General features: G+C 44.0%; 2 protein-coding genes across 2 annotated transcripts in view; both read left to right on the top strand.

Moving 5' to 3' along the window:
* wwc1 (WW and C2 domain containing 1) overlaps nt 1-41,071 on the top strand; it is a 42,721-nt gene extending 1,650 nt beyond the window's left edge. The window contains exons 2-22 of the mRNA XM_085364727.1: nt 14,624-14,733; nt 15,033-15,236; nt 16,066-16,142; nt 16,935-17,014; nt 22,087-22,216; nt 25,511-25,657; nt 25,932-26,002; nt 26,309-26,554; nt 28,120-28,209; nt 29,176-29,831; nt 33,575-33,692; nt 33,877-34,047; nt 34,489-34,681; nt 34,873-34,965; nt 35,555-35,604; nt 35,725-35,923; nt 36,155-36,325; nt 36,402-36,494; nt 37,557-37,787; nt 37,989-38,107; nt 38,215-41,071. Of these exons, the coding sequence (XP_085220853.1) occupies nt 14,624-14,733; nt 15,033-15,236; nt 16,066-16,142; nt 16,935-17,014; nt 22,087-22,216; nt 25,511-25,657; nt 25,932-26,002; nt 26,309-26,554; nt 28,120-28,209; nt 29,176-29,831; nt 33,575-33,692; nt 33,877-34,047; nt 34,489-34,681; nt 34,873-34,965; nt 35,555-35,604; nt 35,725-35,923; nt 36,155-36,325; nt 36,402-36,494; nt 37,557-37,787; nt 37,989-38,107; nt 38,215-38,281 (3,316 nt within the window). The 3' untranslated portion in view covers nt 38,282-41,071. The remainder of the gene's footprint in view (nt 1-14,623; nt 14,734-15,032; nt 15,237-16,065; nt 16,143-16,934; nt 17,015-22,086; nt 22,217-25,510; nt 25,658-25,931; nt 26,003-26,308; nt 26,555-28,119; nt 28,210-29,175; nt 29,832-33,574; nt 33,693-33,876; nt 34,048-34,488; nt 34,682-34,872; nt 34,966-35,554; nt 35,605-35,724; nt 35,924-36,154; nt 36,326-36,401; nt 36,495-37,556; nt 37,788-37,988; nt 38,108-38,214) is intronic.
* A 3,343-nt stretch (nt 41,072-44,414) lies between these two features.
* rars1 (arginyl-tRNA synthetase 1) lies at nt 44,415-69,379 on the top strand. The gene is made up of 15 exons (XM_085364122.1): nt 44,415-44,543; nt 50,190-50,324; nt 50,426-50,617; nt 51,011-51,119; nt 51,657-51,757; nt 52,764-52,885; nt 52,977-53,097; nt 53,884-54,013; nt 54,200-54,304; nt 54,606-54,784; nt 54,898-55,007; nt 57,180-57,285; nt 64,495-64,667; nt 66,798-67,045; nt 69,064-69,379. Exons 1-15 carry the CDS (start codon nt 44,499-44,501, stop codon nt 69,171-69,173), a joined length of 1,986 nt encoding a protein of 661 aa, XP_085220248.1. The 5' UTR covers nt 44,415-44,498; the 3' UTR covers nt 69,174-69,379.
* The last annotated feature ends 1,616 nt before the right edge of the window (nt 69,380-70,995 follow it).

Below are 70,995 nucleotides of genomic sequence, written 5' to 3'. Positions count from 1 at the left end.
TTTGTGGTAAGCTTTTCTTTGGCTGTCACTTCTTCACCCTGACCTGTCTTATTTGGCTCAGCAGAACTAAAATATATATCTGTCTGTGAAGGTTCTCAGTCATCCAGGTCATCGTAGTCAAATATAAATCCTGCTGCTTTTACACACGCACTCACATAAGCTCAGCGATTCTCTGCGCGATCAACCTCTCACATGTTTAAGCTTGCTGCGGGAGATTTCACTTGTCATGTTTGCATAGTAAGCTAACGATTAATAAGACGATGTCAGAGGAATTGGTGTGCAAATTATCATCACTCACAGATCAGTGCTGTCGCTCTCTATACACAGTTCGCATGATTGCAAAGTGAAAGCAAACAACAAGCGCAAATTCAAACGCGATTTCAATATGTCACATATTGACAGTGGCTCACCGATGCCAATGACATAATTACCCAGCTACATTTCTGAAAGAATGCAAAAGCATTGACATTAGAGCTGCCACAAACGATTATTTTGATAGTCGACTAGTCACCGATTATTTTTGCGATTAGTCGACTAATCAGATCATCATCCATTGGACATAAAAGTACAGCTTATTGCACCAGCAGCATCTGCTCTTATATAACTATCATTAGCTTACAGCTTTAAGTGTTTAAGGTCTGTGCTAACTAAAAATAAAGACAAGATGATAGTTTATTAAATTTTAATGAAATTTGCAGATTGTTTCAGTGAAGTTTAATAAACTCCTTGCTATCTAAAATATAACAGGACACCGGAGTAAATTCTCGAGCATCTCACACTTCTGATAATCAGCTGTCTGCTTGACGTTTATTCAGCTGTGTAAAAACTATAACTTTAATCTCAGCCAAACCGATTTACTCAGGAACAAATAAAATACTAAAAAAAAGCCAAACAATAACATTTTTAAGTTATCTAAGTGACTTCTATATCATGTTTAACCTGAGTAGCGAAAGACGGCGGTGGGTTTGAAAACGATTTGCCGGGAGTCCGCTGGGCTCTAGTGAGCCTAGCCCCCGGCTAGCTATCGAGCTAGTGGGTAACAGACGTCTCCGAAAACGTCGGAGCGCTTTTGAAAATATGCGGTGTCTTGATAAACTGAGCAGATATTTGAGGTTTACACAGCTACATTCTCGCCTGAAAATATGTTAAACGTTTATTTTGTGACCCAGAAAGAATAATAAGAGTAATATTAAAACTAACTAGCTGCCGCCATTGTTGGAAACTGAGCTGGGCTGCGCTATGAATTCTGGGACACAGCTTCTTCTTCTTCGGGGTTTAACGGCAGCTGGCATCCTTGTACATGCAGTGCTGCCATCTTCTGTTTCAGTCCGTTATTACACTCTTAAATCCTGCTACTCATTCCTGCGTCTTTTGGGATCTTACAAAGCTTCAAACGACGCGTCGACTATTAAATCAGTCGTCGACGATTTTGATAGTCGACTAATCGTGGCAGCCCTAATTGACATATATTTTTCCTTCCTACAATAGCCCGACGGGCAGGGCAGAGATAGATTTTGGTACCTCGACTGAAAAAATCGCTAGCCCCGGGACGTTGGGCTAGCGATATTGCGAGCCCTGTATCTGATTGAGGAATCACTCATCTTTGGAAAAGAGAGTTTATTACAGAGAAATGTCTCTTTCCAAAATAAAAGCTATACTATCCGCTTCTTCTGGGCTATATTCTCAGCAGCATATTAAACAGCTGTCTAAATGACTCGGCTAAAGTTAGTAGCATGCTTGCTTGTTTTTTTTCTGCTTCCACTTGTCTTGGCACTAGGATGATGTCAGCGCAAATGTGCAGTCATATTCGTTGTGTTCCCACTAGTGCTTTCAGGTTAATCTCGTTGAAATGACCTTAACGCCACAACACGGCAAATCTCCGTTAACGAGCTACCGCCGATCGCCCCGTGCATGGGGCTAGACGGCCAACACGTTAACAAGCTAACTGCGCTAACACACTAGCTCCCACCCATGTAATTGAGCATTGCATGGCACATCCAACATACTGTTTTACTTTAGTCCATGACTCGCTTACCTTCAGGGTCATACGTCACATGAAAACCAAAATAATTCCAAACGCCAGATCTGAATGAGGGTGGGGGAGGCCCATGTTACAAGGAGAGCTTAACTTCTGTCTCGCTAGCTTGCCCTGCTCCTTCTGACGATGCTGTCTGTGTTGAGCGCTCAGTGAATCTGCATTCGACTACTCCGCCTAGGCTGCACTGTCGACCCTAGGCGGAGTAGTCGAACGCAGATCCACTGAGCGCTCAACACAGACAGCATCGTCAGAAGGAAAGTTGATAAAAGAAATTACAAATTTTGTATTGCTCGATACATATGCGTACCGAACCGAAAGCACTGTATCGAACGGTTCAATATTGATACGAATATCGTTGCACCCCTAATATATATATATATATATATATATATATATATATATATATATATATATATATATATATATATATAAGTATGGGAAAAGTTCATTTTTACCCTGTAATCATGCTTTTATTGCTGCAGTGAGGCAGCTGGAAGCTAGTGAAGTATTTTGAGCTCTTGGCAGCCTGAACATGTTCATTTATTAATGTTTAATCAGACCACCTAGACTGCTCTTAAATAACTTTTTAGCAACGTTATTATTTTTGGCTTCTGGATGGTTTGTCATTTTGTGTTTGTAGTAGATGATTTTTGATATCTTGCTAATGATTAAACGGGTCAGTAATGAACAGCCAGTCCAGTGAGGTTCCTCCAAATAACTCACTCCAAATACCTGTTTACCTCTGCGTGAGGAATCATTCCTTCTCTCGGGAATAATCTCAGAATGGAACCTCGAGCTGAGTGTGTCACAGAGCAGAAAGCCTCCTTCAGTTTGTTAACCTGTCATAAAACCTTGGGTATCTCATAGCTCAGGATGCCAGAGGTGCTTTCTTGTTTGCTCATTTACATTCCTGCTGTCAGGCGTGGAGGTGTGTTACCTGTTCTTTTCTCCTCTCTCGTAGAAACCATTAGTGTAATAGGCTTAAAGAGGCGAGCGTGACAATGACTCGCATGTTCAGCTCACCACAGCGCAGAGGGGAGGGTGGGTTTATACAGGGTTTTTCAGTCTTACCAGTCACTTAAGACCCCTCAGACTTTGACACTGTGTCTGAGAAGTGGTCGTGCTTCCAGCTGTTAGATTAAAATGAGGATGATTCCATCTTTGAATGTCTGCCCGTTTTTCTTAATCAAGAACATTTGACTCCCAGAATAATTCCAAACCTCTGATAAAGTTTCCTGTAAGTAAACGGACTCAGAAAATGCCTCTGGGGTGAGGGGGCTGACTCTGCATGGTTCCTGATTCGTCAGAAGTCTGTTTCACCGCATTTAACAGAAATCTTCACATTTTTCCCACAATTTCCAAGCATGTGATATTCCAGGAATGTCTGCTATGTTTCAGTAAAAACTCCGGTGAATAAAACAGTTTGAAAACATTTTCTGGCAATCTTTAGACGTCCTGCACGTAGAGCTGGGCGATATGAGATGTTTTCATATCACGATATGTTTTTTTCATTTCAGGCGATAACGATATCTATCACGATATAAGCCAAATAACTATATTTGTAAGATTTAAATGTGCCGTTGCTCACAAGTAAAATGTGAAATAATCAGCAGCTTGTTTTTATTTAAATATTTATTTCCCATAATAAGTTCAACAGGGTAGATGTACTTAAGGAACATGAGACTTTTTCAGATAAATAAAGGCAAATATTACAAACTACACTAAAGGCAGCCGCTAAAGCGTTTAAGTTTCAAAATAGAACAAATGAAACAGACTAAATTGTCAATTCCACTTAGAAACAAAATATTAATTCTAAAAATAAATCTTAGTTTGTGTTACAGAAGAACAGACAAAACTGACTAACTTTTGTCAATATCAAATAAACTGAGAACTAAAAGGAAATTCTCAATCTCTCCTTGTTGTATAGCTTAGCTTTTCAAACAGTTTTAACAGTTACTTTAGTCTGACAAAAGCCGAATGACGAATTAGCGCTTCCAGTCAGAGACTGAGGCGACGTCCACACGTACACGGGTATTTTTGAAAACGGAGATTTTCCGTTTTCGTTTTAAAAAATAATCCCGTCCACACATAAAGGGAGAAATGAAGGAAAACGCTGCTATGAACATGCCAAAGCAGCAGGTGGCGCTAGATTCCTAACCGTGCAGAAATGTTGGCCAATCAGAAGTCTAGAAGCCTCGGTGGGAAAAAGTAAACAAAGCTGGGGCATAGAAGCAGAACAGAGTCGTATGTGTGGACCGACAGTAACTGTGTGTATATGTAAGCATTTAAACACTGCAGAGAGTAGAATTAACAGTATTGTAGAAATTCATTTCACCGAAACAATAACGTGGCGCACAGTGTGACGCATGCACCAGTTTATTGTATTTCCAGACTTGCTTTCGGCACATTTACAGTGCACGCTACTCTGTTTTTTGTCAGACTTGAAATAGCCGAAATACCTTCACACTACGGAACTTCTATGGCTCTTCCGTTCGACAATCTCTCCGGCGTTGGAACCATCATCTGTTTTCTCTTCGGTCACGCTCGGTTGATTTTTCTAGTCGGCACACTCATTTCCTCCATTACGCGCTGGCTCCATTACGCGCTGGCTGCTTCCCAAACAAACACACGCTTGGCACTTGTGCTGTACGTAACAAGTCACGCGACGTGACGCTGCGGCTGTGATTGGTTCGGCTCTGCGCTACTTAATTTGGATTGGCTGACCTTTTTTTTTTTTTTTTTTTTTCTTTTCTTTTTTCTTCTTTCTTTTTTTTAAGAGGACAAGAGCGGCGAGGTCTATCGCGATAGTTTAATTTCTCTATCGAGTAAAAGTTATATCGCGATACATATCGTTATCGTTCTATCGCCCAGCTCTACCTGCACGTAAATAACCAGACAGACAAGCCAAACCAATCGCATACCGGCCTAATAAATAACAGCTAATAAACAAGAAGCACTCTGAGAGCGCAAACCGCCACCAACCCTCTCGCTCTGTGGGTGGCGTTTGCTTTGAAGAGAACAGCGCTGTATTTTTTTTACACATTCACTTTGTTTTCTTTGTTCTTTTTAAATGAACTTTCAGAAGTTTGTAGTGCAGTGAAGGGCAGCGTGACAGATGTTTACTTTGATTACACAAACATGGAGTTTTAAATAACTGGACATGAAGAACCTTGAGCTTGTGATTAGAGCAGGGCGATATGACCAGAAATATTTATCACGATATACATTTGAAAATTTGCGATAACGATATAACTGACGATATAACTGACACTAGACAAAATACTTTACAACTCCACAACTTTATTAGTGCAAAAAACCCCATCAATGTATTTTCACTTAAACAAGCAGCTGTTTTTATGTGCATTAAAGTTAGATAAAAATGTAACAGTGCAAATGCAAATTCCTCGCTGACAGTTTAACTAAAAGGCATTTACAGTGGAAACTGGCCGACATATCCTCAGCATAACCATGTATAATATCCACAAAACTTAAAAAGAGGTTATACACACACAATACAGTAATATTATGTTGAAGCACAGTACGTATCACTCCGCGAGGCTCCGCCTACGATAGCCGTAATGCTCCAACAATCCATCAAGCGGTGCGGCTTCGTAGCTTAGCAAAGTCGTACTGAAACATTTGACAGATTTTCGAGCGCCGTGTACATAAAATCGTTTCGAGGTCAGTAAACACAACCAGAGTTCATACATAAGGCACACGGGATTATAAGGGGCTCTGTCGATTTTCAGAAAAATCAAAGGATTGATTTTAAGTGCGCCGTATTTTCCAAACAACACGGTAATAACGACGGCCCGCTAGCATGCGCTACCAAAAATAGTGCTTTGTTGTGTATCTGACGGGGGAAAGCTAAACCAGTTCCACACCACTGAAGTTGCAGCATTTTTACAAACCAATTCTGGTTCATCGTTTCATTGAACGATCCGCTCTCGCCCTTCTCATTCTCCGTCGCTGCCATGCTTTTTCTGCCATGTGCGTATGAAAACAAAGGCCCTGCGCCTGCGCGTTTTACCCATATTCTATCGCGATATTTCATTTTCTTATCGTTGCCCAACATTATACCGGTATTACTGTGAACGGTATGAGCTGGCCCAGCCCTACTTGTGATATATTATTATTATTATTATACTATAGTTTATTCACTAACTAAACAGCTCACTGTCTTTCTCTTACTTTCTCTAAAACACAATGAGGTCAACTTGAAGGAAAGCCAGATGGGAAATATAAAAGTGAGGTCAGAGGTCAAATGTGACATGGTATTTTATGGAGGTTTGACCTTATTTGAGCTTGAAGAAGAGGTCAGAAGTCCAACATGAGGTGATAATTTAGAACCCCCATGAATCACTTCATGCCTTCATGTTAGCAGAACAAGAAATGGCAGTAAAAAAACATAACTTTAACTTTAATGCTCTATGTAGCATTGTTATCACTTTGACTTGCAGATCAATATAGTGACCTTCTAGGGGAGGTCGGGGGTCAAATGTGACATGACACAGAACACCTGGAAGAATCATAGTTTCTATGTTATCAGGTTTTTTGTCCATTTTTCCACAAACAAATCCTGAAGTTGACCATGAAGATCTCGTGCATGTATTAGTGTTAATGGACTGTTAACAGTCGACACCCCTACAGGGTCTCATCAGAGTTCATTCAAAGCTTTTCCTTGGTGGAGGCAACCACAGTTAGCTGCCTGTCCTGTAGCTGGATCTCTGCAGATGTCAAGCTTCCCATCCAGGTCTTTATTCACGGGCGGTGTAGCTGCCCGACGGCTTGTGGCAGATTCCCAGAGAGATCCGAGTGTGAGAAACATTGATCTGGTGACACTTTCATGTCTTTTTGAGCAGTTATGCGAAAAAAACCCAACACCAATCTGAACAAAACCAGACTGATCACACAGGGCAAAGTCAGCTCACGGTCTATAAAATAACTGCCGGGAGGCGATCGAAGTTACCAGCTGGGAATTTTTAGAAATCTTTTAAATCTTCAGGTTTTTCTGTTTTTTTATTAAAACAAGATGAGCTGCAGTCAGCAGAGGAAGTGAGAATTTGTTGCAGGTGTCAGCGTACCGTCGGTTGTCGGCCTCCACTTATTTGGGCTGCTGGTGAGATAACAAACACACAGTCGCTGGTGTGTTTTAAGGTGGAATGGAGAATTTCTCCTCTGGTTGTTTTACACTCGACAGTCTTAAAAGTGCAGAAAGAAGAAAACAAAAGTCCTGAATTTAAAAAAACCCACAAAAAACAACACAGGCGCATTCCTGAAACACACAACGTGAGGGGCCGAGCGCTCGCAGAGCCGCCAACCAAAAGGCCCGATTCATCTGAAATCCCTTTCACTGCCTGCCAAGGTGCACGGGGTCAAAGTGCAGCGTGAGGCCCTGCAAACTGTAAACCGGGATCTAACCGCCGCTCCGTGCTGGTTTTAATGCGTAACCAGCGACTCTCATGACTTATTATTCAGCAAAGCATGAGAGGGTTTTACTTTGGTCGGACTGGTGCAGAAACAAAAGCTTTCACGAGCCATTTCTCCTCCTCCTCCTTCATCTAAAGAGTTGGTTTTATTCATGTTGTAAAATTACAGCAGTTATGAATTAGAAACCCCTGCTTCCCACTCTTTCTTCTTTAGATGGAGGTCACCCAGTTCCTCCTTCACCTGCCTCCGTCTTGTTCATGATTAACTTTGGATGACTTGAGTTAAAGAAAGAAGCTTAAAGCCTGGAAGATTTAGAGGACATACAAAAGCAGTTTTGAGGAAAAGTAAATAAATGTAAGCAAACCCTCTGAATGAGTACCGAGTGTACATGTGTAGGTAACAGTGGCTCAGGGACTTTCAGCTTGGCGGCGACTTTAAAGGCTTAATTTTGGTTAACGTGTCTGATTGATGCTTCTGGGAAAGACCCAGCGTGAGCCCTCAGGCCCCGCGGCGTTCGTGTGTGGCTTCATGGGGTGAAACTTTGGAACAGGATGTGTTTGTGTGTTGGGTGTAGCTCGTTGTGATGAGTTCAAACACCTGGAAGATGACGTGTTTTGACTTCTTCACACGGAGAGGAAACGAAGGTGGAACGCTTCCCGCTGTCAGACGTGCGTTCGCCTGACAGCAGAAATGTGCACCGCGTGAACTTAAAGGCTGACCCACAAATGGAAGGACGACCTCTCCGCTGTTTGTTTTTACTCCTGCAGCGTCGAACAGGTTTCCCCCTCATTCCCGTATCGCTTCATGCGCTCATCGATGTTTGCTCTGGATTACAGCATCGTTTCTCGTAAAGGAACCTTGGGGACGAGGTGGTTTGAATTGAAGGCTGCAGTCATGTGTAAATCCTCCCATTGTAGTCAGGAATGAAGACGGACAGCGAGTCTGATTTCCACACTCGGAGCATCTCTTACACTCGTCCTGTATTTAAAGCGAGAGCAGCAGCTTAGCTGATGCTCTGTATTTGAATATGGAGTCCACCTGCAGCTGTGCAGGAATATTTGTTATTTTCTGTCACTGTGCTTTCCTCCTGCGCTGTTATGGCCTGATTCTGAAGCTATAAAAACTGCTCTTTGTTAATTAACAAGGCTATTTGTGAATTGTGCAGTCCCATTTTAATGGTGGCCTTGGGCTCTAAAGCTCGCTCAGCATGCAGCGGTTTATGCAGAACTTCAGCCCGAATGAAAAGAAGAAACGAGGGGAAGAAAACAAGTAAAAAACAGAACCAGGATTTCTGTTTTAGATTTTTATTTTAACATAAACAAACACGTCCCAGACTAAACACAAATTCACACGAGAAAACTCATCCTCATCCATGGACACTCATCCTGATTCTGATCTCGGTTTTCAACATTTAACAGTGCGAGGTCTTTAGTCATCATTAAAGCTGAAAATTCAGTCAAAATCCACGTTCTGATGGCCAGATGTTCAAGATACACGCATATATTAGGGGTGCAACGATATTCGTATCGATATTGAACCGTTCGATACAGTGCTTTCGGTTCGGTACGCATATGTATCGAACAATACAAATTTTTAATTTATTTTATCAACTTTCCTTCTGACGATGCTGTCTGTGTTGAGCGCTCAGTGGATCTGCGTTCGACTACTCCGCCTAGGAGTCGAGCGCAGATCCACTGAGTGCTCAACACAGAAAGCATAGTCAGAAGGAAGAGCGCAGGGCAAGCTAGCGAGATAGAAGTTAAGCTCTCCTTGCAACATGGCAAATTGAACCTCCCCCACCCTCATTCAGATCTGGCCTTTGGAACTATTTTGGTTTTCATGTGACGTATGACCCTGAAGGTAAGCGCGTCATGGACTGAAGTAAAACAGTATGTCGGATGTGCCACGCAATGCTCAATTACATGGGTGGGAACTAGTGTGTTAGCGCAGTTAGCTCGTTAACGTGTTGGCCGTCCTGCCCCAGGCACGGGGCGATCAGAGGTAGCTCGTTAACGGAGATTTGCCGTGTTGTGGCGTTAAGGTCATTTCAACGGGGTTAACCTGACAGCACTAGTGGGAACACAACGAATATGACTGCACATTTACGCTGACATCATCCTAGTGCAAAGACAAGTGGAAGCAGACAAAAACAACAAGCACGCATGCTACAAACTTTACCCGAGTCATTTAGACAGCCGTTAGCACAGGATTCTCCTTATGGGGACCTGATATGTTTAATATGCTGCTGAGAATATAGCCCAGAAGAAGCGTATAGTATAGCTTTTATTTTGGAAAGAGACATTTCTCTGTAATAAACTCTCTTTTCCAAAGATGAGTGATTCCTCAATCAGATACATTTATTTTTTTATTCCTTTGTTGTTTCAGAAACATTAAATTTAAAAACTGTACCTTTGAGTTAAAATATATATTTATAATTTTAATAAATGACAAATTAAAAAGGCATGAACATTTTTTTTTTGTATCGAAAAAATATCGAATCGTGAATTTTGTGTATGGTTGCACCCCTAATATATATGCAACATATATCCAACTAATAACAAAACTGTGGCTTGAGAAGAATTAATTAAGTTGAAATAATTAAAAGGAGAATAACTCAGAAGACAAAATTAATCAATTGGATAAAAAAAATACAAAAAATAATCATTTTTGAGTGATTGTTAGTTTTACTCCATTTAGAGCTCAAATAAATGGAATAAATAAGTAAAACGCTAAAAATACGGTAAAATGTCAACTTAAAAATGTGACTGTAATATAATAAATGATTCTGTAAAGGGAAATATAATAAAGATGGCTGTTTTAATGTATGAAACGACACCTGCAGCTGATGTTGGGTGACGGCTCAGTGTACCCGGGGTGTTGAGTGTCTGACGGGGTTAAAAACACAGATGCGGTTACACATGTGTCATTTTGTCCTCGCTGATTCAAACCACGCTGAAAAATGTTTGGATGTCATTTGATTCATTTTGAATTACGTTGCTTTCCTTTATAAAGAAACTGTTTGTAATCAGTTTGAGTACCTTGAAGGACACGACGAGGTCAGAGTTTGGACGATGCAGACCTTGAGTCTTCTGCAGGCGCCCAAAGTTTGGACGCAGCACCTGCTTTTCTGGGGCGGTAAACTGGTCGACACGGGTTTTCACTGAGCTTTAAAAGCAAAAATGCATTATTTTTTTTACAAAACTGCGTCATCTGTTGGGAAGCGAAACCCATCTATAGAGGGCAGCGGGCTCCACAGCCCAAGGTCTGCAGCTTTAGCCGGCGTACAGGTTTGGATGACAGGGATGTGGAGTCCAAATTCAAACGTATCATCCGCTCTTCTTCTTGTACAGTCAACAACCTCTCGCTCTCAGCGGGAGGTTTTACACCTCGAGACTCAAAGAATGAGGAAAGTGCTTATAAACTGTCCAGACTGCCGCGTCAGGTCTCTGCTGCTGGCCCTGAACGTGTGTCATCAGAACAAAGGAATGTTATTGGTCAGATAACGCAGGTATGAGGTGGGTGACACGGGGCAGGCCGTCTCGGTAATGAATCCACCGGTTATCTGTCGGTGGAGCTTTATGGCTGTGATGTGGTGAGGGTGTTTTACAGTTGGACCTTGAGCAGCTATGAACTGGTTTGAAGCCTCATAACTCAACCTGAGGAATTTGCACGCCGCCTGACTCACCGCTCAGCTATGCAGCTCGCCGCCCTGTGTGTTTGCACTCTGCCTCTCGTTTTGTCAGTTTGCATCAGAGCGCCGAGGCTCGGCTCAGTGTTTACCTTGGTATGTGAAACCTGAGCGTGGGGGGGTGCACGTACTCGTATCAGGTTTTCACCCACTTTTGTTAGACTGCAAATTCATTTTTGACCAGAACGTCACCAGAATGACTTTTATGCTTCTTCTTTGAGTCTCGTGTGAGCTCAAAAATGTGCAGCCTTTCATGTGACGCTAAAAGTCCTGTAATTGGTGCAATTAAAATTTTTTTTTTTTTTTTTTTTGTGGTGGGGCTGGCGACTCCAGCATTATCCCCTCTGAATCCTGCCGCTTACGCCCAAACTCACAGGATGTAGTTTTAAAATCTGTAAGTGCAAAGAAAATAACAGTTTACTGCTTCTCTAATGGCAGCGGTGCATTAAATGTGTAATCTTGCGTGATTTCCACGCTCAGAAGCGCCCTGTAAATGGAGATTTAGCTCAGTAATGCTCGACTGGTCTGAAGTAGAAACCAGCATCCACATGGATGACTGGCAGCCCTGCAGGTGAGCTGTGTGACAACAGGTTTCCTCTTCCAGCTCCAGGCCCCTGCGAGCCTGATCGAAACACTCCGCTTCAGACAATTTTTTTCTACTCTTGGATCTGTATGATGTCATAGAGAGAGGATATCCCTAATATGGTCATCTTGGGGATCCCACTCAGGAGAAAGTTGCCTTTTTTAAATTTTCCTGTCATCTAAAGTAAAAACACGTGAACACACATACCCGAGGTGTTCACCTTCACGCTGTGGCATGTGAGGACTTCTTAAAGTGTGCTGGATTTAGATTTTGTTGATTTTGGACACTAACGGTCCAAACACACATGACTGAACACGTCTCATTGTTGAGGTATTATCGGCACGCTTGTTTACGCTCACTGTGGCTTGTTTTTGATCTGCTCCCTTGGCCGTTGCAGGCGGTTTGAGCGCTGATGCAGTGAAGCATGCGAGAAGCACACAAGCACCATTTGATTGACTGACGGTGAAACGAAGGCCGTCGCCACCGCTGCCAGCTGGTCCGCCGCTGTGAGGGGAAACTGTGACGGAGAGCGACTATGTTAGCGACTCCCCTTGACGATCAGAGGATAGGATTTAGCCAGTGGGAGGAAACAGAAAGAGAGGAATCAAATAATGGGATACCTGAGCTGCCGGCCGGTCGGACTGCCGGCTCTCTCTGGGATCAGCAGCCTCTCCGTCTTCCCCGGCTAAATTTAGAGCTGAGCTGAGGGGGTCTTCTCCGGGCCCCTTTCATTATTCATCAGCTGAAAAAGGACCCAGTTCAGTTTCTGCCGTCAGCAGTGAGCCGACTCCGAGTTTATCTGCAGTCACGACATAACGAAGGAACGCTGAAAAGAAACGCTAGCAACAAGCCTCGGAATCAGTGAATCAAACACACATACATCTGTGTGTTTGCCTGGACAAAGCTTAGCACACAGACACATCCAAATGCTTTTATCTCACACACACACACACACACACACACACACACACACACACACACACACACACACACACACACACACAGGCTTTTTGTCGACTGATAATTGGCACGCTGGGATGATGTGTTTGAGTTTCCGTATCTAAACAAAATGAAACCTTAAAGTGAGGAAAACGAGGGCAGCATCATTTATGGATGTGGATTTTCAGCTTCTCATATTTGGATGACGTGAGCCACGAGGGTCAAACTCACTTTAAGTTGTGGCTAACATGTCAACATCTCTGAAAATATAAACCATAAAAAAACAGATTAATATTCAGTTTACTGTTTTGAAAGTATTCACTTTTAGTTATCCATTCACCAAACATGTGGTGAACATTGTGAATTATATATAAAAAGATAAGTACTGTTAGTACAAAGAAGCAGAAACTATGGACACGATCCAGTGTTTGGGTTCTGAGTCCAGCTGGATCGGGTGTGGATCTGTTCAGCTCACGTCAGCAGCAGGAGATCTGAAACAGGACGGAGGAAGTTGGCATTAAAAGGACGAACAGTGTGGAGTTTTTTCACTCAGCAGCTTTTACTTCTTGAGCGTGTCGACGTGACTGAAAATCACAGCTGACTCTCGGCTTCTGTCCCACTCGCTCGAGCTCTTATGTGCCAAACACTTGTTTGGAAGCTTTTGTTGCACTTAAGTTAGAAGTCGTCGTTACAGCCTTGATTACACTCGGTCATTCCGGTTGTACTTCTGTGGACTCTGCCTGTGGACGAGTGTGCGCGACCACCAAAACAGGCACATGGCATCCATATAAACCCCTGTGCCCGCTGTCTGATGGTCAAATTTACATCACTCGGACCCTTGCAGACTCACAGACATGGGAAGTAGAAACTTAAGCCACACAGTGAGCGCTTAGCAACCATTTGGCGAGGCAACGATCAAAAATGGTTGGTGAGCGGTTTCTGGAGGAAACATGATCACATAGAGGTACTCGTACTGAGACAAAGACCTGTGTGCTTTGCTTACTCGCAGGTTACCGCTGATGAAGCAGCTGTGAAACTAAGAGTGATGCAAACTGTAAACGGAGACCGTCAAAGTAAAAGTTGAGGCTTTTTGAAATGTGTCGTTTCAGCAGTAAAGCACGACTTTTACTTTGAAGTCAAGCCTGCTCCACTCTGTGTGCGAGGAGGTGCACACACAGCGAGGCCGAGAGCAGGGGACAAGCTGGCAAAGCTATAAATACAAATACGGCTCAGATGGAGGCGCATCCTTCATTTCCATCCATTTCCATATAGTTAATATAATTTCAAAATTAAATTATAAATCGCTTTCTAAAGATGTCGTGTAGGAGTAATATAAAAAATAAAATGAGTCTTCAGTGGGCATTTAATAAAAAAGTCCCAGCTTTCCTCTGGTTGATGTCCTGAGATCAGTTCACGCACAGCAGGACTGTGAAGTGGAGAATATGACACGGTAACGTGGTTGTTATGAGTCCACGTGGGATTTTTAATATTTAATGTCAGCCAAGGCGCTTTGAGGTCGAGAGGTTGCCCCGGAAACCTCCAGGCGATGCGTCACCACCGCCTGTGGAATGTGGCGGGTCGGTTTCCTCCTATTGTGATGAGTGACAGGGACCACCCCCCTACACACCCAGCCTTTCTCCTATCCCCCTCCTCCTGCTGCTGCTGCTGAAGAAGCTTTCACACAGAGAGCGAGTGGGGATAAAAACAGTGTTTGAGTGGGTTCATTCAGCAGGGTTTGAATGTTTGGGTTTGATTTGGACGCGTTTCCAAATAAACAGCTTTAATGGACTCGATCTTAAACATCGAGCGGGCAACACAAAAACATGTAGAACTCATGCAAACAGGCGAGTCAGAGCCCTCCTTTGCATCCGGATCTGTGGCAGCCCTGATGATGAGGAGTGATGAAGAGCTTTCTGTGCTCTGACTCTGTTTTTCTGTTTCTCAGGCAGACGAAGCCTCTGACGTTCGCCGACTGCATCGGGGACGAGCTGCCGGTTGGCTGGGAGGAGGCGTACGACCCCGTCGTCGGAGCGTACTATGTCGACCACAACACCAGTGAGTTTCTCTCCTCATCATCCTGTTTCTCCCTCCTCTGTGAATGAGCTAAGGCACCAGTCAGCCTCTCGCTCAGGCTTGGAGGCGGCTCAGCTTCATGAAGCAAAGGACCGGCAGGTTTATGGGACACTGCTGAATTACACTGTCGTAACAGTCTTTTCTGTTCTGTTGTACATTAAGAAGCTGTGATCAGTTCCTCTGCTGCATCAAAAGAAAGCTAAGAAAGGTTTTTAAGCTTTGTGCCTCTTCCAACCTTTGAACTCCTGCTCATGTTTCCTCTTCATCGTGTTTTCCTCCAGAGAGCACCCAGCTGGAGGACCCGCGGGCCCAGTGGCAGCGGGAGCAGGAGGCCATGCTGCGGGACTACCTGGCCGTGGCCAGCGACGCGCTCAGCGCCCAGAAGGAGATCTACCAGGTGAAGGAGCAGAGGCTCCGCCTGGCACAGCAGGAGTACCGCCAGCTCAACGACGCGTGGAGGGACAAGTCCACGTCGCAGACGAGCTGTGAGTGACGGCCGAAATCAAAAACCTCCATCTGTCTGATTTTACACGAGAGATCAGCTCTGACCTCTTTGTGTTTGCGATGTGATGGACAGAGGAGGTCAGCAGGAGTCTGTGACTGATGTCTGCAGACGACACTGATGTGAGAGCAGGAGGAAGAACGCCTAATTCTGCTGGCATCACACAGTGTGACAGTGACAGCAGTAATCACGCATTCATACATGTGATCGTGAGAAAAGTGTCAAAAACAGTCGTCAGTACAAGAAAATAATAAAAAGAATATAGAAAGATAAAATAAATAATTAAGAAACTATTAAAAATAAAAAAGGGAATTAATAAATTAATAAATAAATAATAAATAATAAAATGTACTTTAAAATGTAAAAACAATTCCTTAATTTGAAAAAAGAAAATTTTTTTAAATTTTCAAATAAATATAATATTTATAAATATCAATAAAGTTAACATAAAAACAAACAAGTAAAAGTAAAATAAAAATATTTATCAAGATATAAAAAATAAAAAATGAAAATATTTTTAAAAATAAAAAAATTGAAATTAAAAATGCATTCAAATTCAGAATAAAAATACAAATATTTAATAAATATAGTTCAATAAAAGTAAAAAGAGTAAAATAACGTTTTTATTAATCTGTACATTGTCACATTTAAAAAATAAATAAATTCTGTATAATTTTTTGGGGTTTTCAGCTTTTCTGTTAAAAACTAATTCAGCAGAGGTTTCCTCACTGAGACTGTACCAAATGCTTCGGCCTCAGCCTGAAGCTGAAATCACAGCCTCTCTAACGTCTAACGTCCCGTTGTTTCCACAGTGAATTCCAGATCGTCCTCTTCCAGCAAGTACGACCCGGACATCCTCAAAGCCGAGATATCCACGGCCAAAAGTCGGGTAAGACCACCTCCGTCCAAATAGGAGGCATAACGTTAGCTGAGCCTGCAGGCATGTAAACAAACATTAGGAAAATAAGGTGAGAGAGAGCACGGAGTCACATTTACCTACAGCAGAGGACGACCCACCTGCTTTGATTAGTGAACAGTTTACACGTTAACGGCCGGCGGGCACTGCGGGCTGCCGGGCGCTTCGCTGCAGGGTGGGGGTGTTGAGCTTTCTGGCCTCCTAGGCTGGTGTAAACCCTGCTGTTGTTCATCTTGAAAGGGGAAAAACAAAGAGCGTCACACACACACCTCCTGGCTGTGGATCAACTATGCACTTGAAGAGTCACCTGAGTCGAACTCTGGCCACGCCCCCCCACATAGTCAGCATTTTAATTTGTTCAAAGCAGCACGACCACATACCAAACTCATTCTTTCCTCGTGAGATGTTTTGGACTCTTTTAGAGCCGCTTTGCATGACTCACGGTTCAGAATGATCCTTATTTGCCTGATACTGGGCTCCCTTTGATACAAACCATGTCGCCTTCACTCCAACTACTTTTAAGCCAACGTTCTTCTGATTGGTTGCCCCCCATAAAGAGAGAGCCCCTCTCTGTGACATCATACAGATCTGAGAGTAGAAAAAACTGTCTGAAATGTCTTGTTTAAACACCTGTAGGGTAACACACAGAGCTCAGCTGCTCTGAAGCATTAAACTCCATATTTGTGAGCCACTTTTAAAGATGTAAGACGTTTTGGTCCTGGAGGTTTGGTCTCTAACCCTCACCCTGTCTCTGCCTCTTCTCAGGTGAACAAGTTGAAGCGGGACCTCGCCTGTATGAAGCAGGAGCTGCTGTACAAAGAGCAAGGCTTCGAGACGCTCAAAGAGTGAGTTTTGAAGTTTCCCGTGTCTTCTTGCTGCGTTACCTCGATTGCCTTGCTGGAGTCCAGAGGGGTGCAAAGCGAGTCCGTCCTCCTCGCTGAAGGGCAGTGCTGACAGGCGTGCTCGCGAGCAGCCGGCTGGGGGGTTCGGTCCTCACCTTTTTCGGCTCCTTATTTAATTTGCGAGGCGGTCAGAATCTGACATGAATAGAAAGTGTTTGTGTGACCTTCCCTCAGTCTCACAGCCCAGTTTAAAGGGCAGACAGGTAGATTAATTCCACCCGGAGAGACAATCAGCAGCCACGTCCTAAAGATTAATGCTCAGCTGTTTCGATATTAGTTTGTTGGGCAGGTTTTCACTTTTTCATTCTGGGTTTGCATCGACATGTCAGCCAAAGAGGAAGTTTACTGATGCTGTGGCTGAAAATCAAGCGCAGCCATGTTTGTGCTGTTCAGAGCTGGTGTGACGTCCCGAACGAGGAACAAAAGGATTTCAGATTGTGTGACCGAAGCCGTTCTCGAGTTCTTGTTGACGTTTCGGGCACAAACAAACACAGGATTAATATTCCTGTTTGATGAAATCTGGAGGGCTTTTTCTTTTTTGAGGTGCAGTTTTGAATATTATACCAGGTTATCATACAAACAACTCATTCACCACAGGTTACTGTAGATCCCAGATCATCAGGGCTATCGTTCTCATTCTTCCTGTTCCTCATCCAGAGTAAACCACCACCTGTGTTTTATTCCAGAAAATTCAAAAATCTAACACTAACACAAATGTCTGGTCTGGGAGGAAAAGCTTCACGATGGATGGAAAAAAACTGTTATGCAGTAATAACAGTTCAAGAGTCTGAAATTAAAGTTTTATCATTGGAATAGGGATGGGTATTGATAAGATTTTCACGATTCCGATTCCATTTTCGATTCTGTTTAATGATTCGATTCTTTATCGATTCTCTTATCAACTCTTTTTAAAAAAGAAGATTAGCTTAGAACTGTGTTTTATATCTTCTCTTTGAACAAGATAGAAACTTAGGAGTAACATGGCCTTACAAACCCAACAGTGAGATCTTAAGAGATCCACAGCCTGCGGCTCTTCAATGGGGTGTCACAGGGTCCCCAGGAAAAAAAATTGTAAATGTAAAATAATAAAATAAATATTCTTCTGTAGCAATAACAAAGTATAACATAAATTATTCTGTAGCAATTACACAAGAATATCCAGTAATGTCCCTGCCTACAATTAAACACATTCACTTACTGAAAATCATCTGCTGTGGCAAACGGGTGCAAGCCTTTGACCACAAACTGAGTCACTGCTCGGTGACATTCGTCTATCCTGGCCTGAAAGGAGACGCTGCCGGTAGACTGCAGCGAGAACTGCCAGCATCTGAGCCAGACTCTGTCTGTCTCATCGTGGTCGCCTAAATGCACAGTAATGGCAGGTTTGTAATAAGGCAGATCGTGCTAACATAATATGCTCTATTAGTTGATTATTTACCTGCCGCATTAACAGGAGAGGACGTGCAAACGTTACCGCTGCTGCTGGGTTGAGATTCACGAGTCCGGAGCGGAATTAAAAACACGACATTCATTTAAGGTCATCGCGTGTTTTGTGAGCAAATGCTTTTGCATATTCGTAGTGTTTCCTCCCTTAAATGAAACATCTACTTTGCAAGTACTGCAAGTTGCCCTGTTGTCATCCGCTCTCGTAAAGTATAACCAAACTTTTGAGCGTTTGAGCCGCCGTGTTTCCTGCCAGGTAAATGACGCTCTGGAATCGATGAGGGAATCGTTTGCAAAAATGGCAAACAATTCCAAGGAAATGAAACAGTGGGAACCGGTTCTCAACAAGAACCGGGTTTCGATACCCATCCCTACATTCGAAGCACTTGAGCTACGGCAAGAAAACAAAACGGGCAACAATAAAAATGAATAAACTGAAAAAATAAATAAATAAATAAATAAAATGAACACAAGCGTCTTCTAGCTGAGATCAGGAGAATCAGAAAAACACGTCACATGAATTCATGAACGTGTCAGATTCTGACCGATATCGTCGCCGTGCTCTCCTCTGTTGTCTGCATCACAGTGAAGCGATGTTTAGAATTTGCCCGTGTGTGTGTGTGTGTGTGTGTGTGTGTGTGTGTGTGTGTGTGTGTGTGTCTGTGTGTGTGTGTGTGTGTGTGTGTGTCTAACTGTAAACGTGAAAGTGGAGATTGAAGTGGTGTAAACGAGCCGCCACTTATTGCCTCGGCTGATATCACACGTTCCTTCTGATCGTTAAACTCTATCAGGAACAATGCAGATGTGAGCGCTCGCCTCTGACCTGCTTCCACCCCTCCGAATATGAACTTAAAGTGGCCGAGGCTTTTTTCCCTCTGTGTGCGAACAGGAATGTTGGGTCTGTTTGTCTTGCCCCTCACGGCACAGTGAGAGTGTCAGGAGGATTAAAGAGCGAGCGGTCGGACGGCATTCCTCCGCGACTTTCCCCTCCCGCTCCACTCGCTACGCAGACGGCGTCCGGACAGCCAATCCCCCCCCGGCTCAGACTGGAATGCAGCCACATGCTCGGCTCCTGATAAGTTTTCACTGCCACACACGAGAGTGAAAGTTTACGAGCAAAAAAAGAGAGAAAAATGTAAACCCAAAAGTAAACGCAGGCTTCCCGGGACTTGAGTTTAGCTTCGTTCATTGGACCGCGCTCTGAAAAATGGAAACGAGGCCTCGCAGCAGATCCACCTGTAGCTCCTGCACAAGCTCTAACGTATAAATGCATCAAATCCAAGCAAGTATTGTAACCAAAGATGCAGTAAAGCATTCCCCACAAATTCAACAACCAGGCTGTCCCATCAAACATCAACATTACACACAAATCTGGATGTTTAAAGGAGAAAAACACTGGACTGGGATCGTTTTGACGTGAAATCACATTTTTTAGCACGAAGGAAAAAGATTTGATTTCTTCTGAACACTTCAGGCACACTCAGGAAAACAGACACTGTATGCAATGAAGTCCAGGATGTTGTAGACGGCAGCAGGTCTGCAACCGCTCTTTGATCCAGTCTGTCATAATACAGAGACCGGCTGAGACAAAGTGGCAGGGCTGATGTGACAGGTGCCCAACATCCCTGCTCTCGTAGAGGATTATAATATAATCTGTTAACATGGAGGGAAACCTCGCAGATGTGCCTGTGATTGTAAATTAGACAGAGATTAATTTGAACCTTTATCGATGTTTCAGCTTCACACTGAGCTGAAAGGAGAATAGTCCAAATATATGAAGTGATTAATCTGAATACATGTGTTCAGTTTATTGATAAATGGCTGTTCAGTAAATTGAAGTACGTGTTGTTATATTTGGTATTAAAGGTGGAGCCTAAAGATTACAGCTGATTAATATACTACACTACTTACCAAGCACAGTGATTTTCATGAGCTGCCCGCCCTCGTCTGACAGGACTCGGGGTCAAACGTGCTCGTGACCGTGAATCAGCCTTAAAGTTGCGGGTTTCAGTGCGGACGTGAGTCTGAGGTCACATGTGTCAGGCGTGTTTACCCAAACGGGAGCAGGACCTGCTGATGACCAGGTCCAGGTGACCTCCCTCGACCATAAAAACCCAGAGGGCACCTCCCCCTTCAGCAAACACTCCTCTCCTGTATAAATTATATATATATCTGTGTGTGTGTGTGTGCACGTTTAGATCTGAAGCGCTGCTTTCAGTGAACATGAGTCCATGTCAGAGGATTACTCGTCCCCTCGGCCTGTTACAGACAAGTGCCTCCCTCCCTGCTCGCTTCCTCATTCCTGCTCTACCTTGTTTTGTCCCTCGCTCGCTCGCTCCCTCTCGGCCCGATCCTCCCTCCCCTCTTCCCTCTCTGAAGAATGTGGACGGGCCGGTTGTTCAGATGCATGCATGACTTACCGATGACGGGCTTTACACGGCTGCTGCCGCCGCCTCCGAGCGCAGCCAAGCTGCACTCGCAGCCGTGACAGGGATCCTGCGTCTCACCTGAACCAACAGTCGACCCTCGTCGTAGTTAGAGTTGGAATTACTGACACGTTCCACTGACTGCTCGGTTTTTAAAATATCAACCACGACTGAGCGTGTTGTTATTTTTAATTTCTCATTAAAATATAGAATAAATCATCCATCATATTTGAAAGGTCTGTGGGCCGATTAGAGGAGGGATTAAACACTCACTCGCGTCCTGAAAACATCTGTCCCATCAGCTGTTTCACAGCAAAAACAAACAGAAACAAATAAAAACCCAGCGAGGCGAAGCTTGGACCTCATCCGCCTCCCTGAGCGATTCAGAGACCGGCCACCGGAGGCGCGTGCGTGTCTGTCCGGGTCGACGCTCCTGCGCCTAAACCGCACACCATTTCCTGCAGAGGGTTTGATGTAGTCAACAGCCTGATTACACGTTAGCTGATAAACTGGTGACTCATTCATACCAGTGACAGTTATGAGTTCACCAGTAGAGCTGGAAGAGTCTTTTAATCTGAAACAAGGCGTGGGATTCATGAATCCATCTAAATTATACAAGACTGTTGCACATTTATGGCGTAGTAAATGGTATTTTTTGCAGGGCAGTAAGGTTGCGTTTGAGCTTGTGATGCCTGTGAGAAAGGACGGCTGTGGGAGAACATCCTGACCGTATTTTCACACAATTATTCCGATTTAATGTCAGAACGCGGCCCTGTCGGCTTCCTCGGTTCTGACTCACTTGAGGTCACCTGTGGGGCGCGACGTACCCGAAACTGGGGGAAAAATCAAAGCTCGGTTCATCGGAGCTCGATTTACAGTCATGAGTGGAATCCAAACCTCGTCCCTGACATTTACACTCGATGTGTATCGCTCCGCCACAAAGAGTAAAAAGTCAGAGCCGATAGATGTTGAATGACGTGTTTTTACTGGAAACCACGAAGGTGAGAAGACTGCTGAGTGACGTGCTCGCGCTGAGCAGCTTCCTCTGGCCCTGTATCAAAGCGCCGCTAAGTGAACAAACATCTGCTCACTTGGTTTTCAATCTGAATCCTAACTGACCTCCTCCTCTTTCTCTTCCTCCTCCAGGATCGACCAGAAGGTGTCCAACAGCCCGTCCGGTTACAGGCTGCAGGAGGCCCAGGCCATCCTCAGCGAGGTGCGCTCCATCCGCGACGCCATCAGCTCCGGGGAGAAGGAGAAGCAGGAGCTCATGCAGGTAAACCTGGGTTGGAAGCCTGGACTTCTCACATTTACACTCTCAGCAGGCTTCACGTGTAATTTATGGCTTATTTAAGGCTTAACAGTTACTCTGGGACGTCTGGAGAGATGATAAATCTACCTCGACCTGCGTGAAGAAGCAGTTTGGACCAATAAACGGTTAAAAACATCAGACAGCTGTGAGGATGTTTCAGCAGAGCGTGACCTTTCAAAATAAAACCACAGAGCTACCTTGACTCTGTGCTTCACGCCGGCGTTTGGATCGTCTTTCTTCCTCCTTTCGTTCATCGACAGGAGGGCACTCGATGTTAATGTGCAGCTGAACTTTTGGACGCAGGACCTTGCTTGGCTTGGTTAAAGGTTTGAGTTCAGTTTAGACGAGCTGGGAGCATCGTGTATGTTCATCTTACAGCTGTGCACGTGTGTCACATGATGACGAGGACAGAGGCGATGGTCTTAAAGTGTTCGTGGAGCAGACGCCGTGTGAGTTCAGTCAAAGGCATCGATAAAAAAACGATCAGGTGTCATTCTGTATCGCAGTAATGTGATTGGCATTTCTCACTCTGTAAGAGAACGTCTGAACGTCTGCGGTGCAGCTGTTTACGTCATCGTAAAGTGGGAGAGACTGACGCCGTTAAAACCGCGAGGCAACGTCGGGCTGGTACGTCAGCGCTCACGTAAAGCATTAAAAATACAAGTGTCTGAGGGTTAGACCCAGCTCGGCCAACGGAAGGGGATCCAGCTACGATTTAAGGAGGTCCGGTTAGAGGAAAACAGCCTTAAAGAATTCAGTGTCTGCGTGCAGTCGAGCTGTCAAATACAACAAAGAACATACATTTAAATGATGAGGAGAGGCTCCTCTAAGGTTTTATTCATTCCATCAGATGCATTTACAGTGAACTAGCTCAGCTGCTTCCTGTTTTTCTGTTTTCACTCTGTAATTGATGTGATTGGCCGAGCAGCATCACATGGACACAGTTAGAAAGCATTTGTCTGTACGTACACCAACATAAAGACAAAAGATTAAAATAACTTGGGCCTGTAAAGATGGGTCCAGACCTGGACCGCGATCCACCCGTTGGTGACCACGGGACCGGGGTGATAACGGCGGCAGGAACCTGAAGGTAAAAAGAAGACAGCGGGCTGGATTACAGAGATGGAAAGCTCGGTTGACTCGCGGAGAAGTCGGTGGTTAAAGCTGCTGCTGAAATGCTCGAGGAGCAAACGGACGTGTTTAATTATCGTTAACGTGAACAAAGCTTTCATTCTTCCTCGCTGTTAATATTAAACTGGTATCAGTGTTTGCACAAAAAGTTGATCCTAATTTTAATCTAAGGCATTTTTAAAGAGGTTTCGAGTCCTGAAGTGTAGCTTCAGCTCCAGGCTCTCTGTTATCTTGTTTTCATGTACTGTATCTTATGTACACAGTGACTCACGCTGAAGTGACTTTTAAAAAGCCTGCAGGCCGTCATGTGTGTCGAGCCGTTTAAAGGCCGCTCGGTCTGCTTTTCTTCTCCCACAGCTTCAGGTTGCAGCTCTCTGTTTTGCATGAATGACGGCCTCATGGCGACCTACGCCGGTATCTCCCGGCACCCATTCGCTCCTCCACGTCCTTTCATTACAGCATTAACTCGTCCATATTTCCTCCACGGCTGCAGGGGGATTAAAGTTGCATGAAGAGGATGAGGGTTTGTTTACAGGTGTGCACTGAGACGAACTTCGAGTGTTTGATGTGTCGTTTTTTGGGCTCTGATGCAACGACTTGAAAACGTATGCGGTGGAAATTTACGGAGCTGAGGGTGCAGACGTGTGCATTTGAAGTGCATCATTGTAAAAATTCACTGCGACGCACATAAAGATGGAAACCGTCAGGTGTGCTGTGACTGCAGATTGCTTCGGAGGTAGGAGGAGGAAAGTGTCTTCAATAATAAATAATCTGCTGCCTTCCTCCTTCTGTCCGTCTCCCTCCTCCTCCCCCTCTACCATCTGCAGCTGACAGCTCCGTCTGTCAGGCTGTCTGTTCCTGTGTGTTCACATCGTATATCTGCATGTCAACAACCACACATTTATTTCTGAATATGAGTATATACACAAATATTAAAGGAATCCTGTTCTATCGGAGTACTGCATGAAGTCTGATGTCATCAGTTAGTATCAGAGGGGGGTGTTGATCAGGTTCAGCTGCTTTGGCCTGAATGACGTTAACAAGGTGCACCAGAGGGGCAATGATGACACAAACCCCACAGGGACAGTTTCACACTGATGTCTTTTCGCTGCTGTTAGCGTGAGGTGACCTGGACCCTGCAGAGGCCACACCCTGAGCACATGTGTCAGACGTGGGAGGGTCTGCAGAACGTTCCGCTGCCTGTACCGTCGTTCAGCGTGACCGGTTTGGTGGATCAGTGAAGGTCTGGGGAGGCACTCGTTGGATACCTCAGTCCCGCCCAGTCGTCCGGTCGTGTTGGTTTGTTCTCGGCTCTTCACGGCTGACTGCAGGAGGACGGGGCAGGAGATCAGTGACCTCCTCAGTCCCCACATCTGAATCCAGTCCAACGCCTTCGGGAGGTGGTTAAACTGGAGATTTGGTAGCACCAACATTCAGCTGACAGATCTGCAGAGAAGCTGATTTAAAGCGTTTCACGCGTTAATGGAGCTGCAGATAAAACTGTGGGACTGTAAATGCTGTAATGATGGAGGTGTAGTGTTATTTTTCTGCTCCATATAAAAGCGGGGATAAGCTGCAATCCTCAGCACACTTCAAAACCAACCGCAGACTTCATCGTGGTCGTAAAGATGAAAGGGAACGCGGCGGCTTTGGCGGCTGCAGCGCAAACACAGAAGCAGCGTCTCCTTTTTCACTTTCAGGAGTCGCTCCTTCACGCCTGCCCTTTGCCCTGAGCGCCTTTCACTGAGTGGCTCTGTGCAAACAGGCTGCAGTTCATAAATGATTCTCAGCTTCAGTTCCTCGATGATCGAATACGACTCGAGGGCAAAGGTCAGAGCATTTGAAAGGAATGTCGGGCTCACAAACATTTGACTGACACCCTCACGCAGGTGGAATCCGATGGTCTTATTTCTGTGATTTTTATACTGAAATAATGTAATAAATCACAAATATAAATTGTAATTCACTTAATATATGCGCAGGTTTTAAAGGTTTATAATAGTAACAATAATGATGATGGTGGCTGTTAAGCGTTCTGCGATGCTGTCGTGATTCTGCGCCTCTTTCCTCGCTGCGGTTCGTGCTGTGACCTTCGGCGCCCTCTCTGTTTGTCTCGTGTTCCTGCAGAAACTGGCGGTGCTGAAGGACGGCTTCCGGCTGGACTCGGGCTCGCAGCAGGAGCTGTGGGGCAGCAGCACCTCGCTTGCAAACTCCGACCTGTCCGTCCCGCGGCTCTACTCCGACGCCAGCTCGCAGACTGACATCCCCGCCGAGGTAAGCCCCGAGCCGGAGCGCGTCCAGGGCACGAACTCGTTGATTATGACTGTTCGCCATAATTAATTGTCAAATATAATCCAGTGTACTTATAACTCCACAGCTAGTTTCTTTATTATTTTCTTCTTCTTTGGTGTGTCAAGATGGTCGAACGCTGTTGTTGTGGAACATTAGTGGAAGTGGAATCTCACACTGTCCACAGTTTTCAATGAGTGTTGTCAGTAAAACGTTGAGTTTTAACCTCCATCGTGCTGTTTCGTTTGTTTTCATTCAGTTCATGACCAGCAGCAACAAACTGGCCGAGAAGGTTCGTGTGAGCCTGAAGTACGAGGAGGCCAAGAGAAGGTAACCGTCTGTCTCTCACACTGTCAGCTGATTCAAATGTAGAGCTTAGATAATGATGAGGCTGGAGGTGGATACTAGAAGGAAACCCCTCAGAATCTCTGAGATGAAAAAGTCTGATCTTCAGCACAAAAATGTGAGATTTAATCAAACTAGCGAGACGTCGCGGTGCATTTAAAGTCTGTTTGCTCCTGATAATCTGCCTGATTCTGGGCTTAAAGGTGATTTTAAAGTGTTACGTTTGTTTACGGCTGGAACGACGATTTCTGTTGAAAAAGCTGAAACTGTTTCCTTCGTTTCCTCTCCCAGGATCGCCACCATCGAGGTGCAGATCGCCAAACTGGACAGCGAGGCGTGGCCGGGGCTGCTGGACCCGGAGCGGGACCGCCTCATCCTCATCAACGAGAAGGAGGAGCTTCTGAAGGAGCTGCAGTACATCAGCCCGCGGCAGCGGCTGCAGCCCAACGACGCAGAAAAGCTGGAGTCCGAGAAGAAGCGGCTGGAGCGAGACCTGCAGGCCGCCAGAGACAACCAGAGCAAGGCGCTGACCGAAAGGTGATTAATGTACGACTGTAATGAGAACGTGTGCTGCAGGGTGAGCGCTGACACCGCGGCTTTCATTTTTTCCTGACTTTTAGAACCAGGATTCGGTTCCAGTCGTTAGTGTGAAAACGCACTTTACCAAAACTTTGTTTGTGTGTGATGCGTTCAGGGAGCGTCTGGGTTTGCAGGTTATACTCTGCAGGTTGTCAGCGTCCTGCTGTGTGACATTTGTATTTTCTCGCCGTGCTCGGATAACCGTTCCTCCTCCTGTGGTTTGCTGCAGCAGGACTCGCTGTGAGTGCGGTTCCCTCGGTGTACCTCCTGTAATCTGGAGGCGGTATAAAAAGCACAAAGTCGCAAGCTTCAGTGTGTTATGCAACTCCAGCGGGGAGTGATTTACCTTTGCTCGTCATGCACGGTGCAGCGATGAGGAACCTCGTGCACTTGCAGAGGGTGCGGGGCCGGGAGCCGATCCGCGGTGGCGACCTGTACGAAGAGCCCGATGGTACGGCAGCACCTCATCAATCACCTGCTGGTTCAGTTCCTGAACGCATCTGCAGAAACTAAAAAGCAGCTGCAGCGTAAAGGAGGTCAGAGGTGATGACAGGTGTGTGTAAACAGCGTCATTATGTCCTTACCAGCTGGTGATGCAGCTGACCTTTACAGACGTCAGCCCTCCCCAAAGAGCATAAAGTATCTCCTCCTCCTCATCATCATCAGTCCCTTGCATCCCTCCTAGCCTCGTAGCACCACTTTCACATTTCCTGAATACCACAGACACCCCCCCCCCCCCCCCCCCTCCTCCTCATCCTCCAACAGGACTCCTGTTGTTCCTGTTCAGGTCAGACTCTACCTGAGCTCAGACTCTCTTTGTGTCGCGTCTCCTGTTCCTGTAACCTGAGAGGCTACACAAAGAACAAGAACCTCTTTTAGTCCACCTTCTCCCCCCCTTACACACACTCACTCACACACACACACTCACTCACACACACTCACACACACACTCGCACACACACACTCACACACACACACTCACACACACACACACACACACACACCTGCAGGTTCTGGTTAAAGATTTTGGGCGGTTCAGTCTGAGTGTTGCTCAGGTCTGCCTCCATGTGGACAGCAGGGTTTCTGCAGCTCCTTTAACAGCTCCTGAAATGTCCTTAATGCACATTTACTAGTTAAAACTAGTTAAAACTATCTGAATGCCTTTGGTGGAGAAGCACACACTGTAAATAAAAGATGTCCTAGCTTTATTGTGATAAGACGGTGGCGAGAGGACGGAGAAAGACCTCGACCTGCTGTAAGCGGCCTCGGGGAGGACGTCACCCTGCTGCAGGGGTTGTTAACATGCGGAGAGAAGATGGCGGTGTCTCCATGGTGTCCTGATCCTGATGGCGAGGAGTCAGAGGTTTAAATAAAAATGTGTAAAAGGGAGACGTCTGTTTGCACCGAGGCTGTAGATCTCCTTAACTGCTGCAGATTGTGTGGCGTTCAGGAGCTGCTGTCGGCATCGATTTGTTTCTGTACTGCAGAAACTAAACGGCGTCTTTGTGTTCTTGTTGTTTCAGGCTTCGTCTTCACTGCAAGAGGAACAAGCTGGTCAGAGAGCTGGAGGAGAACGTTCGCCTCGCCACCATGCTGCACACGCAGCTCAAGAGGTTCGTGCTTCTCGTTGAGCTCATTAAAGATAATTAACACGTCTTTAAAGTTTACGATTACTCAGAGAATGATGGAAGAATCTGCAGAAGTGAGACTGAAGTTTCAGTTTCCACAGTTTTTTTTTCAAAATAAAGGCTCAAGACAGAATCAGGCATTGAATATGTTAAACCAAATGGGCAGAAATAACAGGAAGTACATAAAAGTGCGTTAAATAAGGGAACGTAAAACGGACTCTGTGCTCTGTGTCACTCATTTTAAGACCTTATTTATAAAAAGACATGAAGTAGAAATAAGGATGCAGAAAAATGATGTGGATCAGTGGAGCAGAAGTGTTTTTGTTAAATGTTTGTGTCGTGGTTTGTTTCTCGTTGGTGGGACAGATTTCTCTCTGCTCGCTCTCAGCGGGCGGTCGACAGATGGAAATATTCGACCTTTAGCGGCCGAACGTTTCCCACGGATGAAAGCGTTTGTGTTGTTATTCTGCTCATATAAAATCAGTGCCGTATGAAGCTCAACACCACAAGTTGAGCGCTGTCGGCTTCTCCGTCTCCTCCCGAGTTTGGTGGATGTAACAGGACAGGAAGTGCGCCGCGTCCGTGTCAACGAGCCGTCACGCTTTAATTAGCTCGTCGTCCAGAGGCCGAGGTGGAGCGACGAGGACGACTTTTATTTATCATGAAGAAGTCAAAAAACGAGTTTTATTGTCCACAGTCGTTTCAATTATTCAAAGAAAAGAAGCAAAGCAAACAAACGTCAACCAAGACTCTTTAAATATGTTTTTGAAATCATAATGAAGCCGAGCAGCGGGTTAACGTTTGAGACGTAGCGCCGCAGATACGAGAAACGGACTTGTGTTTGTAGATGCAGGTGAACAGACTCGCGCTCCAACGTTGACACGATTGCACCGATCGGCCGACTCACGCGTCATTGTGTCTGTGGTTAACTTCCTCCCTCTTCCTCCTCAGCCTGTCGGCCAGCACCCTCTCCTGTTCGTCCGGCAGCAGTCGAGGCTCTCTGACCTCCAGCCGCGGCTCGCTGGCCACCACCTCCAGCCTTGGCTCCACCTCCTCCCTCAGCTTCACCGACATCTACCTGGAGCAGCCGGAGCTGGCCGACCCGGACTTCCAGAACAAGCTGGACAGCCTCCTGCAGGAGGGCGTCCAGGGAGGGTACCGGCCCTCCAGCTCCATCACCACCATACACGAGCACGAGGTGGTGACCGGCAGCGGCACAAAAGACGCCGGGAGACCCCAGAGCAAGTCGGGAGGCACCGGAGGAGACACTGGAGGAGGCACAGGGGCTGGCGTGGGGGCGGAGCCTTCCAGGATCCAGGCCCTCAAACTGTCAGAAACCCCGCGCTCAATGAACTCCTTATCCCCGCGCTCGTCTCTCTCCTCGCTGTCTCCGCCGTGCTCGCCCCTGGTCACGGACGCTACCTTCCTGTCAGGCGAGACGTTCGCGGGCCAGTCGGGGGGCTCCGGGTTGGGCCTCGACCTGGAGCTCCACAGCAGGCTGGCCGAGCTGGAGCTCAGGCTGGACTCTGAGGAGCAGCGTCAGGAGGAGCAGGGAGGTCCGGAGGAGAAGCAGAACCACCACGGCAGGCTGGGCGAGGAGGTCAAAGGTAAACAGGAAGCAGCACGATTACACAGCACGATCTGTCTGATGTTTTTAGTCGTTGTTGATCCCAGTCACTGATTCTGGTTTCACTTTGAGTCCTGCTGCATCAGCAATCACACGAACTCCTCAGGCTTCAAAAACTGGAAGCACGTCTTCATCTCACTGAGGACGAACGCTTTTAATCCTCAGTGTTGCTAAGGTGACAGCGAGCCGTCTTTATAACCGCCCGCCATCAGAAACTAGAATGAAAGCTGCGTGTTTGAGTGGAAACGTGACTCTTCATCAGACCTGTGGAGCCTCTCAGCCGCTCAGCAGTCAGGTCTGACTTGTAAAACATAGTCAGGAACGAGTCGCTGTGACAGAGGCCGCTCTTGACTTCAGAGAAAAAGCTTTATTAGAAAGCCCGACTCCAGGAATCCTCCTCCTCCTCTCAGTGTGCGTGATGAAGAATCTAATACTGTGTGTGACACCTGACGGCTGCTGGCAGCGATGAGGAGGGTGGAGGTGAAGGTCTGGAGGGTTTAGGGTTGCAGCTGTTCAGTCTGAAGCTCGTTCTCTGCATCAGGAGACGTGATCGCTGTGATCGCTTCATTGCTCCAGTTTAATTTTTCAGGTATAATTTTGACTTTTATTCATTTTAAAACTAAATAATTGAAAAACTTTTTTTCCAGGTAAATCAGTTCAGTCTTTAAAAAAAGACTTTTTATGATATTTCATCTTCTCCTCCTACATCCTCTCAGTACAATCTAGGGCTGCTCAATTAATCGAATTTTAATCACGATTACGATCTGGGCTTTCAACGATCATTAAAAACGACTGAGCCGATTATTAGCTCCTCCCTCATGCTTTACTCTCGCGCTGCTCCGTGTGGTAAATCGAGCGCACCGCTCTCCATTTCGAACACGCGTCACAACAATTAAGAGGACCCGAGGGAAGCTCGGAAAGCTAAGCAGAAGTTATTTGGAGAGGAGAGTGACTGCCGTTGGTTGAAAAGAGAGGTAAAAAAAACAAAACTTCAGTGGTGTGGAAACATTGTGGGTTCGCGGAGTTAGACGTGGATCAAGTAGACAGTGTGTAAACTTTGCTAGGATGTAGTAGCTGCACCACAGAGCAACACTGCAAAGTTCACTAAACATAGATGTTTACATTTTTCATTTATTTCTTATATTGCAAACATTTGCACTGTTATCAGTATTTGCACACTATTTTATATTATTTTTTAAAGTCATTATTCAATACATTGTTATTGTTAACCCTTTAAAGCCGTCAGAGCAGCACGCTCCGTTTTGCCTAACTATTTTTAAATCCCTGTAGAACCTGAACCGTGTAAGCTAGCGCAATAATTTGTTTTGCATATGAAACCGGAGGAGTTGTACTTACATCTTATGCCATCAGCTTGTCCTCGGTCATGGTTTCCTTCCACATAAAGCTTTGCAAAAAGTGCATAAAAAGCACTTGCAGCAACAAAAACATAATATTCCAGAAACACGCTTTGCCGATCCATCAGCTGTTCTTAACACTTCCCACTTTGAAAAAGACGTCAACGGGAACTATCGCATTTCCTGCCCGAAACCAGAAGTGACGTCATTTTCGCAGAAAATCTAGTTTTTTACTTGTAGGCCTTAAAAGCCTATACTGGTGTTTTTATAAGTCATGTTTGACTTTTCTGAATAGTTGCTGGGATGCTTAGAACTCGAATTGCACTGCTGGAAATAGTTTATTTTGATGCACATGCTGTTTTCTTTGCAAATTTGCATCATAGGATTGTTTTTTTGTTTTTCCTGCAGTATATAAAAATTGCTGTATCTCCAAAATAAAACTATGAAGACACTCAAAATAAATTTCCTGTTGTTGTAAACTATTTTTTGCAACTTTTTTTGTATTTAAAGTTTTGAGGGATAAACCTCTTAAATTTCTCCAAGTAGAAATATATGTAAAAAAACAAAAACGATTTTCAATTTTTTTGTAGTTTATTGCACTTGTTTGCAATTAATGTTGTTACTATGGACTTAATGCATACATATTATTAAAATATGGGCTATAACAGTTGTATTGATGTATAGCAACTTGAAATGCTCCCACAAATGGCACTACAACATGTAAAAAAAAAAATAATATAAGCTCTGGCGGACTTGGTTCTATAGTAGGTCTTAAAGGGTTAAATAAATATCGTCAAATAATCGAGATCTCAATTTCAGTGAAAATAATCGTGATTATCATTTTTGCCATAATCGAGCAGCCCTAGTACAATCATTTGGTTTTTTCCTGTATTTCTGATGCGGCCGACAGATGCAGGATTTTTAGGCTGACGTTTGTATTTGGCGACTAAAACATTCGATATGTGGGACATTTCAGGGACATAAAACACAAACATCTTTGCCTGACGCTTGTTAGTGTCGTTATTAACGAGTCCTTTCTGGGTTTAATCCTGTTTTGCTGGATTACTCGTTTGCTCGTTTACGCTGTGCCAGCCTGCAGCAGCAGCAGGGCGCCCTCTACAGGACAAATTATGCAACATCAACACCTGTAACACGGTTCACGCATGTTTCTCCCGTTTCTTCTTCTACTCTTACATTTTTTTTTATCGGCTGTTATTGATGCTGATACGATATCGATATCAGCTGATAGCCTGGTGCCGGTGTATTGATCAGTTCTTATTTCTGATCCCTCGTAACGTCATAAATACCGGAGAGAGCAACATTTTCAGGGTTTAGAAGGACACTTCTGAGGGTCTTGTCTTGTGTTTTGGATCAGGCGGGGCCTGTGGGCCTGACGTGTTTGTTTTAGGACCGAGTGAGTCGATGAATGTGATGTTTTCACGTTTCACTCCCCTCCCAGGCCCCTTTCTGCACCTGAGCGCTGACCTACCTTTGCTTTTGTTACCGGCTTGTCTCTCTCCTGATCTGCTGTCGGCTCCGACGTCTTTCGTGGCGCTCTTGCCTCCACCTGAGCTCGCAGACGTCCCGCCATGATGTCAGACTGACTGGGACCAGCAACGAGGGCTTTAATGGGCAAAAATTCCCCAAATCTCTGCTGGACGTGACCCCTACCACCCTCATCTCCCTCCCCCCATTTACTTCTTTATTTGAGTTTCACTTAAATAGTTAAAATATGAAATAACGCCGCTGCGAGAGACACTTTTAACTTCAGTGACGGTCGGTGTTGTTGAATAATGTGTTTAACAATCAAGAAAACGTCAGATGAGGAGAAAAAGAAAGTTTAATTCAAATAAAAAAAGAAACAGTTTTTTACATGTTTACGTTTTTTGCAGCTTGTTGCACCTTTGTGTGGTTAATGAGAGAGCGGCAGTGAGAGTCAGGCTCAGGTGAAAGCTGCACCTGGTGTCTGGTTTCCTGCTCTTATCAGGTCGAAGCCACACGAGCCTGAAGCCTTTCTCAGGTCCACATCACATGCAGCCCACAGATTATTGATTATATTAGTTTGAATGTGTTGTTTGCAGTGCAGCTCCAGGCCAGGTTTGATTGGTTCACTTCATTGACCTCAGCTCAGGGATCAGATAGACTCGTGTTCAGGTTTCATCATTTTTCTCTACAGTTTGGACGTTTTAGTTTTGTACTTGCACATAAATAACACGAGCGGGAGTCAAAGACGCCACACGTGGTCGCTGTTTCTGCTTTTCAGCGCTTTATTGAAGGATGATTTTGAACTGTGACTCGTGCAAAGCTGATGGAGATTACAATTACACATCAAATTATTTATTTATTTCTCTTCTTTTGGTTTTTTTAGGCTCAGCTTCCGAGCTGCGAGGGACGGGGGCGGGGCCAAAGAAGATTGGGGTGACCTCGGCCGTGTCCGACGAGTCGGTCGCCGGCGACAGTGGCGTGTACGAGCCGTCAGAGCGCAAGTACGAAGGTTTTACATTTGAGGTCGTAGGTTTGTCCTCGTATTGTTACGCTTTTATTTTTCCTGGTCTGGCTCTTTGTTTCAGAAATTTAAAGTTACAGTTTGTTAATAAATGAGTGGCATTGGACGGATTTCCCATAACTGCAGCTGGAGGTTAAAATAACTCTGCGTGCTGTTTCCTGCAGACCCGGCCTCCCCGCTGACCTCCTGCTGAGCTCCTACGAGGACCGCCTGGCGCCCGGCTGCCCTCAGGTGCAGCTCGGCTTCCGTTACGAGGCCAGAGACCGGCGCTTCACCGTCTACGTCATGCAGCTGTCCAACTGCAGCGCCCTCTGTCTGCCGACCGACCAGAAAATGTACGAAGTCTCAGTCTGTGTTTCCTGTCCCTCGAACGTATCTCAGCAGGTTTAATGGCCTCTGCCACGCTGCCGTGTGTTTGAGGCGCTCAACAGAAAAACTCAATACGGTCGTTTTTTCTTTTCTACGGGGCAGTTTTATGGAATCGGATCTAAAACTAAAATGATTATTTACTGAGATCATAATGAACGTTAGAAAACTAAAATACGTGTAAGTATAATCCCAGAACACAGCCAAGCCGCTCCGCCTTTAGCTCCGCCTTTAGCTCCGCCTTTAGCTGATGAAGTAATAAAGTTAATAAAAAAGTAAACAAACTTTTTCTCCAAAGTAAAAAAACTAAACCAGAGGTTGATGCCATGGAGGCTACGTCCATCTTTAGTGTACAGTCTGTAATTTACATCGCGACATCATCGCGTGACCTTTGCCCTTTCCTCCTGCAGGTATGTACGCGTGGCGGTGCTTCCCTGCGTGGAGGCCACTCGCTGCCTCTTCCGAACACGCAGCTCGCCACCTCGAGACGCCGTGGAGTTCAACGAGGTGTTTGGCATGCAGATATCCCACAGTGCACTGCGGCAGAAGACCCTGAGGGTGGACGTGTGCGACACCGGCAAGTCGGGCCACGAAGAGTGTCTGGTTAGTTTCAGTTCGTACGTCACTGTAAAAAAAAAGGAAGATAATGTTCACTAATCATCGAGGATCTCACGGTTTGTTTGTTAAAGGTCATCAGCTGTTAATTAATCAGCTGTTAACGAGGTTCTTGTCACACACAGTTTAATACATGCTCACGCTCTCTCTGACTCCCTTCCTCCTCTTCCTCGCTGCAGGCGGGAGCTCAGATCAGCCTCGCTGACGTCAGCTGTTCGGAGGAGAAGTGCACCAAGTGGTACAACCTGCTGAGTCGTGTCTACCTGCCCGAGGTCAGCAGAAGCCCGGCGAGCGGCCCAGAAATGAGCCGTGCTTCGTTTCCTCTCCAGTTTCATTCAAAACTAATTCTTCTCATTTTAGTTCCCAGATGTCCTTTTTTCACATTTAGATGCTTTCAGTGAGTCACAACATGAGTTTAACGTCCCTGTGAGGAAATATTGATCATAATAATAAAGTCGTTTGTGCGCACATGAAGAAGGAAGAGGAAAAGTAACAGTTACAATTTTACACATTTCTGTCATTAAATTGATACACGAGTCAATAAAAAGGTCAAAAAGTCTTTAAAGGTGGAGCTGTGAGTGAGACAGAATAGAATGCAATAGAATAGAATAGAATATCCATCACCGAGCTTCAATCTAAATACATAAATCAGATTAAAGGGATAGAAAGTAAGACGCCATGTTGGTTGCAGTAGGGATATAAGAGGAATTCTACTGCTGCACAATCAGTGTGGAAAACTGTTCGGGACATAAATGCTGTGTGTGTTACGAGTGTGACGGGGATGTCGTTGTTGAATGATCTAAAAAATGTTTGAAGTGATCGGAGGATTAAAAAGTCCTGATGCAACTGTTTGTGTTTCAGACTCACGTTTCCAGCGGCGACCGAGCCGGAGGGCCTGAGGATGACGAGTGGTGAGTGTTGAGGATGAAAACCTGAGTGATGCAAACTATGAGCGAGCCTCGTGTTCAGTCTGAGGAAGACGATGGTGGCGTAGCGAGTAAGAACGAGTGTCTGTGGTTGGTCTTCATCAGGCATGGCGAGCCTCTGGAGGCGGACATGTTCGAGGACGACGAAGGGCACGGCACGGAGGGGGCGGGGCCTCTGAAGGACGAGGATGAGTTTTATCCCGAGAGCAGCCAATGGGAAGCAGAGGAGGAGGAAGATGAGGAGAAGGGGCCCAAACCCCCTCCTCCTCCGACGGCGGTGGCGGCAGCCGCCATCACAGAGAAGGTAACGTCATTTATTTCAGCTTAAAGGTCAACGAGCCGCTTTGTGTTTAGAGTTCTTCTTCTCTGATAATTGGGAACGCTGACATTTAAGCAGGGGAAGAAGAAGAATCACTTCCCGTTCCAGTGGACCTTTTTCGAGTTTGTTTTTAAGCAGAAGCAGTTTTAGAACTAACACTGTGACGGCGCCTCGGTCGGTGAGCGTCCTCGTTACCGCTGCGGTTCTCTCCTACAGGTGAACAAGGAGACGAGCATGGACAGCCTGCCGTCGCTGCATCACTGCTCCGTGGTTCGGCCCAAAGAGCGGCGCCCGGACGTCCGCCAGCAGAACCCCTTCATGAGGGGCAACACCATCATCCGCTCCAAGACCTTCTCGCCCGGACCTCAGAGCCAGTACATCTGCAGGGTAAGTGAGACCTACGCAGGATTTGCGCCGATGGTGACGCTGCGACCTCATTAAACGCTCGATTTTGTCCTCGCAGATTAACCGCAGTGACAGCGACAGCTCCACGCTCTCCAAGAAGTCCCCGTTTGTCAGAAACGCCTCCGAGAGACGCAGCATGCGCATGAAGAGGGTAAAGACTCCGCCCCCTCACCTCTGCATCACTGCAGAACCATTATACATTAGCTAGCGTCACGCCTACTTTGTGTGGCGGATGTAGACAAAAGAAAGTAGTTCCTTTGTGAGACTCGTCATTGAAGCTTTGTTGGTATTTGTTGAGTAAGTAACTCTGCTAAAGTAGCTTTGCATGATTCACAGTTCATAATAATCCTAGTTTATCTGATACTGAGCTTCGGTGCAGCACTGTCTATAATGAGCCATTTTAGCCCCTCCCCCTTCACCTGTGAGCGTGGCTGTTCACGCTGAACCGCGGGACGCTCGGGTCCCGTGTTTCAGCTTCAGTGGTGCGGTTTCTCTCGTCTTTCTGATCCTCCTGCTTCTCGACTTCTTGAAAGTAATACCTTCACATTTGCTGACCACATTAAGACAATTTGCATTTTGTGAGGCTTTAAACCTCCTAACGACTCCCAGTGAAGCGACTCTTAATATTTAATGACCGTCTGAATGTTTAATGCAGCGCTGACATTTGCCAGTTTCTATTAATTTAAAGTCGAGGCAGCAGCTTCGGCCTCTCGGGGCTCCACGGCAGCAGGTGTTGGTGACAGTATTTGCAAATAGGTCGAGGTGTTATTAAACACTCGGGTGACTTTTAAGCCCCCTCCAGAAATCGAGGACTTTACAGGCTTCATCGCTGATGGCTGCACTTAAACCTGCGCAGACGTAGCAGGACTGTGTGCGTCGAGCTGTGGTCCAGCCCTGGTTAAGTTTAGATCAGCCTCACCCTGATGTTTGGATTCTGTTAGCTTTGGGTTTGTTTCTTTATGCATTTTTCTTTCTTTGCCCTCGGCTCAAACTCAGCCTGTCTGACTGACAGAACCAGGCAGCAGAAGCACTGTGACGTTGTGAGTTTGTGCTGCAGCGGGCAGAAAGTCGATGGTGTTACTGTTGCACTCGTTCAGTTTCTGTCAGATTGTCTGTCACATTTTTAAGAGCTCGTCAGTTCATAGTCGATGATTTTCCAGCAAATTTGTGTTTTGTCCTCGGCACTTAACCCCGCCCCTTCATCCTCTCTCAGCCTCCTGTACCCGTTAAAGGTCTGGACGGGCTGCTGCGGACCTCTCTGGACCTGGAGCTGGACCTGCAGGTGTCCCGGACGCGGCAGGCTCGGCTGGCGCAGGAACTGCGGGTGCTGCGGGAGCTGAAGACGCAGCTGGAGAAGGCGAGGCAGCAGGGCCAGAAAGAGCTGCCCGCCTGGGTCCAAGAAGACGAACGCTTCCGGCTGCTCCTCAGGCAGGCCGAGAAACAGGTGAACTTACCGCCGAGTGTCCAGGCCTCCCGTGGAGCCTCTGTCCACGTGTTACATGGTGAAATCAGTGTCTGTGTCCTCGTTTGCTCTCAATGTGCAGATGAAACAGATAATCCTCTAGAGGTAGCTTTCTTTCTTTTTTTACTGTCACAGTATAGTTGTCCCGCTGGAATAAAAACTCTCTGCTTTTGTTCTCTTCAGACTCGAGAGGAGCAGCAGCAGGAGAAGAGGGTGGAGAAAATGATGAAGGCCGCAGCCAAGGACGTCCACAAGATCAGAGGCCAGAGCCGCAAAGAGGTCCCCGAGGTGCAGACCTTCAGGTACGAAAAGCACCGTCACCACCACAGATTCATTCGTGGGGCAGTTTGAAGGTGGCGACCTCATCGCGCACGATGATGATGTCACTGTTTGCTGTGTGTGGTTTCAGAGAGAAGATGGCGTTCTTCACACGAGCGAAGACCTGCATCCCCGACCTGCCGGCCGACGACGTGTAGAGAAGCATTTCAAAGTATTTTCCTTCCGGAGTCGTTCCCTGCTGTTCCCTCACCGACGAAGCAAACGTCTGGCGGTATTATGAAGAATTAAAATAAATAATAAAAATAACACTGATAATAATAATAATAATAAGTAGGAAAAAACCTTTGAAACCGTGGAGAGAGTAATTTTAAAGAGCTCAGCATTTCTAATGTGGATAGTCTTTGTTTGTAAATTAGCGATAGCACTGCTGGAGCTTTTGTTTTTTTCCTTTTTTATTCTCGTTTCCACTTTTGTTTTTGTTCCTGTTACTAACCGGCTGTTCTTAGACTCGTAGGTGTTTAAAATCATTCCAGCACAGAATCATACAGTCACACATGAGCATACGAAGACTTTTGTACTGAAAATGGCACAAAATCAAAAATGGTACTCAAAGGAAAATTCAGCTGCAGCTTAAAGATATTTAATATTGACCTTCAGATGATGTGGGATTAGTTTTTTATTATTAGAGTATTTTCTGAGCAGACAAACAGCACAGTGTTTAATTTTTGTATTTGTTTTTAAATGCGGCTCTCCCTACACAACAACAGTGAAACACTAAAACATGTTTGTGCAGACGAATCGCCGCAGTTATAATCCTTAAGATTTTTAATCCAGGTCAGGTTATTTTCTACACAGACGTGAAGTTTCTGCTGGTTAAATGATCAGAACAAAAAACAAGCAGCTGTTTCTTAGAGCAGGGCAGCTACAACTCCCAGGGTGCATTTCAACAGGAAGCATCCAGTCAGATTCATTTTAAGGAGACGCTAAAGATTAAGTAAAGTTAAATAACCTCAGATTATATCCCGTCCAATCAGGCAGGAGAAAGTTTTTGGATCATGTCCAATTGTCATTCATGTGCCTGTTTAAACCTTAAACATACCTTTGAGTTTTTTATGGCCCAGTGTCGATTAAATAGGTTTTTACTACGCTGTTAAACTGTAAGGAGGGCGTAGTAAAGTCCAGAGGCCAAAAAGACAACAAATCACATGTTATGGCTCATTTATAAAGAGATTTAATGCACTAAATCTACAGTTTATTGCAAAATGAGGCACTTAAAAGTTGCTTTTTTTATGTTGTGAACATAAGAGCCGGATTTTTAAAGTGACAAAGACCAAAACTGGAGCAAAGAGAGCCAAAATGCAGCATTTGTGTTCAGCTAACGCCGCACTTCTTTAGGTTTCCTGTGTGATGCATATTTATTATTAATCATCCATCACTGAGGAAATTCACCTGTTACAGCAGCACAAGAGTCAGGAAGAAAAAGTGAATTAGAGACTAATAAACATAAATACTATACAGGAGTAATTGGTACCATGTACAAATGGTACTGTAAACAGTGAAACGGACTAAAATACACGAGAGGACTGGAAGACGGCAACATTTTGCAACATTCTGTCCAAACACATTTTTTTTACTCTTAGTTCTATATGATGTCACACAGAGGGGATTTCCCTAATATGGCCATCTCAGGCTCCACCCAAAAGAAAGCCTTCCTCAAAGGGGAAGGGCTAAAACAGCTTCCTTCACAGAGAGGATTAACTGAGCGGCTGCACTGAGGTCCAGTGTGCCATAAAGAAGGATTTTTTTGAACTGTTATTAAAGCATAGCTGCTCTCTGTGAGTCGAAGAGTTAAAAATAAGCTGCCACGCTTACTGCCAAACTGACCTGGACTGAAATCTTAAGGATTATCTTCATCTTCAAACACTGGCACAAACTGTACGTTTTCTGTAAACTGAGCGACGTCGTGCTGACGGCACAGGTAGTCGTAGCACGTCAGCGTGGCCGCACGATAGCAGCTCAGAGGAGACACGTCGCTCTGAGCGTAATCCGTAATCATCGTCTCTCGTCACACAAACACATCGGTGTAGAAACAGCACTAACTCGCACTAACACTCAGGTAGTTGATCGGGTAGTTTGCACTTTAAGAAAGTTGAGGTAGAAGTTTGAAAAAAGAAAAACTTGATGTGGGTTTTTGGAAAGTTAAACGCCTGGAAACCTTTGCCTCACGCTGGAACGATTTCTGATTGTCGGAACAGGAAGTGATCTCAAACGCATTTCTGATGACTGTGAACTTGTTATTGATCGTATGATTGTTTGACTGGAAGCGACTGAAAAAAAACTGAGTCGTCAGCCAATAGGAAGACGGAAGTCCAGCTTTGCTTCATAAGCTCCTGCGCTTCTCTCTGATTGGCTGATCAGTTTTTGCAGTTTTAATTTCAGACTTCCTGCCCTCACGTTTCCACCTGTAACTGGATGTTTGTGAAGCATTCAGTTCTATTAGAACTGGACCTTCTGCACTTAAAACTGTTGGATGGTGTTAGTGTGGTGCCCCAGCAAAACTCAGCATGTCGCCTTTTTTTCCTCAGCTGGTTATTTAAACTGTTTTTCTCCTCGTTTCAGTCTGTTTGAAGCTCTGAAACGAGGAGGAAGACACATTCAGTGAACTTATCGATGCATTGAGCAGCTAAAGAGCCTCAGGAGTTGGTAAATATTAGAAAAACGTCACTCCCAAAGACTCCTGACACGTTCTATATAAACTGATGTTTAATGTAGTGTTTACATAAACAAGCAAACAGAAATCTGGCACAGGAAATTTTTTACTTTTCAGTATATGGAGGATTGAAGGTGCCAAAATAAACAAAATATGTGACTGAGTGAATAATAAAATGACATTAAATGTTCGAAAAAATAGATACATGTAGGTATTTATTAATTTGTAAAATGTGACATGAGTTAATATTTTTAAATTAATTTTATGCAGAAATACAGGGAAGGTCAGTAAACAGATATTTGTCTTACATTTTATAATTGAATGCCTTGAATGTTGAAGAATTTTATTGTTTTTTACATTTGTAATTTATTTATTAATTTGCTTGCTGTTCCATTATTATTTTGGCGGTTTTGATCCTCCATACTGGCATGTGTCAGGAAGTCTTCTCCAAAATAACGATTTAAAAAGTGGAAAATTCTTCACATGGAAAACATTTAACATGAATTCTAGATTATTACAAAATGTGGGATTATAAACTACCTGCTGAACATGGAGCAGATGATTTATTCAGGTGGTGGAGACCAAAAATGGAGCTAAAAATGAACGCTGGGCCTTGAATGGTCACTAAAGTGCCTGTGACTGCCTGATGTTGTCACTCTGTAGCTGCTGAATGCAGAAATAAGCGGCTGTCTATTGAATGTCCGACTTTCCTTCTTGCTGGGCCACCAGGCTGATGGTGTCGGTGCATTTTGTTCTTCGTGTTTCCATTCCCCGTGTAAAGAAGAACGTAGCTGACGAAAACCAAGCTGCTGCTGCTGTCATTCCAGATGTTTCTCTCTTCTTTTTTTAACTCTGTGTAGAGAAACAGCAGCTCTAGGAAATGATTGAGGTTTTTTTTATTGTCCAATTTGACCGTTTACCTTCGTCATCTCCACTTCCTGTTGCTGCCCAGTCTCTGTGAGTGTTTTCAGTCCTCATTAAAGCGTCAGATAGTCCCACCACATCCAGGTAGGAGTAGATATATTTTTCTAGAATGTATGTTTAAAAAAGGTAATAAGATTGAAATAACGAGACACGAATGACTTCTGAAAGAGCCTCGGTAGGATGTGAATCTGACACCATCGCCCGACATCAGTGTGAACAGTCAGTGAAAAAGACCAAAACCAAAGATTTAAAAGCTGATCCCCGTCCTCTGACGTAAAACGATTCAAACCCCTTCGTCACGAGGTGTTTTTGTAATTTTACCCTCTGCTACGGCACGACAGAAAATCAGATGCTGGAAATAGTGAGCTGCTAGCATGTGGTGCTAAAGCTAAGCTAACACCTGCCAGTCAATACCATCCTGAAACTTCCCTTGGTTTACTCTCAGACTGCTGATGTCACCGTAAAGATGCAGCCAGATGTTTTTTTTTTCTTTTTAAGGTACTTGATGTAAATTTCAGGGTTTAAAAAAAATACTGTAAATGTTCCAAAATTAACTAAAGACAACATGAAGAAACGGCTGCTTTGACCTGATCTGCACACTGAGCATTTTTTATCATTGAAATAAGGCTCAACTCATTCAGCAAACACTGCCCCCTGGTGGTGAACATTTTAGTTAGTCTGCAGAGGGGAATTACAAAAAGTTACTTTTAATCGTACACTTGCTCATCAGACCACTTCGTGAGCTTTTGCATGTTTTTTTCGCCGTCTGGTGTATTTTTTTATATAAATCAAAAAAAGCTGGTAACGAGAAATGCGTCGTTGTTCTCAGAGTGCAGATCAGCTGTAGATTCCAGTTTGTGGCGACTGTTCGCACTGAGAACTGAACGAACGTTACGGAGTTGGGCGTGCTGCAGGGCGAGCAGCGGGTTCACTGCAGCTCTGGAGATGTTTTTGTTTAATGTCCAACCGAGCCGCCGTCGGTGGGTGTGTAAGAAGACTTGGAGGAACTTTCATTTTTTTAATATTAGCCGTTTTTTGTTTGTCCTCTGTCTCCTCGAGTAGGTTGGACCTATAGGAATTCAGCGGTTAACCTCTGATTAAAAAAGACTCGTTTATTTGAAACATCTGGATGAAGGAATGTAGGTTTTTTAAAAACAAATGCTGTTAGCCACAAATGATTCTTCTTCATCACGTAGGCAAATCTTTGTTTTTTTTTGTGCTTTTATGTTTCTTTTATCTGATGAATCTGTTCAAACCCGGTGATGCGTTTGCAGGCGGCTACGAGAAACACACTGCATGTATTTATTGCACTTCTGTGATTTTTTTTTTGATTTTTTTTTTGGGGGGGTGGGGGGGGGGGTGCTTTTTTCCTGTTTTTTTTTTTTTTTTTTTTTTTCCTTTTTATCGTAAGAGTCCTGAAAAGCTGTGAATTTTATTCTCAGACACTGTACTGTCGACCAGAGTTGTAAATATTTCACCAGCACAAAAAACAAACGATATGTTTTGTAGTTTCACAACATATAAAAAAAGTTCTTCTCTTCTACTCGTGTGTTGTGTGTTTTTCTTCCTGTCCTGAAATCCATGATAGCAGAGATGATAAAGGCAATTTTATTTCTCTGAAATCCTAATGATCAAGAGAGGTTTCAAGATGACTATTAAAATGCTGGTATCTGAAAACTTGGCATTAAATTGTTGGCTTGCATGTCTAATTAGCTTAATTACTCCTGTGGGACACCACAGGGTTCTGGACTTGGGCCCTTTTCTTTTATTATATGCTGACAATTTTAGGACTACATGCCAGTCATTAACTGGAGAGAAGGAAAAAAAGTGATTTTTTTAAATTATTTTTTTAAATACATTGTATTGTTGAGCTGATATGAGCGGAATCACATCATCTACAAAAAAGCAAAGATTTGATCCTGAGACAAAACCAGTCACTCTCCAACCAAAGTAAAAGGTAAAGAGATTCAAGACCAAGATTTTCTTCATGCAAACACACCAGCTTATTGTGCTCATTTTCTGACATTTCTGATAACAGTGATACATTGATTTAGTAGATAGAAAAAAAGTTAAAATGTTTAACAGCTGCAGCTCTTTGTAAGTTGACCTAAAAATCAAACTACACACACAAACAAGCAGCAGGAGAGAGGATGACATCCCCCTGAGACCATCTATTTGATCTTTTTAACCCTCTCAGGCTCAAATTAAGTTTTTTGTTGCTAATGCACAACCAAGTCCTGCAGTGGTACTTCTGAGTAAATGAAAAACTCATAAAATATGAATGTGGGGTAATCAGGTTGTTAGTTTTTAACTGTTGCAAATCGGCAACGCCTGCCTCGAGAGGGTTAATATTTTTATATATTCATCAAATTGATTTCATATTGTTTAAATTTATAATTGGTAATACTCCCATGCACATTCAGTGCAACATCACACTGCTGCAAATGCATGTCTGTTAATTGATGACAGTCCAACATCTTATATTCTTCGTATCTTTTGTAAGTCTTATCGTGCCAGTGGTTGTGTTTTTAGTGATACTTACCACATGACACACATAAAAGTCATTTTGGCCAAAACATCCACTGAAATCGCGCCTGGAAGCTCCGATACAGCAGGAGGCGCTCTCAATCCGGCGCAATGCAGCGAGGAAGAAGCGCTCCCCGGCACCGGAAGTGGACTGTAAAGTTACGGGCTTCTTCCTTTCCTCCGGTTTGTATTTCGTCAGCCACGAGATTCCAAGTCCAGCAGACAGAAGAGTTTCTCCGCAGAGCTTCAGGAACATGGGAGACCCTGTGACCGAGTACACGGCCCGGCTGCAGCAACAGGTCAGCGGTTAATGCGAGCTGTAGGGCTAAATGCGCATCCTGCCGCCGGATAGCAACATTCCAAAGTTCTGCCAGACTTAATGAAAAAAAAGTACTAATTTAAGACTTTTTGGCTTTTTATTGAATAGGTGCAGTGTCGAGTAAACCAGACATGCTTTGATTGAATATCTATGCATTAGTGTCAAATTCGGGTTAAGTTTGTTAAATCAAACGTGTCTTGTTGTAGTCGGAGGTCCCTTTGATTTGTTCGAGGACACTGCTTTGACAGCGCATGAAGGAGGAATGGCATGAAGAGTTTTTACTTGTTAAAGAGCTGTGCTTCGTTATTGTAAGTCACATATATGCCGAACTTACCAGATGTGATTGGCTATCACCTGTGCACAGTGGAGCCCAGAAAGATGAGTGACTACTGAAAATGAAAGGAGGAGTTAAATCGGAAGATTTTTAAATTGAGTCTGGCGAGAACATTTTTCTCTACTTAACCCTGGCATCAAACTTATTTTTCAGAAAAATAAATATTTCACATTCCTTTTTGGGAGCTTTTATGATATATGATATGTATATGAATCAATAAATTACCCCACCCACCCACCGTAAGGACATATTCTGTACTTAAGTAGAAGTGCAGATAATCCTGTTTTAAAAATAAAAAAAAGTACCAAGTTTGAAATGTACTAGTAAGAAAGTATAAGTATCTCCTTGAAGGACATTTTTACCACCTGTTTTTATGCAAAGCTAACTGAACCTTGTGCTTTATTGACATAATGATAAAATAATATCAGTCGTTGGGAATATAAACTTTTTAATTCTAATTGTAGTTTGAATCTGAAGAAAAATAAGGAAAATAGAAGAAAGCTGTATTTTGTGTTACCTACATTGTAGAGGGTGACTTTGTGTTTAAACAGGAAAATGTGTCCAGTCAGGCGTTAAAGTGGATTCAGCAGGTGGAGGAATCAGTTGTCATGCCTCTGTGTGGGGAAAAGAATCACAACTCATAATAATTTCTATTGAAAGCTCCAGTAGATTTTCTTAGTGTACAGGCTGTGATCAGCTGACCTGCTGCTCTCTGTGGATGTACACAACTGAGGTCAGCCAGATGTGAGCAGATGTAGATGGAATAGTAGTCCTGGCTGATTTCCATCCTCTACACCCACAGTACACTGTTTATGCTGTGTTTATACTAGACGGTATGAAGTTAATATGATAGTGGAATTCAGTCAGAATCACAGCATCATCAGCTAAACTTTATATGAATCTCTGCTACACTTGATGTAAGCTAACTGTGACCATGAACCCACAGCCACTGTGCACCAGTCACACACGGTTCTCCACTTTAAATCCACCACATTGCAGCAAAGTAACCTTTTTATCCTGCACTAACCTGCAGAGTCACATATGTGAGGATTTTTTCATGCAGCCTTTAAATTACAGTTAGTCTGCCTGAGTTTGTTTACTAGCATGTTTCACAATATGAAAAAACATAATGTCACATTTACCCAATATCTGATATAAAAACATGAGCAGCCCTTACCTTGAAATCTAAGCATTAAGGTGGTGTTTGCTGCCCTCTAGTGGAGATTAAGCAGGTTTTAATACACTTTGAAAACACATCAGGTGTGTTTTCACAAACACAAAGGTGTGGGGAAAAAATCATGCTGGATATCTAACCAGGGCGTCAGCGAGCTTGTGCTCAGTCCGAGGTTTGGAGGCGTTGGACGGGCTGAAACATAACGTCTCCGAGGCGTTCAGTCGGATCAGGCGAGCGTTGCCTCATCGTTGCACCTGGTTAACGTCAATAACACCAAAGCAGCTGAACCTGATTAATAACCTCTGATACTAACTGATAACATCAATAATTCAGAAGTTTAACTAACTTTCTTTATTCTTTTGAACAGTGTCTCTTTAAGGCCTTTCTGAAATAGTTCCTGTTACCAGGTATTTAAACACGTTTGATGGCAGCTTAAAGAGCGCTCGTCTTTCTGGTTTGCAATGAAAGCATTTCTTGCATCAGCTGTTGAGCGCACATTGTAAAACAAATACTTTCAGTTTTGCTTTGGTGAACGATGTGCGCTTTAAAGACTTGCAGGTCTGCTTCGTTATCACTTTGTTGGTGTGTCACCAGCCCGACCTGGGCTAGACTTTAAAAGTCACCACAGCGATGTGTTTCTGAACTCCGAGGCTCACTTCTGTTCAGTGGACTTTAGGTAAAGTTGTCGGTTCCTAATTTTCCTTCTGTTTTGTGTGGCGCTTTCATCTGATTTTGGACACGTTAAGCGATGAGACGCTTTTATGAATAAACTGAAGCGTAAATGTGATGTGGGTGTTTTTGCATTTTGTTTTCAGCAGACTGCACAGCGCAGCTTGAGCTGCTGGAAAAAGAGTAACTCGCTTTATTGTTTGATAAGAAGTAGTTATTAATTACTCAGTTATATGGCGTACTGAAGGTCGTCCTGCTGTGTGGTCGGTCTTTTGGTGGAGGGATAGTTTTGTATTTTCTTATTTTTTTACTTTGTTGCCATTTTCAGTTTTGAATTCAGTTTAGTTTCAGTTGTTTTTGAAAACAGGTTTGCTTCATGTTAATTTTTATTGCTTGAAACGTTTAATTTTACTTTCGTTTTTAATCTTTTACTTGTTGACTCTCAGTCTTGCAGACATTGAAATTCCATAAAAGCCTCATCAGCTAAGCTATAACAAATATTACAAGCAGGGCTCGCAAAATTTCAAAGTCCCTGGTAGCCCTTCGGGCAGGGACTCTTCAGGTTTTGGTAGCCCAAAATAAATTTAAGTAGCCCGAATAAAAAAGAGAGCAATTTGTTGATTGATGTTTTGTTTCTGTTACCATATTATACATTAAAGTATAATATGGTAACAGAAACAAAACATTAATCAAAAATTGTTGAAAAACAAATTACAACATTGTATAAAAATTACAATCATCAACTCAAATACTTGGTTCTAATTGAACATATATTTCTATGAACTTGTAAGAACTGTGTAGGACATGAATCAGTCTGTGTCAGATCCTGACTTTGAAATTTCCGCTGAAGTCACGGGTAAGAGACAAGTGGAACCAAGATCGAGGCCATTTGCTTTTTGAAGTTTGCAAAGACTGCTACATTGTGCCAGTGGTAGTTCACTCTTTGCAACATAGTAGCTGGTCTAAACAGGTTTTTCAGGTTTATTTTTAGTATGTTATTTGCAATTGGTGTTTGTTCTGGGAAAGATATTGCAGACTGAGCAATAATGCATTTCTTGCATTTCTCATGGGTTCTAATGGGGGCCTTTCTTAAAATTACTGGTCCCAGTAACAAAGGCGCTTGTCGACTCAGAAATCGAGAGAAAACCAACAACACACCCGGCAGAACATTATGTTATTTACACGGGTGCACATAAGTGGTCCGCATGTGCGCATGTGCGCATTCACTGTCAAAATAAAAGACGCACCAGATAAGAAGTTGCAACGCGCGTTTGCGTCCATATAAAAAGCACTGTTTTTGTCCGCTAGAGTGGGATTTTCACGGCACATTCTGCACCACATCTCTGTGCGTTCATCATTTGTTTGAAGCCAGCTCACCTCCTGCAACTACTTTTCCGAGAATACGTGCTTCTTTTGTGGTTCGGACTCCTTCTGACATTTCTTTGGAGGTGGAGGAACATCACAGTAATTGCTTAAAGGAGCGTCTTCGACATCTTTAAGAGTTCTAAACAAATGTCTGTCCTCCTCCTGAAAATCCTATGTACGCAAACACGTGTTGCAACTTCTTATCTTGTGCGTGTTTTTTATTTTGACAGCGAATGCGCACCTGCGGACCACTAATGTGCAGCCCTGGTTATTTAGCTCGTCATATTGCAGCCACAGAAATTCTTTTGTCCATGAAACCATAAAGCTGCACTTTCTTTTTGCCTTATAGTCTGATTTGTCATAACTTCTCCGTTTTGTGGTAAGCTTTTCTTTGGCTGTCACTTCTTCACCCTGACCTGTCTTATTTGGCTCAGCAGAACTAAAATATATATCTGTCTGTGAAGGTTCTCAGTCATCCAGGTCATCGTAGTCAAATATAAATCCTGCTGCTTTTACACACGCACTCACATAAGCTCAGCGATTCTCTGCGCGATCAACCTCTCACATGTTTAAGCTGCGGGAGATTTCACTTGTCATGTTTGCATAGTAAGCTAACAATTAATAAGACGATGTCAGAGGAATTGGTGCACAAATTATCATCACTCACAGATCAGTGCTGTCGCTCTCTATACACAGTTCGCACGATTGCAAAGTGAAAGCAAAAAAACAAGCGCAAATTCAAACGCGATTTCAATATGTCACATATTGACAGTGGCTCACCGATGCCAATGACATAATTACCCAGCTACATTTCTGAAAGAATGCAAAAGCATTGACATATATTTTTCCTTCCTACAATAGCCCGACGGGCAGGGCAGAGAGAGATTTTGGTAGCCCGACTGGAAAAATCGCTAGCCCCAGGCCCTGACAAGGTTGAAAAACTAAACATGTAATTTTTATTTTATTTTAGTTTTCCAAGTTCACAAATTGTTTAGTTTCGTTTTAACTCTTATAGAAAATTTTTTCTAATTTTTATTTTCTTAACTAAAATGTTTTTCAAGTGTAATTTTAGTCTAAGTTGGTTATATTAACTTTGCTGTGCACCCTGTCGAAATTGTTAAAATGTATTATTAACTTTTTATACATTATACATACAGTTATTATTTGCTCAGCTCTCTTGCCCACCTGACCACCATGTATCCAGGGACTCATTAAATTCCTTATTTTCTGTATATTGCCTTAAAATGGCTTTGAAAATGTATCAGCTACCTGATCTGAGAAGATTTGATGGGAGAAAGTCAACTGGCAGGTTTCTCTGCTGAGTCAAAACATTTATTATTTGGGTTAAAAAGAATGCAGATGTTGTTTAGCTGAAGAAAGTGAAAGTGTGTCTAATCTCACATAACCCAAGGCTGTTTTTTTTTTTATTTATTTGTTTTTCTAATAAAAAAAAATGTGTTTAAAGTTATTTTAAAAACCAAAGTTGTAATTGAAGTCCGAACGTGAGTCTTAAGTTCTCGCAATTACATTGATTCATTTGTTGAATTAAGTTCCTTGTTTTATACTTAAATGATTCATGGTCATGTTAACTGGCTTACCACATACCCCACCCCCCACATCTGATAATGGTCAGGTATATATATTGGAGTAAAAACGAAACGGCTAATATCCAAAGAAAAAGATTTTTAAAAAAATTTAGGGGTGGCTCAAGACTTTTGCACAGTAGTTTACAAATATCAAAAACAGGTGTATAAGAGATCAACAGTGAAATACAGAAAAAGAGTTAAAGGTTATGAATATATGTGTCTTTATAATTCCTGAGGTGTACCACAGGGTGCTAACTCGGTCCTCTTTTAATGATCATTGATGTAATGCTCGTAGCCATAGAGGTAAAAATATTTATACTTCCACAGTTCCTTTTAAAAATGGGCAGCATTTAAGACCCTAAAGCATTTTCTCAGGCTGGAACTCGGTGTAAAAATATTTACTATTTATAGGAGCGCGTTAAAGCTTCTTGAGCAGCTCCAGTTGGAACTTTCTTTCTCAGTGTCTTTCTTGGAAATTGGAAATATTTTGATATCTAGGAGCAAGAGATCCAGCGTCTGTCTGCAGAGATCAAAAATCTTGAAAACTCCCAGAACCTCAGTCCATCTCCACGCCTGGAAGAGCTGCAGGAGGAAAACGCCCGACTCAAGTACCGCCTCAACATCCTGAAGAAGGTGAGTGGCGCTCTGCTGAAAGATGTCCTGAGGCGTTTTAATCTTAACCTGAGAAAAGCACATTGATGAAAAACCATTAAACCTTTCTGTGCTGTCCTCAGAGTCTGCAGGAAGACTCACTGAGTCAACGCGGCAAAGCCATGTTAAACATCAACCAGCGACTTCAGGAGGTCTTCGGCGAGGCCATCCAGGCCTCCTGCCCCGAGCTCGACAACCCGCCACTTTCTATTGCGCCCAGCCAGCAGGCCAAGTTTGGGGACTACCAGTGCAACAGCGCCATGAGCATGTCCCAGGTTAGACCGCCACGCCCGAAAACTGACGAGTTTATGTTTAATGGTTTATAATAATAATAATAATAATAATACATTTTATTTAAATAGCGCCTTTCAAAGCACCCAAGGACACTGTACAACTTATTATGATCTATGGTGGCTTATTATGGTTTATGGTGGCTTATTATGAATTATTGTTGTTATGGTGGCTTGTTATGAATTATTGTGGCTTATTTTCATTTCTGGTTGCTTATTGTGATTTCTAATAGCTTACTATGATTTTTACAGTTTTAAAAGCTGCAGCTGCATTGAGTCAAATTAGAGGATTATATTTGAGCAGTGCAGTGTGTCCTGGTCTCAGCAGGTCAGATTAAAAAGCTTTGCTTCAGACTGTCTCTGGCTGTCGGGTTGCAGATGCTGAAGGCAAAGGGGATAAAGATGAACCCGAGGGAGATCGCAGAGAAGATTATCAAAAATCTTCCAGACAACGAACTCGTCCAGAAAACGGAGGTCGCGGGGCCAGGTAGAGACTCCGCCTTTTAATGATGTCAACACAGACATCACGGCATTCACACAATTATAGTAACAGGAACGCTATTAAGTTCCTGTTTCTCTTTAAACTTTCTTCTTCTTCTACCTTATTATTCTAGTTGCTCCGTTTCTTTGCTGGTTAACTACTCTGACAGTTTTCACCATTCAAATTTTAAACTGTTCAGCTCTTTCTAGTAATGCCAGCTGTGTTGAGCTGTGTTTTAGCTCAGTGAGATGAGCAGGAGGGCTGGTTCCACTCTCGCCCATTGCAGCATGTTTTCAGCAGACAGTTCTGCTTCTTCAGCTGTTTTCGGAAGCCGATTTCCACGACACGGCATTCACACTGCATTTTCACAGGAAATGCAACTTTTTCTTGTTTAGTTTAGTTTAATTTAATTTAATTTAGAACCTTGTCAAATGTGTACATATTTAAAGAGAAATAATTCTTTGTTTTGTATAAATATTAAAAGATTTAAAACTAGAGTAAATAAATGCCTAAAAAGTGAGTCTAAAAAAAGTTCTCTTTCAGGTTTCATCAACATCTACCTGCAGAAGACATTTGTGTCCAAACAGCTGAGCAACTTGTTGATTAACGGAGTGCAACCCCCACCACTGCCATCCAAGAAGAAGGTCTGTGCACATGCTGAAGTCATTTTCCCGCCATGTTTTTCCTTTTTAGTTAACCTCGGAAGTCTTTGATCCCTTTTTTAACATTTGATTTAATTATTTGTGTCTAATTATCTGGTATTCAACACAGTTTCACGCGCATTTTTTCTACTCTTGGCTCTGTGTGATGTCAAAGAGAGTACCACAGAGGCCCCGCCCACCAGTTTTATTGTTTCGGTCTTTGCCTTTCACAATAAAAGCCTTCCACGAACGCACACAAACAATAACAGTTTATAGAGTGACATCAAAGCAAATTACAGCAGATTTTAGGTTCACATTTTAAATATTTTTTACAAGTTGTGAAAAGAAAAATTAAATTTTTTTCTTAATAAATAAAAAATTTTCATAAAACTTGTAGAAATGAGCTTCCTGTGAAGGCAATCTGGACGCAGAGATGAGGTGAGGAGCTCAGTTTAATATAGCAGGAACCAGAAAATGGATAGATTAGATTATTTTATTAATTAATTTATTTCAGTTACAAAAATAAAGAACCACACTTACAGCACCAAAATAATTAAATGAGTAAAAGTCACGTTCACATTTATCTGTGTGGAGTTGAAATTATTCATATAAAGTGCGACATAAAAAATGTGTGTATGCTCACAAAAGCAGAGAAGAGAAGGAGGAGGTGGAGGATGTGAATGAGGGAGAATCCAAAATAAGCTTTTTCTATAGAGACAGAAATTAATATTAATGCAACACTGGAAAGAAGAAGATTGCTTTTAAACTGAAGCTGTGACAGGAAGTAAAAACGTGTGTGGTTTAAGGCGGATGTCAAAAAGTTTGATTAAACACACCAAAACGGCGCTGATCAAACATAAAATAGGCTTATTATGAACCATGACTCATGCAAAGCTGCTCTGATAGAGTCCAGGAATAAAAACGTGGAGCTGGTTGAGTTCACCTGTGATGGGTTTACCCGTCTCAGCGTCTGCATTTATCAGTTCCTGTGTGTTTGTGTTGCATTCAGGTGGTGGTGGATTTCTCATCTCCAAACATCGCCAAAGAGATGCACGTGGGTCACCTGCGCTCCACCATCATCGGGGACAGCATGTGCCGATTGTTTGAGTTTCTGGGATACGAAGTCCTCAGGTCAGCTTGGCCGCGCTCGCTGTGTCGTAGCTGCGAACGTTAAAAACCTTTCAACAAATAAAATCTAAAAAGTTAGTTTTTATTTCTGCAGGCTGAACCACGTGGGGGACTGGGGTACCCAGTTTGGGATGCTGATCGCCCACCTGCAGGACATGTTTCCAGACTACCTGACCGTCTCCCCTCCCATCGGTGACCTGCAGGCCTTCTACAAAGTCAGTTCATGCTCATCCCGTCTCTGTGTGTGATCGGGCTGCTTTTGGGAAAATCCCATGTGGGGTTAGGACCCTTTAAGGTTTTTACCCCAAGTGCAGTTTTTTAACCATCATAACTTCGCACTTACTTAGTCCCTATGACCCCAAAGCGCTTTACACTGCATTCAGTCATCCACACATTCACACACTGGTGATGGCAGCTACATTGTAGCCACAGCCGGGGCTCGAACCAGCAGCCTTCCGATTACAAGACGAACTGCCAACTCTTGAGCCACGATCGCATGTTCACATGAAACTTTCAGGGCTGAAAAACAGATTTAAGTTCTGTGGAAAAAAAAAAACGGACTCAAACACAAAAAGATGTGGCTGCCGTTGTTCCTTTGAGCCAGAAAGTTGACTGGGACAGCCACCTGTCCCACATGGTGATGCGAGCCCTGAAAGTTTGCCCAGAATGCACTTTTTGAAGTTTCTGCATTCATGACACTGATCAAATGTTCGGGTACAGACATGAATCTGGTGCAGCTTAGACGCGTCTTCAGCCCTGAAGGTTTCATGTCAACGTTTCCTGTAACTGTGAAGGTATTAAAGCTCAGAAATGCTGCAGAAATAAGAAAAAAGCCCCAAATTAAACCGACCCGGAGGCTTCTGAACATGTTCAGTGTGAGGGGAAAATGTTCTCGTGGCTTCATTAGATGAACTGGAGTTATTGTGTGGGAGACACGTTTTCTCAGCTTTGACTGTGACAGTGAAACGAGGGAGCTGACAGTCTCTCGTGCTCTCGTTCAGGAGTCAAAGAAGCGCTTTGACACGGACGAGGAGTTTAAGAAGCGGGCGTACCAGTGTGTCGTCAAACTGCAGAGCAAAGAGCCGGAGTTCATCAAAGCCTGGAACCTCATCTGTGACGTGTCCAGGACAGGTACGTCGGGTTTTAGCCTTTCATGCTAACAGGAATGAAACACTCGTCCCTCATTCAGAGCCGCTGGCCTTAAATTAGTCATGTGACACGAGGATGGGTTTAACCCGTTGGAGCTCCTCCCCCTCTTTAGAGCAGCCCGTCTACCTGTGACAGGTTTTAATTATTTCTTTTTTTTAATTTCTCCAGAGTTTCAGAAAATTTACGACTGCCTGGACATCGAGCTCATCGAGAGAGGAGAGTCGTACTACCAGGACCTGATGGTTGAGGTGGTGAAGGAGTTTGAGAAGAAAGGTCAGTGTGCAGCAGGTCAAAGGTCACGGAGGGCATTTCTGAGCATTTAGGGTTACCAGAAATAGAGCTTATTTGTTCCCTTGATCACACTGACTTGGGTTTTTAGAGAAATCTTTATAGAATCAGTTTTTCTTCTTTCAGTGGATAATAAAGTGCAGCCTGTAGTTTCTGAGTGTCACCACCAGGTGGCAGCATTGCCTCATGAATGTTTGGTGCCCTCCTGTTTTTATCTCCTTGTCTTTTTTGGACTGACTGGACCTTCTCATTAAACCACCTCCATCCTTTTAAATCTCCACCTCAGGCCTGATGGAGCTCGACGAGGGTCGTAAGGTCGTCTTCCCCCCAGGGCAGCCCATCCCCCTCACCGTCGTCAAGTCAGACGGGGGCTACACCTACGACACGTCAGACCTCGCGGCCATTCGCCAACGAATCTTTGAAGAGAAGGCCGACATCATCATCTACGTCACTGACAGTGGACAGGTAGGTGGAGACGCGACCACAGAGGGTTTGGATTTAAGTCTGAGCTCCGTCTCTTTCCTGAACATGACGTTTGGAGGGTTTCTCACTGGATTTGGGTGTGTTTTCCCCTCCAGAGCACGCACTTCCAGGTGGTGTTCGCCGCAGCTCAGCTGATCGGCTGGTACGACCCCAAAGTGACCCGGGTGGAGCACGCTGGCTTTGGAGTGGTGTTGGGGGAGGACAAGTGAGTTCAAAACACGCTCTGACAGTAGGGTTTGTTTTTCTGAGTGCTGTTTGAGGGCCGCAGGTACCCGACTGTTGCCAGGTATGACATCACCGGGTGGAGACACACTGGGGAGGTGGTGCTGAGAAAAGGGGTGGAAAAAAGGGGTGGGGCATTGTCACTGGGGACAAAGTGTGAGTGGGGTTTGAAGCACCTGAGGTGGATCATGTGACGACTCTGAGGTTTAAAAGGACCGCCTCCCCGGGGACAGCCTGCCACTAGTGTTTTAGTGTCGGCCGCTCGCGAAGGCTACGCCATAGTTTCTACATGGATTCAATGCAGAGGTGTACGTGGTTAGGTCTTGCCCTTGGACGACGCCCACTGCGCACTTATAACTCCGCCCCTGACCTCATCCGTGGATGGTTAGGGAAGTCAAAATTCTAAAATAGGGCTCAATTATGAGAGCCCGCCTGATTGGCTGATAAATGAAGAGCCGGGAGGAACGCCCTGCAGCCGCGTTATGTAGTTTGTCCACCAGAGGGCGCTCTGCGGCGGTTTTGGAATGCCACAAAGTAAACGAGTAAATGAATAACTACACGTAACAAACATTAAAACAATAAAACTGCTTTTTGGGGTTTTAAAAAATAATGTGTCTAAAGCCAACTTCAGATCCGAGGTCTCTGCTCGCCAGACGGGCAGACTTCCTGTGTTTCCCGCTGCTCACATAAAGGCTCGTTTTATTTATTTATTTATTTTTTCTGCGTCGATGAATCAAACGCAGGATTTTCAGCCACTGCCCCACAAACAGTTTAGTCATTTGCAGCGAATCGCAGAGCCTGCCTTACTCAGCATGTGAGGGGGAGGAGCAAGAGGAGGAGCAAGGGGAGGAGCAAGAGGAGGACAGCAGTGATGAAAAAGTTCACTCAGAGTCCGTGTTGTTATTATTCCTTCCTCCTCTTTCATCTTCTTTACTTGTCTCCTTCCTCCTCCTCTTCCTTTCTTCTCGTTCTTCTTCTGCTTGTTTAATTAAACTTTTCTGTTCTTCTGTTTAACTCCTCCTCTTCCTCCACTTATTTCCTCCTTCAGCAGTGCTCGTTCGCTTCCTTCATTTTCTCCTTCCCATTGCGTCTTCCTCCTTTCTCCATCTTTCCTCTTTATCTTCATTTTTTTCTTCGTCTACTCCTCCTCCTGCGTTCCTCGTCCTTCTCCCTTTCCTCCTATTTTCCTCCTTCTCTTCCACTTATTTCCTCGTTTTCTTTCTTCTGCCGCTGCTTTAACTTTTTCTTTGATTTTTTTCCCTTTTCTGGAGCTTCTTCTTATTCTTCTTGTTCTTCAACATTTTCATTTCACTCTTCCTCCACTGTCTTTATGTCCTCCTGTTCTTTTGTCCTCTCGCTGCTTATATCAAACCTCCATTTTCTTCCACGCCTCCTCCTCTTGTTTCTTCTTCTTCTTTTATCTATTTGTAGATTCCAAGTCATCACGTTCATAAACTTTAACACCTCAGATATATTTTTCCCGCCGCGTTCCCGTTTTTTTTGTCGTGCACTTTGAGCACCTCGTCTCTGAGCGTTGGGTTTTATCGTGTCGTCGTGTGAGCGATCGCTGCGCTCTGATTGGTGAGCAGATTTGTGATTTGACCGCTTATCTGTCACGTTGTTGTTTATTCCTAATCAGTCGACCTGAGAAGAAGCGCCGGGTTCAGGCGGCGGGCTGACGTTACGCTTCGCGGAGGCCATAACTAAGTGCCGCTAAATGCCCCGCGGTAACCTGGGGGGGCGTAAATTGGCCCCACTATGTCTGCACTACGGCAGACTCCATTAGAAATTTATCACGCTGTTCTCATAATCGCTCATCCAGACAATAAGAGCTTAACGCAGCCACGGGGGGAGCCGTTATAGCTGCGAGTAAACAGAGGAGGGAGGGGAGGCGGGGGTTATTAAATTTTTGGCTCGTGCTCGGCTTGTAATGCTTAGCTGATTTGCTTGATTGTACAAAATGTATCGCCCCGAGGCGAGCAGAAGTAATCTAATAGTTTGCTGTCATGATAATTATTGGAGACAGGAAGTGGAACCTCTGCTGGTTCAGGTTGGGGATGTGAAACTGCAGCAGCTCCATTACTGGTTCCCCTGCAGGTGGTTTGTAACCCGGCGTCCTCGCACTGAGCCGCTGTTTCTGCCGTTTCCTCCACAGGAAGAAGTTTAAGACTCGTTCTGGAGACACGGTGAGGCTGATGGACCTGCTGGACGAGGGACTGAAGAGGTCCATGGACAAGCTGAAGGAGAAGGAGCGAGACAAGGTGAGGCTGCAGACGCGGCAGAACAAAAACCTGATGGGAAGTTTAAGAAAATCCTCACCTGTTCACACGGCAGCGAGGAGTTCAGGCTCCACACGAGAAACTGGGACGGCCCTCACCAACAGTCCCAGTTAGAGTAACTAACTGGCCAACGAGCATTTCAACTCAGATATAATTTCCACGAGATGACGTAAGCAAGAACACTTCTACGGTGGCCCTGAGAGGTCAAAAGCACTCCAACATAAGAAAAGCGCACAAAGAAATTAAAAGAAAAAAGGTAACACTTCATAACACGGGTGTAATTAAACATCATTTCATTTTATTTTTAATAAATAAATAATCTACCTTTATATTTACCTACAAATACTTGAAAGTAGGCACAACAAGAAGGTAACAGGTCAGATTTTTAAAGAAGACAATATTGAAAATTGGATGTTTTCCTCATCTTACATCGTAAATATGCTTCTCAGGGGCCATATTATGGACTGAATTAATCATCAAATGTCTTTTTATTATTATCAGTAAAAATGTTTTGGGCCTTAACTTATTATAAAATAGATACAATAACAACTTGCAGTGTGACCTTAAAACGAGCTGCATGTAACTTTTTCCTCATGATCACTGCTCAAACATAAGGAAACGCCACATTCTTTGGACCCGGGTCGGTCCATAGGCTGCTGGTAACGTCTGAATATTACAGTTTGGTACATCGCCTTCACATAAAAAAAAAAAAACAGGTTATCAATGGGAATATCCCATTGGATCTTTAAACAGACCAAACCTGGGGTCCCAGTACAGCCCAGTATGAGGTAACCAGTGTATTCTGAGCAGGAAGAGCCGGTGCTACTTCTAAACGTGTGCCTTTAACGTGTGGTGGAGGTGGAGAGCTCAAAGAGGGCATGAAAAACAGATCAGGTTACAAACCGGAATGATTGTTTTCCTGTTGTTGACTCATCAGCGGACGATCAGTGTGAAATTGACCAATCAGACACAAACGGTTCTGCTCTTGTTTGGATTAATGACTCAAAACAGCCGAGAGGAAAAGTGTTTGCAGAGGTTTGAGGAGGATGAAAGGACCACACGGGGCTGAGAGGATGAGAGGGAAGCAGCCGGGCGGTGGCGTTTCAGCCTCAGTGTGTCTGGACGAGATGAGAAAGCTCCCAAGTTTGGCTCTCTCTGAGCGGGATGAGAGCGGGAAGAATTAATGGCTACTGTAGAGCGAGGTGGTCATTGCTGTAAAATAAGCCTCGTCGGAGCGAATCGAAAGCCGGGCTCGGGGAAGAAATAATGAGCGACTCGCTGGACGGCGTCCCTCGCCGCTCCAAACGTCTGCTTATAAAAGATAAAATATTTGACACAGAATATGGATATAACATCATCGCAATAACAGGAGTTATTCCAGCAGATGTAACCCAGGAGGAAGAATAAAAAAAGACTTCCCGCCATCGATCGAGTTTGAATCAGCAGGACGACTCGTGGTTAAATATTCACCACACACACGTGGAGCTTTAAAAAGACCTCGAGAGGAGAATCGGACGGGAGACGTGAAGCTTGGTGATCAGAGGCTCGATGGGACGAGCGTTTCGCTTCGTTAACTAAAAACATCGACGTTTAGGAGAACACACAGAAAATGTTTATTTTTTCTTTCTTTGTCCTCCCACAGTCCAAAGATGTGCTCGTTAGGCTACCTGGTGATCCTGAACTGAAGTCATGTGACACGTGCGTCTAACGGCTCATATAGCTACGACATCGCTAAAAACAAGCTAACGTTCATCACCATGTGGTCGTGCTTTAGATGCTCCCACTTTTCCTTGTTTCTGAAGTTTTTCCACGTCTTCTTTTTACTTTCCATCCATTCCCATAGTGAGTCTTCATATTCCCTTCAGATGTATTTATATAGTATACTATGTGTGTTATACTGTAAAGTGTATATAAGAGTCCTCCCCAACAGTAATACAGAGAAAACCCCAACAATCATATGACCCCTATGAGCACTTTGGCGACTGTGGGAAGGAAAAACTCCCTTTTAACAGGAAGAAACCTCCAGCAGAACCAGGCTCAGTGAGGGGCGGGGCCATCTCTGTTAGAGCCATTGGGGGTGAGAGGAGGACAAAGACACTGGAAGAGGGACGGAGATTAGTAATAATTAATGATAAAAAGCTGACTGGTGTGTAAACACAGAGGCAAAGTGCATCATGGGAAACCAGAGGTTAGTGGAGGGTAAAAGGGAAGCTGACTGCCTCAGTTTGCTTGAGTTCAGCAGATATTCTGTGTTAAATGGAAGTTTTTGCACAGATAAAGCAGGAAGTTGTGTGTCATAAACTTTCTGACTCTCTGCTGAGCGCCTCTGCGTTTTGACTGATGACCCAGCGATCCCATTTCAGGGCTCAGAGCTCAGACGAATGTCAGACTTCACGTTTTTTTTATCTTCGGTGGATTGAGCGTTTGTCAGCGGAGAGTCCTTCGAGTCTTTCGAGCCTCGAGTTGTTTATTTTCCTTTTTCTAAAGTCATTCTTCAGAAAAACAAACTTCTGCCAGCGTGTTTCCCGTCCGGTTTTCCCTCCTCTCTGTTTCCTCAAACCAAACCACGCCGCCGCCGCCCGGCCCCGATCCTCCATCACCGGCTCGCCCGGACCTCGTTAAGAGCTGCTTGTTTGGTTGTTTGGAGGTGGGAAGTGTTTCCTGCCTGATTCAACTCAGAAAATACCTGTTTACATCCTTTTCTTCCCTCCCCGGGCCATGTTAGCCGCTCTCTCCGCCTCACACAGCGAGGCTCTCGACGTTCCCGTTACTTTGACTCGCCGTGTCTCACCTGCTGGTGCTGAGGTGTTTCTGTGATGTTAAACTTGCAGGGAGATTTTTTTTTTTTTTTTTAAAGAGGAGAAAAACAAGAGAACCTGACCCGGTTAAGTTATTACGTGGAGCACTAGGTGTGGTGCAAGCAGTCGCTGACTTTCAGTTGCACTGCAGCAATTTTAATGCTGAGAAGGTTGCCGGAAGCCGGTGCCAGCTCCCCTGCAGGCCCCTCCGGCCCAGCGCTCCTCGCTCCGTCTGGGTCGGTGCCCACGTCTACCATCTGCTAACCCGGCCTCATTAAAAACAAACCCCAGCCGTGGCCTCCGTGAACCTCAGCCCGCTCTCTAACACTGCTGCTCCTTCATGTTTGTTTTCAGCAGTTGTGATGTTTCACACTTTGCTCTCTCCTCATTTTTTTGTCTTCTGTGTTTGGTGCTTTTATTTCCTGTTATTTTCTGGCCCTTCCTGTCTCATCCTGCCCCGTGTGTCACACACATCCTGGCCTCTCCGGCCCTGACCTGTCCTTTTGTGGCTGTTAGAAAAGCGCCTTTCAGACCAGACTGTAAGAATTTCTCGCTGCAGGGACCGATTGTTGAGTTTGCAACTCAGTTTTGGGGGTTTTTAGCTCGTAGTGCAGAGCAGGAACCTTTCTAAGCATGATGGGGCCTCTTCTCCTCATTCTAGCTCCATATTTTTATTTGCAAAGTAGCTTTGCATGATTCAGTGTTCAAAATAATCCTTCAACCACTTCAGCCGTTCATTCTTTTTCTCCATCAGGCTGAAGCGCCGGGCAGGCATCAGGCAGTGTTTATGAATTAAATTCAAATTAAAACCACAGGTGCCTCTACAGGTAACCTCAAGGTCAGAGGTCAGGTTTTCTGAAAAAGTCACACAGCTAACGTATGTTCAGCATCGCAAACTGACAAACACTCAGGCCATCTGGGATCGATTAAACTGGTCTGAGAATCTGCTGGATGTAACAGCTCAGCTGATTAGTCGCTTATTTTCAAGGCGCGTACATAAAACGCTAACGTGTCGCCAGGTTGAGTAGAATATTAGTCAAAAACCCATTTGGTCATAAACATCCACCTATAGCTCTGCTGGACTCTGAGGGTCTCAGAAAGGTTTATATTCATGATTATTTTAGCATTTCTCATTCCTGGTTCTCCGTTTTGATTGGATATGGTGGATGAGGTCACTAAAGCACCCCGTTAAGCTGTGCGACCTGGTAATCAGGTGTTCTGGACCTAACGACACTAGATCCTCTAAAGATTCTAGTATATGTTTTACTTTATACATTTATTTTTATCTTCACCTTTTAAAACAAGAATTGGGTGCACGAGTTGGAATTTATTTAGGATTTTCTCTAATCTGCACTCTTCAATGGTTTGTCTTCCTCTTACTACATCAAAATAAGATCATCAGTCTTCCTCACTCACGTTTCAAAACAGTAGCTCCACATATAAGTAAAACTTACTCCAAAGATATGCGTGTAATCTGAGTAAATGTTAATATAAACACATCAGAAAAATGGGTCAGGCCTGTTTTATGTCACTGACCCTCTTCTAAAGAAACAAGTGGTACGGCCCAGACGCTGGTTTTGGAGAATCACTGCACCCCTTGATCAGGATATCTCATTTAAAAGAAATAATTGTGTATTAGGAGCAAAAAATGGTGATAAATATGTTTAATTTCTGACTAAATACAAAGAGAATTAAAATAAAGTGCCTTTCTTTGATAAGACGAGTAATCAGTTGGCTAGTCTTTGTACCAGTTGTCGAGTACTTCTGGCTCCAGCTTATTAAACGTCTGAATGTGTCTTTAAGGCTATTTCTTTTCTCCTACACTCTTAGAGTAGAGGCTTCTCAGTCTTGGATTATAGAGGCTTCCCTTTAAACTCTCAGAGCTCGCTCTGTTCTGCTGTAATTCAATAAAGGATCCAAGATTTTATAAAACATTGAAGGTTTGTCCTTGAATCAGCAGGTCACAGCTACCAGGGGGATGAGATCTATTGTTTCTTTGGAGCCACTCTGAGAGCTCAGCGAAGTAACATACACCTTCTAGTACTAAATAAAAGAACATCAAGCCCCGTTTGAAAGATGGGATTAAGATTCAGGGCAGAATGCAATGAAAGGAGGGGAAGGCAGAGTTTTAAAGATTCATATTTTTATAGAACATTTCGGAAATTTCCACTTCAAACTTTTACCCCTCGACACTTTTGAAAAGATGGGACAAAAATGAGAAAACCTTGTATCTGCTGCGGTAATTTTGAAAACACATTGATGTCTTTTAGAGGCTCTGGAGCAGGAGGGGGATTTGAATTTAGGATTTGGTTCATAAATGGAGTGAAAATGGAAGATTCGGCCCAGAGACAAATGTCTGTGAATGCCAGGATGATTAAAAACACTTACTGCAATCATTTCATAAAATATTTATGTTTACATTTTTATATTCCAGAATCTCAAAGCCCGGAATTGTTCCTCCGCTGGGAATAATTACATAAATTCACCCATTGTAGTTGTTGAAGGTGGAAATATTGATGGAGACCAAAACTGTATTTAATAGCGGGCTGTGAAGATTTATTTACGGCTGTAAGGTTGGTCATCTTAACATGGCAGTCTATGGGGACTGACTCGCTTTTGGAGGCGGCCTCTAGTGGACATTAGCGGAACTGCAGGTTTTAGTGCTTGATTTGTCTTTCTGTTCAGGAAAAATAAGCGATTGCATGTTCGATGTTGTAAACAGCTGTTCAACCAGAGGTTTACACTCGACCACTCGCTGTTCGACCACTTTGGGTCATAAGCTGATTGCACAGGTTGCGTTGTGGGAGGCAACCTGTCTACAAACAATCACAGTCGACCTCACTGCAGTCACTCTCAGACTCTTGGATCTAATTTAGAAAAGCAGAGTGACTGCAAAGTAGAGTTTGGCGATTGGATGAATATATCGACTATCGGCGGCCGTTTTTACAAGGGCGATTTATTTATTTGAGTCAGTTTGCTAATAGTGATGGAGCTAATGGAAGCAGTCAACAGAAGAAACAAAGTTAGTCGTGTTTGAGTACTTTGCTCGCTATACGTCTGCACAAGCGGCACACCGCTTTGGTTACATCCTTAGGTTTACCTCTTTCATCTAGTTTAAAGCCAAAGAATTCCCAAATTGGCAACTTTTATATTTCTTTTTTAGTGCTGTCAGCGTTAGCGCACCATCATCACAACTAATGTGATTAACAACCCGTCTGGAGCACAGAGTCAAAATACCTGAAATGTCTCTGTCAACACATTTCGGGCAGTTTGTCCAACGTTTCTGCGCTCCAGATGGGTTGAGGGTGTTAAAATTTTTAATGGCGTTAATGGTGATGACCATGTTAATGCCACATTAATGCATTAACACTGACAGCACTAATTTTTGGGGGGAAATTAGTTCGTCCATGTTTGGACTTCTTCTGTGTTGTAAATGCACAAATCAGTCCGTGCATGATTACATTGCTCCGCCCATCAAAAGTCTGCGCATGCGTGAATATACCTCCATCGTCGATTATTGGACTGACGCTTGTTGGTTGTAAAATATCGCCCAACCCTATTTCAAACCCTGAATATACGTAGTTAATGTGAATTTCTGTTTATGTAGACTGCAGGATATTTTCACAGTTAATTTCCATATTATCTGAAAAAATCAGAAGCTGGACAAATGTCCTCCTCGTACATCGGCCGAAAAAGCTTGAACCCGGTCATCTCTGTGCACCTCTGGTCATAGAGCCCGAGTTACGTTACATAACCAGTATTCCCATCATATTTATCTTTGTTTTTTTCGAGCTCTATTTTGGTGTTTCAGTCGATCTCAAAATGATTTGAAAGTTCAGTTGATCGTATGTAACAGTGGGAACAGCTGGAGGAGCAGACGAAGGCCAGTTTGTGTAAACGTTGGAAGTTTCTGCTATGGAAAAGTGGCCATTTGTTCCAAATCTGACCTTAAATCTAACCTGCCCGTTACTCGCAGCCCTGTTTTCACCTGTGCCATTAATCTTTGTCCTGTCACGTCACTTCTTCTATCTGCTGTGTTCTGCTTGACTGCAGTTTTTTTTTGTTGTTTTTTAATCACTATCACGAAATCTTCATAATCCTCCTCTTCACTCCCTACGGTATCAAACACGTCACACACAGATTCAAGGGAAGGCTATGACTCAATAAGTCAATTTAATCTCTGCCCGAGGATTGTAAATTGGTTTCATTATTTGGATTAAATTCATCTCACTGGTTTAACTGTTGGAAGCAGAAGGTGAAGCACTGCCTTCAGTAATTACAAACTGATTAAAACGACACTTATCAGCGTTTTTAATGCCATAAAGCACGCCGGGCGAAGGCGGCGATGGGGAGAGATTGTCTGCTTTAATAAAAGAAAACCTTCTTTCTGCAGGTCCTGACTCCAGAGGAGCTCACGAAGGCTCAGAGGGCCGTCGCCTTCGGCTGCATCAAATACGCCGACCTCTCCCACAACCGCAACAACGACTACGTCTTCTCGTTTGATAAGATGCTGGACGACCGAGGCAACACGGCGGCGTATCTCCTCTACGCCTTCACCCGCATCAGGTCAGGGTTCACTACAACTTTTAATACTTAGTTTAGATAAAAAAGATTTAAGAAGTGCACGTGTTCCCGCACACAGTCAGGCACACAAGGATACAAATAGCATATAGATTTAGACGAGTTCTGAAGTTTAGAACAGCCTGGATCTAAACGAGCGTGGACCAATCGGAAGTCCTGATCTGTTATACAGCCCTAAAGGAGCTAATGAAGTGTCGAGTGTTTGCAACCTTACTGAAGTGCACATGAAAACTGAGGTAAATCAAACATGTGTACTCAGGGTTCAAAGTTATTGGCTGACAGGAAAGGTTTGAAAGTCTTAGATGAATGGATGACGAGTCCCGGCTGAGTACCAGGAGTTCCACATTTAACCTGGGTGGCCCACTCCATCCTGTCTTTGTGCCACCTCAGTCTTCTCCAGCAGTCTTGGCATTTGACAGTCACTGAGACGACCTTAGTCTTGGCTTCACTTTACACTTGAAGATTCAGATTCGGACTAAATCCAGAGATAAAGTGGAAAGTTGCAGCTTTGCGCCTCTGTTGCAGCTCTTTTCATGCAGCCCATCAAACCCAGTGTAAAATAATGAGCGGCATTGCTGCTAAGATTAGTTATGTAGCAATGCAGAAGCCGGTCTGTTTAGTAATCTGTCCATCGGTTATATGAACTATTGCTTGACCCTGAGTTTAGGACACTGAAACTATCCTGAAAGTTAAATCAAGTGCCTCCATTTTTCTCGTCTGTCCTGTACGAGAACCTCCCATCAGCACCAGTATACTTTCATTACTCGTATCAGATCGGCCTCGCCAGACCCTCTGCGATCGTTGTGGCTTGGGATTAGTCTTTGGGGTATTTCCACTCAGTGAGACCCAATTTGTCCTCACCCTTATCCCCTCCATCGACTGAGCGTCTCCAGGCTGCACAAGAGCTGCACTGATCTTCCTCTCCAGCTTCCCGGAGGAGTTAGTCGGGGTGGCAGAGCGCCCGGCAAAGGATTGATCCCCTCTCTCTCTCTCTCTTTTTTTTTTTTTTTCCCCCTCCAACCGGGAGGGGTGAGCAGGCTCGCCCGAGAGGATTCGATGTTCGTGCGTTCAGTCAATAGAACACTCAGTGACGGCAGCTGCCCCCTGCTGTGCTGTTCAAGATTCAGAGAAGAAGAAGAGAGAGAAAAATGGACAGAAGCAGAACTTAAAACCATGAGCTGGGCTGTCCAGTTTAACTGAACATGGACACAGAAGGAAAAAACTGAGCTTAATCAGTGTTTTAGGAGATGTTGGGTTTCCTCAACATGAACCCCAACATCACTTCTTTCATGTATTTTCCTAAAATTGGTTTATTCATTGTTGAGGTGGAGGATAAAAAGAGAAAACGATGAACTATCAACGGGTCATTTTTATAAGCCGGCTTCTGCTTGGTTTGGATAAAAGATGGATCGTTATTGGGAACACGATGGGATAACTGTGGCCGAGTGGATGCTTGGAGAATCAGACCGGTTTGACTTGTTTTATACATTTTTTCCAAAGCAGAGTTCTCATCCTATCACCAGCAGGAGATCGGGGGCGTGTGAAAGGGTTTTGGTGACCAGTGACGTGGAAACTGTCGAAGGTCATTGATATTTAGTGATTTAAAGTCACGTTGAGCAGAATAACCGCTGTTCATATGAAGTAGGCGGGTCCTGAGTTAAACCAACTTTGGAGTGGTCAACAACCAATGAGAGTGCAGGATACTGGAGCTAACCACTGCGACTCTCCCTGCTTTAAACATCAAAACCATCACAAGTAAAAGCCAATTAGTCTTTGAGTTGAACTGATTCATGCCGATGTTTGGATAAGTAATAAACTGTCTCAGGACTTGGTTTGTCCATCATTTGTTGCTCTGATATTCTCCTGAATGTCACAGAACAATTATATTTGGTATCTGCCTTTAACATTAAGTCTTTGAGCTCTTCACAAAATCACTGCTGGAGATCATCAGGTGTTGGTTCTGAGCGTTTTCATGGGCCTTTGTAGTAGATTTACCCGTCTCATAACTATTAACTATTTGAGGCTATAGGTGTTAGACAGCACAGCCCTCCCAGTCGTTTTCTTTTTAGCCTGGACTCTTTAACTGGTTTTTAAACGTTTGTCTTCCTCTCGCAGGTCCATCACCCGTCTGGCCAAAATCGACGAGGCCACGCTGAAGAAGGCGGCAGAGACCACGGAGATCCTCTTGGACCACGACAAGGAGTGGAAGTTGGGGAAGTGCATCCAGCGTTTCCCGGAGATCCTGCAGAAGATTCTGGACGACCTGCTCCTCCACACGCTGTGCGACTACGTGTACGAGCTCGCCACCACCTTCACAGAGTTCTACGACAGCTGCTACTGCGTGGAGAAGGACCGGCAGACGGGTGAGCTGGGTCGAAGTTTAGATCAGTTTCAGGGGGACAACTCTCTGGTCAGGGTCCAAACTTCAGTTTGGTGTTCGCGTGTTGGTTGTTTAGTGCATCCGATGATCGTTTTTTTTCTTCACTTTGATTTGAATATTCAGAGTTTGGTTTGATATGACGTCCTTTCCTCTCATAATGTGCTTTTAAAAGTTACTCCAAGTTGTGTTTCTAAAGTACTTAAATTCTTTGGTTTTCTTTTCTGTGTCCTAAATTGTAAAACAAAACCAAAGCTGTCCAAACTTTGAAATAATAAACTTGGCATAATGTGGTCAGAACAAAAGTTTGAGCCAAGGTCCTATTGGATGGCCAAAGGATCCAGACCCGACTGTTTAGTATGAAGCTGCAAAGAAGGGTTTGAATTTTCGACTTTTCACTGTTGCTTTTGCAGAAGGAATCGATGTGTTGCAGGTCGTCAGTGAATCCTGATGAGAGAGAGGATGTCTGGACTGTTAGTCTGAGCTGAGGGCTGACTCATTGTACAGCCTTCCTGCTAACAAAGAGCCCACAGCTTATTAGACTACACCAGTGTAAGGTCGTTCGAGCCCAGAGCGCCTTGCTGGTGGGTTTCTTAGATTTACTACAGCAACGTTTCTTTGTAATGACGTTACACGATCTTTTTCGGAGATGGACAAACAAAGCCTGCGATTCTGTGTGCAGATCATAGAGCGGCCTTGCTTTCAGTTTGAGATTGATGTTAAAGGAAAGTGATGGCTGAGGACAAAAATCCCAGGAGCCGAGGGCTGGAATTCTAAAACGCTTGGAGAAGAGCATCTGGACTTCTTTAAGTTGCTTGAAGACCAGCTTGACCTCAGGAAATCACATGATAGGGTGGGGCTAGGGGGTTCGTGACCCCCTTGGGGGAAACTCCCACAGGGCTTAAATCTGGGACTCTCCACCATTTGACCTTAGAACTGAAGAAGCTTTTCAGATGAGAGGTGAAACGTCTTCAAGCAACTTAAAGAAGTCCAGAAGTTTTTCTTTCCAAGCTCTTTAGACTACCATGACCTGGATGACTGAGAACCTTCACAGCCGAGGGCTGCAATTCTTTCTCCAGCCAGAACAGTCGCCCTCTGGTGGTTGTTAAATAGAATGCAGCTTTGAAGCACTTTGCTGGGTCCATTATCATCTTTTAAACTGGCCGAGTTCGTTCAGCCTGTTAGTAAGAGTGACCTAAGAGTAACTCCACCTTCTCGTTGGAACATGATCACTGCCGGCTTCAACAAATCAACATGGAGAAAATGGCGATCCACAGACCAGTGTGTGTTTAATTACTAAATGGAAAAAAATCTTCTCCTGTCTCCATCCTTGTCGCATCACCGCACACCAGGATGTCGGCTTGTTTGGGTCCACGTTCACGCCCCTTTAACGACCTGTCTGTGTAACGCTCCTCTGCTGCTCATTAACGACTTAATTTCTATTGGATTTATTATTTTCTTCTTTTTTTTGGGTTGTATGGAAGCCCCAAACGCAATTTCATTGTTCTTGACAATGACAATAAATAAATAAATACTAAATACTAATTTCTTCTCCGTCTGACAGTGCGAGGCTGTCACGGCTGCTGTGTGCGGATGCAGATGTTCAGGTCACTGATTTTTATTTGATGCTGCCGGGTGATGGCGGCATCATTAAACACGCCCTCTGATCTTTTTGTTGTTTATTAGTCTCGCTGTCTAGTGCACCTCTGACCGCTTCAGTCTCACCTCACCTCTGTTTATTATTCTGTCTTTTTTCCCATCATCGCCGCCTTAATTTTATTTTGTTTCAGAATTTGTATCTTTTAGCTGCCTTGTTATTTCTTATCCTCTACATAAGGACAATAAATGGGGAAATAAAGTCCTGTTAAACACTCATCATGGGATTGGTTTGTGCTAGCACTTTTGTAAAATGCGTATTTACTGAGAAAATAATCCGATAGTTCAAGAGATATAAACTCGAACACGCCTTTGATTTCCTCCGTTTGTCTGTTTTTACCTTTTCAGGTGAGGTGATCAAGATCAACATGTGGAGGATGCTGCTCTGCGAAGCTACTGCAGCCATCATGGCCAAAAGCTTCGACATCCTGGGTCTGACCCCGGTCGAGAGGATGTGATGTCAGAGTTCAGAACGAGGGGAAGCCTGAAGATGAACCTCGGCAGTCTGAACTCAGTGAACCGGAAGTTATTTTTCCATAACACTTATTAAATCAAACATGGGACGGGGAAATCATTGTGTTCGACTCATTTATTAATGTCTCGTGTGAAGGATCTTTTTATTAAAGGGCGATTCTGAAACCAAAATATCACCCAGTCTGCTGTCAGTCATTTTAAAGCTGGTTCTGTAAACTTCAGTTGAGACATATCGGCTTCCTGGTTTGGTCGGATATAAACTCCGTGGTTGGGAGCTATTCTGGAAAAAAAATGTGTACACAGCGGTGCTTCAGAGGGTAAAGCTCTGAAATCGGTTCATTGGTGTGTGAGTAAAAGCATTTTGATTACGATCTTGGATGTCATAGGATAAACTGGCTGTTTTTCAAGCAGAGGTAGATTACATGTGCTGCTGCTCATTAAGAGCCTGTTTCCACTTCATGCTGTTAACACGTGATCTGTCTGGATAATGACGGCCAATCTGTGGGATTCTACGTTGGGAAGTGTAGCACAGAGATGGATGGGTGCCACTTTTGCTCATTGGGTTTAATTTCCGAAAGTGCAGCTGGAAAGGCCCATTGATTGGATGTCATTGCACAGAGAGATCACATGGTAATTTACACCTGGCTCATCAGCGTACCCAGCGTTTTGTAAACCCTGATTAACATGATTTTTTTTCCTCACCCAGAAAAGACGGAGATACAAAATATGAACTAAAAAAGCCTTGAAAAATCTGTGATTGCTATTTGCAGTGATAATATTATTACTTGTGTTTGTGTGTAAGCTAATATCTATGAAACAGTGTTTAGGTATTCAGCACACAAAACTGACAATATACTTCTGCATCTCATGTTATGTATGTCAACATTAAGGTCTGCTAAGTCAAAGTCAGCTGTAAAGTTGACTTAGCTAGCTAGCTTTAATTTGGCTACATAAATAAAAATCTGCTATGAGATTTCATTACTCTAAAAAGCAAATGTTAGCTATGCATATTTTGTAATTATGTTGTTTACTGATGGTTAATGAGTTAATCTAATATGGTTATTAAACATCAAGTACTATGAAAATGGACGGTGAAGTTACTAGACCTCGTTTGAATAATTTAATGATGCTAAATAGGACTTAGCAGAGCTAGCATTTTGTATTAGCAGGCCCGCATTAGCTAATATTAGCTCTAAAAAACAAGAAGCAGAAGGATTGTTTGGTTTTTCAGCTCAAATCCAACCTTAAGCTATTAGTCTGCTGATGTTGAATCATAGACAATATAAAAGTGGGACATGCTACTTCTAAGTCTGTGTTTAAAATGTGACACGAACATGTAACTGCCTTTGCAGACATGTGACTGCTAGCAACGTTGATTTGTCTGGCTTGGACAAGTGAATACGGCCTCAGTTGCACTGGTCCGCGACCATCTGGCAACTAGTGATGTGCGGATCGATCCTGAAATATCGATTCCTCCGATACCAATCATTTATGTTCTAGAATCGATTCTCACATTAAAATATCGATATTTTAGTAATTTAGAGTAAATTTGTAGTTTATCATTAACAGGAACACAGTGGAAAGAAACTATAACATTCGGATTGCCTACATTCAAAGGAACTACTTCCTCTTCCGCCTTTCATAGTCATGTGCGAAATACGGCTGTATAAATGTCTCGCAGCCCCTTGGCGTGCGCACTCACAACAATGGCTGAGCGTAATTGTGCGGATGTATTTTACCTCCACAAACAGCTGAGCCGTGGTTTGCAATAAATGTGGCAAAAAAGTGAGGTGTTGTGGCCATACT

This window comes from Diplotaxodon limnothrissa, linkage group LG10, assembly GCF_057381915.1.
Source record: "Diplotaxodon limnothrissa isolate DT_005_m linkage group LG10, D_limnothrissa_male_GT1.1, whole genome shotgun sequence".
NCBI lineage: Eukaryota > Metazoa > Chordata > Actinopteri > Cichliformes > Cichlidae > Diplotaxodon > Diplotaxodon limnothrissa.
This window is presented reverse-complemented; position numbering and strand designations above follow the sequence as displayed.

What these genes read in the sequence shown, in the direction of transcription:
- rars1 (XM_085364122.1), top strand. Translation starts at nt 44,499, where the DNA reads ATGGGAGACCCTGTGACCGAGTACACGGCCCGGCTGCAGCAACAG. An exon ending in CGGCCCGGCTGCAGCAACAG is followed by an intron (nt 44,544 to 50,189) that starts GTCAGCGGTTAA and finishes TTTGATATCTAG; the next exon opens with GAGCAAGAGATCCAGCGTCT. An exon ending in TACGCCTTCACCCGCATCAG is followed by an intron (nt 64,668 to 66,797) that starts GTCAGGGTTCAC and finishes TTCCTCTCGCAG; the next exon opens with GTCCATCACCCGTCTGGCCA.